The following is a 72,089-nucleotide window of genomic DNA, read 5'->3' as shown; positions in this document are numbered from 1 at the left end:
TCCTCCAGGATTCCCAGGTCAGAAGAAAGGATCTCCAAAGGGATTCTGAAGTTTTGGGAGAAAGCACAGGGCAAGGAGTGTGACATCCCTTTGGTTTCCCCTCTACCTCTGGGGTAGCCATCACACTCCCGATCCACGAGTGTTCCATTGCCATGATTGAGAACGTTGAAATTCTTTTACTGAATCAGTTTCCTATCATTCCATCTCTCCTATGCCTCATTCCTTCTAAACCTATTCTTTGGCCTCTCCCTGACCTCCAGTCTCTTTCCCTCTCTCTCTGTCTCTCTGTCTCTTTCTCTTTCTCTCTGTCTCTGTCTCTGTCTCTCTCGCCTTCTCTCTCTCTTTCTCTTTCTCTCTCAATTTTCCTATCTGTCTGACCATTCCTTCTCAAACTCCTTTGCTCATTCATCATCCACGTCACAGCCCTGAACTGTGTGAGTATACCTCCAATGCTCTGTCCTTGATCTAGCCAACCTTCTGAGGTCTTTCCCAGTCTCTGCCAAAGTCTAGTGCCTTTCCCTTGAGACTACCTTCCATTTAGACTACATACATACATACATACATACATACACACACACACACACACACACACACACACATAATGTACAATTTTCCCACATTGTTTTCCCCATTAAAATGTGAGTTCCTTGAAGGCAGAGTATGTTTCTGGCTTTCTTTGTGTCCCCAGTGCTCAACACAGTGTCTGTCACTAGGAGAAGCTCATAGTGAAGTCTTATTGATTATGTCCTCTTCTCTTTTCTCTTTATAATCACTTAGTGACTTCATCAGCTCCTGTCAGTTCAATTACCATCTACGTGGTAGATTCTCAGATCTCCCTATCTGGTCTTAGTCTCTCCTCTGAGCTCCGCTCTTGTATCACCTACGTCTGTTGAACTTTTCCAAATGGATAGCCCATTTTGAAAATGGGTATCTCACACTCAATGCGTCCAAAACAAAGCTCATTATCTTTCTCCTCCAAACCCATCCTCCTTCTGAACTTCCCTATTACTTTCCAGGGCATCACTATCCTTCCAGACACCCAGGTTTGGAGTTCATGATGACTGGGTCCACTTCAAAACAAACAGATCTCAATCAGGAGCCTCATTGCTGCAAGGCAAATCCTTCTGGGCCGTGCTAGAACCAGCTTGCATAGGCTCAAGAGAGCCAACTGTTACATTTTCAGTGTGAGCATTTATACTTCAAAAATCAGCAAAAGCTACAAATCAGGGCTTGTTTTATTGTTCAGCTGATTGTCTAGACTTAAGACAGTGATGGAGAAATTGTTCATGCAGATTAAACTTAAAAGTGTGTCATGAGTTTTTGAGGAGCTGCCAAAACCCTGCTTGTACTTTTTATTAATTGACCTGTGACTTCCTCCAGTTCTATTCAATAGCATGTGAACAGGAACAGAAGGTGGATAGTGGGGAATAACGTAGGGCTGAGGTTTTGCAAGACGAGAGTGACGGTAGAGTGAGAGAGCAAGAGATTCAATAGTAATAGATTTGTTGTGTAAAGTTTGTCTAGCTCACAGAGAGGTCAAGATTGAGAAAGGAGGGGAGTACAGCAGAGCAGGACTGATGCGCTTGCATGGTACAAAGAGGTGGAGAAATTGGGCAAGGTCAAAGAATAGATTTAGGAGGAGTAAGGAAAGGATTAAATGGAATAATGAAAGATTATACCTGGATAAAGAAATTTCAGAGTTCTTGAATTTGGAAGTAGAATACTCTTGAGTGATATCAAGATAAAAAATACAACCATCCCTCTGTGTAACTCATTATTCTTGCTAACAAGGTATTAATCTCTATTGTGTCTTTGCCACTGAAGGACCACAACTGCTCTCAGTGCCCTTTAAATCCAGCACCCTCTAATTTTAGTGCTCTGGGGCAAAGACCCAGTTGCCCTGTCCAAGTTATAGTTCTGGAGGTAGGAACTACTGACATTCTTTTTTTTTTAATTTTTATTTGTTTTATTTTTAATTTATGGAATAAAACAAGCACTTCCATAACACAGCACAATTTTTTTATAAATTCATTTATTTTTAGTTTTCAACATTTACTTCCACAAGATTTTGAATTCCAAATTTTCACCCCATCTTGCCCCTCCCCCACCCCAAGATGGCATGCATTCTGAACACCCCTTCCCCTAGTCTGCCCTCTCTTCTCTCCCCCCCACTTCTCTTATCCCCTTCCCCTTCTATTTTCCTGTAGGGCAGGATAGATTTCTGTACCTCATTTCCTGTGTTTCTTATTTCCCAGTTGCATGTGGAAACATTTTTTTTTAAACATGCGTTTTTAAAACTTTGGGTTCCAAATCTTCTCCCTTCCTCCCACTCCACCCACCCTCACTGAAAAGGCAAGCAAGTCAATACAGGCCATACATGCGCAGTTATGCAATATAACACAGTATAATTTTAAGAAAAGACAATTACACATGAAAGTGCTAATCTATTATGCACAACTTCTTATTCCTTTTAAACATATAATAAAGTTATCATGTAAATTTCTTTTTTTTTTTGCTTTTTTTTCCTTCCCTCCCCTGCCCACCCTCCCCTGGCAGATGGCTGCCATTAGACATAGATAGATAGATAGATAGATAGATAGATAGATAGATAGATAGATAGATAGATAGATAATGTGTATATACATACATGTGTATACATATATATGTAAAATCATTCTATAAATACTTTTATTTATCAGTTCTTTCTCTAGATGCAGATAGCTTATTCACTCATATGTCCTTTGTAATTAACGTGGGTATTTATGATAGATCTCCATAAAATAATGAAGAGCAAAATGAGCAGAACCAAGGGAACATTGCATACAGTAACAGCAATATTGTTTTAAGAACAACTCTGTGTAAATGAGTCCTTTTAACTACAGGCACTCCTATATTCGTTTGACAGATCTGACAACCACACTGCTAATAGACACCAGAGACAAGGTCCAAACCTTGCCTTCCGTAGTCTCTCCTGACTACAAATCCAGAGGTCTTGCTCCTTCCCCATGCTGCATCTTCTCCCACCAAAGTGCCTCAGGATTTGGAGCACAAGGTCTATGCAGGGTGTGGTGTTAGTTCACCTACTGTCCCCCAAAGGTAAAGTCTGAGATGCAGCCTCTTCCACACAGACATAGGACTCCCAAGAACTGGTTGGTCCCTGGCCGGTGAGCTAAAAATATCCCTGAGGATACAGAAACCCTTGCAGGATTGGATTCTCCAAGGAGGTGATTATACCTGGCATCCAGGGGTGTGCTGGTAAATGTTTAACAATTGGCTCTCCAAAACAAAATGTCTCTACAACAAATTTAGGTCAAATCTTCATTATGATTTTTTCATCACTTTCTTAAATCTAGACAATGGCATTTGCTGATTTCTGAGGTATAAATGTTCACATTGAAATTTTAACCATCAGCCCTCCTGAGCCAGTATTAACTTGCTCCAGCACACCCTTGCTGGCATCCCTCAAGGCCAAACATAATTTGTAAAACCATAGACATGCCCAACAGCTGCCTGCCCTCTGAAGATAGGGACAATAGAGCTGGGAGGGGACACTTCAGGGGCTGGAAGTAGTCATGTATCCCTCCAAGAAGATGAGAATTGGAGAGAGAGGGGAGAGTGGTGTAAAGAGTAAAGCAAGCAAAAGTTCCCCAAGTTGGTCCCTGAAGGATGAGTTCTGATGGGAAGTGCTAAGGATTTTGGGGGAGATCAAGAGATAAGAAGGAGGTCAATCAGGACCTTGGATTTTGAGGTTCCTAGGCCAGGAGCAAAGCCTTCTTGAAAAAAGAACTTATCAAAGAAAGAGGAAAAAGCTCTCTATATACAAAAATATTTGTAGTAGCTCTTTTTATAGTGGCAAAGAATTAGAAACCAGTTAGGGAAATGCTGAGCAAACATCAGTATAAGAATGGAATGGAATCCTATTGTGCCATAGGAAATGAAGAAAGAGATGGTTTCAGAGAAAACTGGAAAGATTTGTATGAACTGATGCAGAGCGAAGTAAACAGAATCAGGAGAACAATTTATACTATAGCATCAGCATTATAAAAATGAAGTATTTTAAAAGATTTAAGAACTCTGATCAACACAAGGATCAACCACAATTCCAGAGGACTGATGATGAAGATGGTAACCATCTCCTGATAGAGAGGTGATGGACATATAATATGTAAAATGAGACATAAAGTTTTGGACATGGCCAATATGGGAATTTTATTTGCTTGACTATACTTATTAACTATACTTACTTGTTACAAGGATTTTGTTTTTGTTTGAAGGGGTGGGGAGAGGGTTGAAGTGGAGAAAAAATAAAGCTTGATTTTTTATAAATAGAAATTAATTTTGTTTTAAAGATAGGCACTAACATGAATGTATATGTAGAGCCTATATCAGATTGCATGCCATCTTGGGGAGGGGGAAGGGGAGAGAAAGGGAGAAAATTTAAAACTCAAAATCTTATGGTAGTGAATGTTGAAAACTAAAAATAAATTAATTTTTAAAAAGAGAAAAACATTAGGAAAAAAAGTGAGGAAAGGGAGCCATGTTGCTGCTACTGCTGCTGCTGCTGTTACTACTACTGCTACTGCTGCTACTACTACTTCCTTTGGGTTGGAACTCACACAGAAGACTGGAAACCAACTATATAAAGTCAGTGTCAGAGAGGAGAGGGACTAGACAGGGACTAGGCCTTCATTCCCAGAGAGATACTTGTACATTGAGTTGCTTCAACCAAGTAATCAAGGGCCCCAGGACTAGCAGTGGATAGAAGCATCAGTGCATCCTTGAAGAATTTCTGGAAGTTTCATTGATAGGCTTCAGGAAGAGTGACTCAGCAAAATGTGTCCTGATTTCAGTTGCCAGGACCCAGAAGAACTATAACTCCCCTAAGTTCCTAGAGCAGATGGAAAAGGACAAATGGACAACATGGAACCTCAGTTTCATCCTAAAATCCTCAATCACACTAAGATGTGTTTTTAGAAATTATTATAAATTAATTTAAATTAAATTTTCTATATTAGTAATATTAATATATCAACATATGTGCATATGTTATTTTCTTAAAAGATAGGAGCTCATTGCTTTAGTGAGCAAGGACAGGCTTAGAAGGAAGACCACCACTATGTCCTTCTCCCTACCAGTATAATATTTACTAGCACCAAGTGGTTGACAGCTCCCCTTGGGAAATAAATGGAGCCATGATCTGACTTCAGAGTCCAGGTTAGGAGATGCTTCTTCTGCCCCACTGCATGGAAACTTAGGATCTTCAGGGCTGGAAGGGATCTTAGGAACTGATACAGTCAAAAGAATCCTAGCTTTGAGATCAGAAGACCTGGCTGTGTGACCTTGGCAGGGCCCTTCACTTCATTTTCCTTGGCTGTAAAATAAGGGACTCAGATTGAATGGCCATTGAGGTCCCTATGGACCAGTTACTTAGCGTCTCTTGGCCTCAGTTTTCTCATCTGTAAAATGAGGGTCATAATAGCACCTACCTCCCAGAGTTGTTGTGAGGATCAAATAAGATAATAATTAAAGCACTTAGAATAATGCCTGGCATATAGTAGGTGTCACATAAATGTCAGCCGCCATTGTCATTGTTATTGTCTCTGGGGGATTTTTTGTTGGTTTTTTGTTTTTTAGGCAGTTGGGGGTAAGTGACTTGCCCAAGGTCACACAGCTAGTGGGTGTCAGGTGTTTGCTGAGGCTGGATTTGAACTCTGGTCCTCCTGACTTCAGGGCCGGTGCTCTCTCCACTGCGCCACCTAGCTGCCCCCATGTTATTGTTATTAATATCATTATTATTAACACGCCTCTGCTTGGATACCTATGGGAAATCACTCCTCCACAAGTATCTCCTTCCATTTCCAAACACCTGTAATTATTAGGAAATTTTTACCTGTAATAAGGAAAAAACTACAGCTTCCGATAATTGTTTTACCCTCCAGAGCCACACAAAGTAAGTCTCCTCTCTCTTTTAAGTGACAGCCCTTTAATATTTTAAGCCAGCTGCCAAAAACCCCTGCTAACTCATCTCTTCTCCAGGCTAAACATTGCCAGTTCCTTTCAACCAACCCTTGAATGAAATGGCTTTGAGTCACCTGGCGGCCCTCCTCTGGGCATATTCCAGCTTGTCCATGATTACTTCAGAACTTCAAGGCTCCATGAGTTTGATTTTAGGGGGGCTCCCCTCATCTTCTAATGGAGAGTATGACCTCTCCATGCTCAGCACATGGCCTCATGGCCACAAACACTCCTCTCTCAATAGCCAATCCTCTGATGAGAAGTCTTTCTGAACTTGGTCAAGCCGGTTCCTGACTTTGACTCAGATTTAAAGACTGGATCAGACTTGCTTTGCTGGTATACGTTCTCTGCTTTTGCATAGCCTCAGAGAGCTCAGGGCCACCTCCATGCCAGCATGAGGTGGCCTAGAATAGAGGAATTTGTCAACAAACCTTGTAAAATCTTCTCCACCTCTTGGCATCCCAAGTACATTCAGGTCTCAGCTCAGAAACCCCCTCCTGCCAAAAGCTTTTCATGATTCCCACAATTATTAACATCTCCATCCCCAGAAAAACAACTTTGTATTGACTGGACATATATTTAGTAATTACCCATTCGTGTTCATGTTGTTTGCCTCCAAGAAAAAAGCTTTTTTTTAAATCAACCATTCTATACCTTTGTTGAAATGAAGTTCCATTTAATTTTCATCCATATCAACTGTGAATGAAAGGCATACACCTTGTTTGGTAAGTGCACCCTCATTGCATTTCCTGGACAAACATACCGAGACACAATACAGGACATTCCTCATTCCTTTGGTCCAGACAGCTTTATTAAGTCTGGTGTCAATTCATAAATCTGAAGCTCCCAATTTTTTTATGGAAATTCCTTCCAAGCCTGGGAAGCATTCCGTTTGAAGCCCATTCCATAAATCTGAATATAAATGATGATTCCAGGGGAATGCCAGAGCAGACTCAGACTGACCCTGGAGAGCCGGCTGTTAAATCTTCAGCATGAGCATTTACACTTCAAAAATCCGCAAATGCCATGAATCAGGGCTTGATTTCTTGTTTGGTCGATTATCTCTAAACTTTAGAAAGTGAGGGAGAAAACATTACTGATGCAGATTAAACTTATGTGTCATGCCTCCTTTTGGGGGTGGGAGGAGAAGGTTGGTTGTTAAACATTAACCACATGCCCTTGATATATTCCCTGGTCACTCACTACTTCAACGATGGTAGGATAGCCCTTCTTCATCTCTTCTCCTTGCTTTTCAGGAACCATTCTGCCTGGGACAAAGCTTTTTTTTAATGTTTTTATTTTACTTTTTCTCATTACATGTAAAAGCAATTTTAACATTTTAAAATTATTTTTGAGTTCCAAATTCTCTCCATCTCCCCCTCCCTCCAACCCTCCTTGAGAAGGCAAGCACTTTGATATGTACAGTCATGCTAAATATATTTGCATATTAGGCATGTTGTAAATGAGAACACAGACCAAAAAGAAAAAAAAAAGGAAAAAAACACAAAAAAAAAACATTTAAAAAGAAAGCTTCATTCTGCATTCCAACTCCATCAGTTCTTTCTCTGAAGGTGGGATAGCATTTTTCATTGTAAGTCCTTCAAAATTTGTCTTAGATCATTGTACTGCTGAGAATAGCGAAGTCATTCACAGCTGATCATCATTATAATATTGCTGTTACTCTCTACAATGCTGTCCTGGTTCTGCTTGTTTCACTTTGTATCAGTCCATGCAAGTCTTCACAGGTTTTTCTGAAATCATCCTGCTCCTCATTTCTTATAGCACAATTGTATGCCATCATAGTCATACACCTCAGCTTGTCCAGCCATTCCTCACTTGATGGGCATCTCCTCAATTTTCAATTCTTGACCACCACAAAAAGAACTGCTATAGATATTTTTGTACATATAGGACCTCTTCCCTTTTCTTTGATCTCTTTAGAATACAGACCTAGCAGTGGTATTGCTGAGTCAAAAAGGCATTCACAGTTTTATGACCCTTTGGACATAGTTCCAAATCGCTCTCCAGAATGGCTGGATCAGTTTGCAACTCCACCAAGAGTGCATTAGTGTCCCCATTTTTCCACATCCCCTCCAGCATTTGTTTTCCTTTTCTGTCATATTAGCCAATATGATGGGTGTGAGGTGGTACCCCTAGTTATTTTAATTTGCATTTTTCTAATCAAGAGTTATTTACAGCATTTTTTCCTACAATTACAGGTAGCCTTGATTTCTTATTCTGAAAACTGCCTGCTCATATCTTTTGACCATTTATCAATTGGGGAACGACTTGTATTCTTATAGATTTGACTCATTGCTTTATAATCTGAGAAATGAGGCCTTTATCAGAGAAACTTGGCTGTAAAATTTTCCCCAGTTTCTTGCTTTCCTTCTAATCTTGGCTTCATTTTTAATTTAATGTAATCAAAATTATCAATTTTACATCCTGTGATCCTCTCCATCTCTTGTTCAGTCATAAATTCTTCCTTTATCCATAGATCTAGCAGGTAAAGTATTCCATGCTCCCCTAATTTGTTTATGATATACTTTATTTCTAAATCATGCAATCATTTTGACCTTATCTTGGTATACAGTGTGAGATGCTGGTCTATACCTAGTTTCTGCCAAACTGCTTCCCAGTTTTCCCAGCACCTTTTGTCAAACAGTGAATTCTTTTCCCAAAAGCTGGGGTCTTTGGGTTTATCAAACACTAAATTTCTATGGTTATTTGCTGTTGTTTTGTTATTTTATTTGATGTTATTTGTGTTTTGTGTACTTAATATAGTCTATTGATCCACTGTTCCATTTCTTAGCCAGTACCAGATTATTTTGACGATTACTGCTTTGTAATACAATTTGGGATCTTGTACTACTAGGCCACTTTCCTTCACATTTTTTTTCATTGATTCTCTTGCTAATTCTTGACCTTTTGTTCTTCTAGATGAATTTTGTTATTTTTTTCTAGCTGTATAAAATAATTTTGGTAGTTTGATTGGTATGGTACTGAATAAGTAAATTAATTTAGGTAAAAGAATCATTTTTATTATATTTTTCTAATAATTTAGATCTGACTTTATGTGAAAAGTGTTTTGTAATTGTGTTCATGTAGTTCCTGGGTTTGTCTTGGCAGATAGACTTCCAAGTATTTTATATTATCTGCAGTTATTTTACATAGAATTTCTCTTTCTATCTCTTCCTACTGGATTTTGTTGGTAACATATAGAAATGCTGATGATTTGTGTGGGTTTGCTTTATATCCTGCTACTTTGCTGAAGTTGTTAATTAATTAATTAAACTAGTTTTTTAGCTGGCTCTCTAGAATTCTCTAAATATACCATCATATCATCTGGAAAGAGTGATGGTTTTGTTTCCTCACTGCCTGTTCTAATTCCTTCAATTTCTTTTTCTTCTCTTATTGCTACAGTGAGTATTTGTAGTACAATACTGAATAATAGAGGTGATAATGGCCATCCTTGCTTCAGCTCTGATCTTATTGGGAAGGCTTTCTAGCTTATTCCTATTAGAGACAGTGTTTGCTGATGGTTTTAGACAGATTCTACTGATTACTTTAAGGAAAGCTCCATTTATTCCTATGCTTTCTAAAGTTTTTAACAGGAATTAGTGTTGTATTTTGTCAAAAGGTTTTTTCTATTTATATGGTCAATTATGCTGATTATGTTTTCCTAATATTGAACTAGCCCTGCATTCTTAGAATCAAAGCTTCTTTTTTAATATCAGAAACATTTTTATTCAGGAAGAGAATTAGAAGTTGATCGACATCATAAGCACTGAACATCACAAGAAATGAAATAACAGTATCTTAACAGAAAAGAAACTAGTTGGTGATGCAAAAGCCATCCTAGAAAGGTATGTATATATACGCATACACACAAATATACACATATGTAATATATTTCTTATTGCACATTAATTTCCCATTTTATATATCATAACTTTTCAGCCATTACCTAATTTCCGGATACCCACTTTGTTTCTAGTTCTTTGATATCACAAAGAGTGTTGCTATGAATATTTTGTTATGTATTTTAACTTTGTTCTCCTGTTTAATTTCCTCAGGGTATTTTCCCAATAGTTTATAAACCAAGAATATTTTAATTTTCTTGAATAATTCCAAACTGATATCCAGAATAGTCAGACCAATTCACAGTGTTATAACAATACTGTACCTGTCTTTCCACATTACCTCATACCAATGTTGTCATTATCTTTTCTGGATTATGTCTATGAAACATATTTCTGAATATGCCTTCTCAGGATTTCTAAAATCCATCCTCTGGCATCTATAAGGCCCTTGGGTTCAATATGTTACTTTTTTATTGCTATTTTTAAATTCATAGTCCACATTTACATGATAATTGTAAATACCATTTTGCTCTGAGAAATCTCTATCATACAATCAAAACTTCCTAAGAATGGGAACTGCTTTCATTTTTGTTTTTATGTCCCCTAGAGTCTTATATGGTAGCCAACATACAGCAGGAGCTTAGGAAGGGAGTAAGCATTTACATAGCACCTACTGTGTGCCAGGAACTGGGCTAAGTACTTTCACAATACCACCTCATTTGATCCTCACAATAACCCTATGAGGTAAGTACTGTTATTATCTCTATTTTACAGTTGAGGAAACTGAGGCAAACAGAGGTGAGGTGACTTGCCCAGGGTTACACATCAAATATGTGTCTGAGGCAGTGTTTGAACTCAAGTTTCCCGACTCCAGGCCATCCAAATCACCATCTAGCCATGTCTCCCAAATCCTGTATTTATGCACTTCCTTTTTTTCCATCTTAAATTTAAGACATTGCCCTAATCTGTTGAAATTCATCTCATTAAACTGGCTCATCATTCCCCCTACTGTGATATGTTTTTGGATCCTGATTTTGTCCTCCAATTTATTCAAGTCTCCTTCCAGTTCTATTTCAACTGCCAATTAATTGCCGTGCTATCAGCATCTTCATTGCAAAAGTGTTAGACAGAACGTACAAGGGAGAGGGAGCTCAGGGACAGTCCTGTTGAGATCTCCTTCCAGGTTGACACTTCTCAGTGCCAGTGGATGTTTGTTGGTGGGCCAATGTGGGGCAGACAGAGCTGTTTTGGGAAGTTCCCTACTCACAGCACTTGGTGAACTGCCAAAGCATAACTCTGATTGCCAGATCTCCTGACTACAACCCCAACTTGTTGAATTCGTGTGTTCTCTGGCCGTTCTTGGCTAACCAGTTGAGTTCCTAGCTTTTCTTTGCTTAGCCTGTCTTCCCATATCCCTTTTCCTTCATTGATGCAGACAAATCTCCTGCTGAAAAGCCATCACTATTATTTAGCTCCAGGTTCTCTCTCTTTTTACTTATCTTTCTCCTCTAGGTTGCCTTCATCTTCGTGGGACCCCATTAACCCACATTTCCATTTCCTTCTGTTACTGCAGAGTTTTCGTTCTTGGCTTCTTTCTCCCCTCGTTTTTTCTATCCTTTCTGATAAGCTACAACTGGAGAGACATTTTTCAAGCTCCACCACTTTCTGAAGCAATAAAGTGAGTTTGAATTTCACACACATATAGAATCGGTGATTTCCTCTGGCCAAAAGATGCACGTAGTACTGTGTCTCAGTTCCCTAGGAAAGTCCTGTCATTTCCCATAACTCCTGGAAGAGAAAAGTTCAGGGTTGAAATTCTAAGTAGTTAATAATTCCCAATGCTAACAGCCTGGATAAACTATCTGTGGGCTAAATCTGTGCAGCTAGCCTTGGAGTGTAGGGTCAGGTATCAGTAAGCCTGCCCTATATTGTACTCCAAGGACCCTGTCCCTTCATCTATTCTGGCTGTACCCCAAGTCAATTTTTTTTTTTGCCACTTAACAGGCAACTAAACCAAATTGGAAAACAAATGAGTAAATTCCGTCTTGTTCAGAGTTCTCCTGCTCTGGGCTATCCTTGGAAGAATGAAAATGGGGTGGAGAAAAGTATGGGATGAGGTTTTAGGAGGCTAAAGAGCTTCTGATCAGGCTCAGTGAATGCAGCTATGAGAGATTACATGGACAATATAGGAGCTAAGAAAAGCTAGAGTTTCCATGATGGTTCCCAAGTAATGTGCTGGGTTCTCACTGTTTCCCCAGGCTTCAAAATCATGTATTTTTCCCCAGATAAATTCTTGCTTATTCCCTTCAGTAGGTTTTAGACAAACTTTCCAGAGGATAATCCTAAAAAGGTTATCCATTCTCACGCAAAGAATTCACCAGCAGTTTAGTGAAGGAGTTGGAACAGTTACAGGCCAAGTAATGCAGTGTAGAACTCCCTAAGGGGCCTCTCTCCCAACTTGAACCCACTCTCACAGGTTGGGTCCTCAGAAGGTGGCTGACTACTATTCCCAAGGGTCCTGAGGTAATCCTGAAGGGTTCTAAGCTTCTAGTAATGTTAGTCATGAGCCCCCCCATGTGCTTCACATTAATACCAGGCAACCAGACTTCCATTAGCTTTTAGAAAAGGTATTTACTAAGGTGGTTTACTTAGTTAAATAGAGGGAAGGGATGGTGAACAAATGCAGTCAGCTGACAGAATCTCCCATGCAGAAGAGGCTGTGGAGCCTGCTTTCAGGGAGGAGTGATGATATATAATGGAAGTGTTTTGCTTCTGGAACTAGTGCATGCATGGAATTCTTACAGTTGTTTCTGGTTTGCTATTCACATGAAGAGGGTATGGATTATTGATTGGAGATATAGTCAAAACAGATACATTCAAAAGACCACTCTCTTGGATTGGAAATTAGCAGCATTGGATAGGAAGTTGAGGCTGTTGAGGACGTCTGGCTCTCTCTCACCCAGAGCCACCATGATGCTGAGCACGCATGGTCTTATTATAGCTTCTGTCTCTGATGTATCCATTCTATCCTACTTCTAGGTCAAAGAGATCGTAAACTTCAGAAGGTCAGGAGAACCAGAAGTAGAGTTCACATTCAGCATTGCAACCCGACAATCCAGAAGTGAAGCCCTGAGGAGCAAGGTGCAGCCTTTGGGATCTACCTAAGAGGTAGTTAAGATGTGAACAGATCCAAAATCTAGGTTGCATTTGTATATGAACTTGGTAAGATCAATGCTATGCAGAAATTGCATTAAATCTAAGCTCACTCGCCTCAGATCAAGGTGATATAGGAGAGGATGTTTCCCCCAGGTGTTGGAGGGAAATTTTGGGGCTTCTGTTCTCACTAAACCTTTGAAGTAAATATCTTCTGTAAAAAGTTATTAAAGGTTTTTGGTTAAATGGAATTGGGTCATGACTCAGTGGTAGCTAAGAAGGGAGGTAGCTGGTGGATAAAACACATCAGAATGGAGGCTTAAGTCAATAGCCTTGGAGAAAAGTCAAGGGAATGAGCCCTAGAATCCTGAGGGTTGGGGGGTGGATATAGCCACACTTGCTCAAAGACAATGAGGCCAAAGCAACTGCTACTCCAACAACATTCTCCCGAATGTCTGGGAGGGAAACAATTCTTCCTCCCCTTGCATACACAAGGTCCCGGGGAAGTAGACCCAAACTGATAGTATAATGGCATTGAAACACATTAAAGGGATATCCCCTAGCTCCTAGCTCTCCCTTTGATTAGTGTTCATAAAATTTGTTTCAGGGTGGGGTGTCAAGAATGGAGGGGTCACTCCACCCGATTGGCCCCTTGTAAGGTAATACATCTTGGCTAGAAAGATCGATCCACTGCTGGGCTGGGCCAAACTCCTATTGGGCCAGGCTGCCCAGCTCCCACTTTATAACCTCTACAGACCTTGTGATACATATTTACAAGGTCACTGCCTGGGCACCTCTATCTCAAAATTATTGTTCAGTCACCTCTTGACATCTCTTAGGCACCTAGGTGGTGCAGTGGACAGACCACTGGCCTTGGAGTCAGGAAGACTTTATCTTCACGAGTTCAAATACATCCTCAAATACTTACTAGTTGTGTGACCCTGAGAAAGTCACTTAATATTATTTGCCTCAGTTTCCTCATCTGTAAAAATGAGTTGCAGATGGAAATGGCAAACCACTAAATTATCTTTGCCAAGAAAATCCCAAATGGGGTCATGAAGAGTCAGACATGACTGAAAAATGACTGAACAACAAAAAAAAACATCTTTTTACTCCCGTGGATATTGCCACTGGCTTTGGTGGACTCTCTTATTAACCGCAGTCACTAGTGGGACCTCTGATAGGACCTCTGGATCTTGACAACTCACAAGGTTGTTGTCTTGACATGTCCACCTCGGAATACTCGGTCACCTAAATAGAAAATGAATAAACACAAGACAGAAGCAGCCATGTACACACGTCCTCCTTGGTTGAGTAGGAGATAGGGTAGTCACCCTCCCCCTTTAGCTCCCTCAGGACGTGAGCCCTGAGACTTGCCACCTTCCAGACATGAGGTGAGAGAACTGAGGTGCTTTCTCAGGACACCCTTTATCTGACCTTGCTATGTCTCTCTGCTCCTAACAAGATCAGTTTTCTCCTAGTGGTTCAATTTCTCCAGTAATATGGTCAACGGGGTAAGAGGGTAGGAAAGAGAAAGAAACTCTGTCCTCACCCCACCAAGAGTGATCTCCTTTGAACTTGGACCTTTCACCATAGATCTGGAATCTGGAAGACCTGAGTTCAAATCCAGCCTTGGACACTTAATAGCTGCATGACCCTGGGCAAGTCACTTAATCTCTCTCTGCTCCAGTTTCTTTACTGAAACTAATCCTCATATACCATGGACTTAAGGCCCTTTAGCTGCCTGGTTGCCCTCCTCTGGACATTCTCCGACTTATCAAAATCCTTCCAAAGCACACATTGTTCAGGAGAGGTCTGATGAGGTCACAGTGTAGTGGGACTATCACCTCCCTTTTCCTGAAAGCTCTGTCTCTCCTAATGCAGCCTGGGATTCCATCAGATTTTTTGTCTGCCAACTCACACTGCTGACTCATTTTCCTGGTGGCTCTGGGTAGAAGCCAGTTGTCTTAAATTTTATTCTCCAGCTGCCTCTAGAGAAGAGAGCTCCTCCTGGAGGTTGTGGGGTTGGGACTTTGGGTCTACGACTGGGGTTCCATCCTTAACCCAATTAATCAATCAACAGAGGAAACTAGGTATTAAGGGATTGACCTCATAAGAATGTGTAGACAATCCCTTAATGAATGTCAAGGCTCATGGGGTTTTTGGCTGTTAGATGAAAGGCAGATGATGACACACAGCAAACATCTTGTGATTAGTTGAGATGAAGTAAGAACTCTTGGGTTTTCTACAAAAATAGCAGTTAGTCCACTGGTGAACTGATGAAAGCTGCGTATGAGTCTACTGGTAGTAATAGGCAGCTAGGTGGCACAGTGGATAGAGTGCCAGACTCAGGTCAAGAGGACCTGAGTTCAAATCTAGCCTCAGTCACTTCCTAGTGTCTTGGGCAAGTCACTTAACTGCTGTCTGCCTCTGTTTTGTCATCTGTAAAATAAGCCAGAGAAGGAAATGGCAAACCACTCTAGTATCTCTAACAAGAAAACCCCAAATGGGGTCCCAAAGAGTCAGACACAACTGAACAACAAGGTAGGAGCTATTATTATCCTATTTTTCAGATAAGGAAACTGAGGCAAACAGATGACTTGCCCAGGATCACATAGCTAGTAAGTGTCTGAGGCTGGATTTGAACTTGGGTCTTCCCCTTTGCCTCTCCACAAAGCTTCTCTGCCTGGATTCTCCTGAAAGGAAGTTCCCCCTCCATATCAAAGGACCCCAGACTCTCTTGTACATCTGCAAATATTCTAGCCTGTGATGCTCTAGTATCTTGGTGACAGTATGTTTGGGGAAGGAATTACAAAAAAAAAATTTTTTTTAATTAGAAGGAATCCCAATAGCCATGTAGTCCAATTAATAACTGAAAGAAAATCCCCACCATAACATCGTAATAATAGCTAGCATTTACATAGCACTTTAAGATCTATAAAATGCTTTACAAACATTATCTCGTTTAAATGTCACAATAACCCTGGGAGATAGGGGCTACTATCATTTCCCCTATTTTACAGGTGAAGAAACTAAGGCGTACACAGGGTAAGTGACTTGCCCAGGGTCACACAGCCCATACGTGTTTAAGGCTGGATTTGAACTCAAGTTTTCTTGACTCCACACCCAGTGTTCTATCCACTGTGCCATCTAACTGCCTCAGCATCACTTAAATGTTCATTCAGCCTATACTTGAATATCTCTGAAACCAGTGCCCTTTCATAGTAAATGCTTAATAAATTGTGGATGTGATTTCTTCCTGCCCCCAATTATTACTTGACCCAAGGCCTTGTGTGGAAAAATGACTGATAATAGAGGACTTTGCTACTCACCATTTTTTGTTATCATTTGCTCCTGCTGTACCACCCCCCCCCACAGGATATTTTTAAACCCTCACAACAAATACATGTAGTCCTGCATAGCAAATCCTCATCTAATATATATGTTTCATACTGTTTTAAGTCCATCACCACTCTGGCAGGAAATAGGTGGCCCTCTGAACTTGGAGTTTATCTTTGTATTAATCAGCATTTTAAAGTCTTCCAAAGTTGTTTTTCTCTATAACATTGCTATCATTGTATAAATGAGCACCTTCTCTTCCTGGACCATTAGGACTGCAATAGACATAGGCTCCTGACAGGAAGAAATTGACAAGAAGACAGATCAGTGATGAAACCTTATGGACGGATGTCAAGTAATGTTTATTTTTTCTACCTGTTTCTCTTGAGAAGCTAATGCTTCCTGCATTGCCACACAGAACATTGGGGTGTCTGGGCAGATTGTGGCTCAGCTGTGTGTGGACAGTGGTCACGGGTTATGGCCACTGACTTCCTGGTGATAGTAAACTGACCCAGGGATCAGAGCCCAGGAGATTTATGGAACTAAAGTGGGATGGGACTGGTCAGTTGCTGGGTTGGAGAGAAGGCAAGGCAACTTCCCTGAGGCAAATGCTTTGGAGTTGTCCCTCTGACACCTAAAGGGGGGATGTTGGGAAGACACTGTGCAGAGGGCTTTGGGGAAATGATTGGGCAAAGTGCCACTGAAAAGAACATGACAGTGTTCTTTGCTATATTTAATAAAGCACGTGCCTACAGACAGTTGATTTTCTGCATACTATAAATATAGGGAGTCGAGACTGAGTGACGAGATTTCCCTTGGGTGTAAGTAGAAGTTGGATCCATAGGTTTTTCTATTTTAATAATCTCAAGCTATATTTGATATCAGTCCCTAGTTGGGACTGAAAAACCCAGTCATTGAGGCTTTCATTCCTGGAAGGCTTTGAGGCCAAGACTTGACTTTTAAAGAAACCAATAGAGACCCCAAGGGTTCAGAAGGATTTGCCGAATCAAACTCTGATTCCTCTTCTTCCATTCAATTCAGAAAAAAATTAATCAATACTTAACTTCCAAGATTCTATGCTAGGTATTAGGGAACAAAGAAAAAACAGCATTGTCTATTCACTTAAGGAATTTATATTTCTACTGAAGGGGGAGTTAGGATGCACAAGCAGAAAATTATAATTAAAGAAGGAAGAGGCAGCATCTGGGCTGAGCTTTGAAGGAAGATAAAAACTCTGAAGTGGAGCTGAGGAGGGAGTGCATTTAATCAAACAAGCAACAAGTATTTCTTAAGTGCCTACTCTGAGCCAAGCACCATGCTAGGCATTGGGTTTACAAATATGCTAAATAAAACAATTCCTATTCACAAGAAACTTGTATTAATAGCAGGGTGGGGGCATTGCGGGAGCAATACGTTTGTCATGCTTTGTTCCTAAAGAGGAGCAAAATGACATCACTGTGTTGGGGTAAAGGTACCATGCGTCCAACTGTGGCTGATCAGAGCAATCTGTGCTGGGAAGGCTCTACCAGAGGTCAGGTGCAAATAGTCCATATGAACATTTGAAGTGGAGATGTCACTAAACCCATGCATTTAACATCAAGAGGAGAGTGGGTTTAAAGGATTCAAAGGAGGATCTTGTAGGGCATCTCATATGCATTTATTTACTTTAGTTTTTCTAGCCATTTTCTAATGGATGGATACTTGCTTTACTTCTAGTTCCCCACAATACATGCCAAAATAAATTTTGGTATCTATCAGACCTTTCATCTTTGACATTCTTAGGGTATATGCTCGGTAGTTGGGCCAATGGATGTAATGTTATGGACACCTCCATCACTCTTTTTGAATAATTCCAAATTGGTATATGAGTGGTTAGACCAATTCATGGAGCCACCAATCATGTAGGGGTATGCTTGCATCCCAATGGTAGGGCAGCTAGATAGTATAGCGGATAGAGCGCCAAGCCTGAAGTCAGGAAGATTCATCTTCATGATTTCAAATCTGGCCTCAGATATTTACTAACTGTGTGACCCTAGGCAAGTCACTTAACCCTGTTTGCCTCAGTTTCTCATCTGTAAAATGAGCTGGAGAAGGAATGGCAAACCACTAAATTATCTTTGCCAAGAAAACCCCAAATGGGGTCATGAAGAATCAGATATGAGTGAAAAATGACTGAATTCCCATGGTCCTTCCAACATCGATGGTTCCCACTTTTTTCTCATATTTGCTGGGTATGAGGTGAAACCTCAGAGTTATTTAAATTTGTATTTCTCTTATCACTTATGATCTGGAGTACGTTTTCACATGGTCACTTACAGGTTTCAGTTCTTTAGAAGACTTTACATCTTTTGGTTGTTTATTGGGGAAATGGCTCTTGCTAACACACACACACACACACACACACACACACGCACACACATTTGTAGCATTTTCCTAATCCTTTGGACGCTAGCATTTTGTTAGCAATATTTAATGGCTAAGGCACTACTGAAGGTTTTTAAGCAGAGGTCACGACCTGAGTCTTCGGAAGATCATTTTGGCACCTACACAGAAGATAGATTGGAAATAAAAGAGACTTGAAGCTGGGAGATTAATTAGGAGGCCATTGCAATGGCCCAGACAAGAGGTCATAAGGACCTAGACTAAGCAGGTGGCCATGTGAGTAAAGACCACAAATGTGAGAGGTATTAAGCAGATGGAATCGACAGGACTTGAGTCCTGAGAAGCTATGGGGGCAGGGGTCAAGGAAATGGGAAGAGTCAGAGGTTACTCTGAGATTTCAAATCTAAATGGCTGAGCGTGGCCCTAGATCAGGTCACACTACATTAATAACTTTTCTCTCCATGCCTGGAATGAAGAGATTTGAGAAGATTCCCCCCAACGACCCCTCTGCGGAGGTGTGAGGTGCAGAGGTGTTACACATTGCACACGTATTCAAACTGTCTCAATGCTTTTGTTGGTTGTGCTGATTTTTCCTCTTCTTTTTTTTTTCTTTAAAAGATTGTTTGATGTATGGGATGCTTCTCTGGGAGGGGAAAGCATAGGGATATTGAGGGAAAGCTATAATGATATAAAAACGAAAGATATTAATAAAAACTTACTTGTTTTGGCATTTTTTGTTTGTTTGGTTTTTTTAGTGAGGCAGTTGGGGTTAAGTGACTTGCCCAGGGTCACACAGCTACATTAAGTGTCAAGTGTTATGTGTCTGAGGCTGGATTTGAACTCAGGTCCTCCTCACTCCAGGGCCAGTGCTCTATCCACTGCACCACCTAGCTGCCCCAATAAAAACTTATAAAAACAATTTTGCTCTCTATGCATGTGCTTTCCTATTTGTGTTTCGTATGTCATAGGACTGGAAGAATCATAGATTTAGAGCTGAAAGGGACCTTTGAGGTCACCTGGTCCAACCCCCTAATTCTATAGATGAGGAAACTGAGACTCAAGAGCAATTAGCAGAACAAGGATTTGAAGTCCATTCCTGCAACTCCAGAGTCAGCACTCTTTCCCCTGCTCCACCCTGCCTCCCATCCTAAGTCCGTGCATCTTTTTCATAATTCTGCAAAAAGAGAGTTTAGGACTGGATGGCAGATTTGAGAATATCAGCATAGAGATGATCGTTAAATCCAAGAGCTCTGGATTTAACAGGCACAAAGAAGGGAAGGGAAAAGAATTCCAAGCAATTCCAAGTTCCGATAAAAGGCAAGGAGGTGGGAATGAAAGGGAATTTGTTTCCTCCTAACGAATGTTTGACTTGGCTGGATCCTAAACAACAAATTAATCTGAGCCTGATGTCTTGATAATCACAAGGAAGAGCTGGGGCAGGAGGAGAAAAGAAAACTTCCTTGTTCTTTTCTTTCTTCAGACTTTTTAAGCTTTATTTTAGGATAAGAGATTGTCCATTGAAAGTCCTAAGAATGGGGCAGCTAGATGGTGCTGTAGATAGAGCAGTGGCCCCGGAGTCAGAAGAACCTGAGTTCAAATCCAACACTTACTAGCTATGTGACCCTGGGCAAGTCACTTAACCCTGATTCACACACACACACGACCTAAGAATGCTGATAAACACATTAATCAACCACAGTTCCAAAGTACTCATGATGAAACATGCCACCCACCTCTAGATAGAGAGGTGATTCATTCAGAGTGCAGATTGAGCGATTTATGTGCATTTATGCATATATGCATATTTATGTGTATATATATATACATATGTGCATATATGTATACATGTACCTGTGTGTACATGTATGTATGTATACATATAAGAGGCAGCTAGATGATTCAGTGGATACAGCACTGGGTCCAGAGTAAGGAAGATCTGAGTTCAGATCAAGCTTCAGACACTCACTAGTTGTGTGACCTTGTTTGCCTTAATCCCCTGGAGAAGGATCCACTTTCCTACAGTGAGGTTATCTGATAAAGACTTCTCCGGTATCTTTGCCAAGAAAACCATACATGGTGACACAACTGAATGACATGTGTGCATATGTGTGAATGACATGGCCAATGCAGGAACTGGTTTTTGCTTGACTATACATCTTTATAATGATGGGGGGGAGGGGTGCTTTCTTAATGAGATAGGGTGGTAGAGGTGAGAGGGTGAGAATGTGGAGCTGAAAAAACGAAATTGAATTTTAAAATAATTTTTAAAGGCTAAGAGGTTATCATTGGGTGATGGGCCTTCCCCACCATCCCCATTCTTTCTCTTTGATCATTTCATCTGCTAATGGATCATTTCCTACATCCATCCATTTCATCCTCCCACCATGGCTGATAACTGATCCCAGGTGAGGAAGAGATTTCTTTAAAAACTGGCAGAGATGGTGGTGGGCAAAGACTCTAGGACTCAATGGGCAGAGCAGGCACTGATTGATCCAATCTTCCGAATGCCCCCCAGGCTTTAGAACCCTAGGAAAAAGAAACCTGCAAAGCGCAAAATTATGTACCTGGGCAGAATAGAAGACACATAACCAAAGATTTCATCTTCTGTTTAAGGCACCCCATTGGGTATTTCTTGTAAGCCACTTAATTCTGCTAATATTCCACAGTCTTGTGGTTCTGTTAGTTCCAGTAAGTGCCAAGGTGTCACTGAACATAACAGAAAATCCAATGCAGAAGTGATTTGGCAAAGAAAACTTCCCTTTGTTTTCCTGGACTCGGCCTCATTCATCTTTTTCTTCCTAATCTGCTTTATGCTTCTATCGCTTTGATCCCAGAAACAATAGCATTTTTGTCTGGGGTTTGTTTTCTTTAATAGCACCTGTCATACTTAAAACATTATTGTAAAAGCCTTTTGAAGCCCAGGTCTATGAGCACTCAGCACACCTCTTGGAGGCCCCTGGATGACAGCAGGGGCAACAGAGTGATGAGTAATAATAAGTCTTGGTTGTGAGAGAGATGGGTTTTGGTTACTATCGACGGATAATAAACACAGAAAGATAAAAATGATGGCAATGCTCTCTCCTGAGGCTACTGGGCCAGCTACCTCAAGGCCAGGAAAACAGGAGGCATAGAAAGGAGTACTAGACTAAAATCAGAATAACTGGGTTCTAGTTTCTGTTACCAGTTGTCTTTCATTTCCCTTCCTTGTGCCTCAGTTTCCTCCACTGTAAAATGAAGTATTTGGATGAGATGACTTCTAAGGTCCCTTCAAACTCTACAATGCTCCTTTATCTTGGGGCTCAGGATACCGATTTCTTTCCTGGGATATTTTCCTTCCCATGTCCCCAAGCAATATATGTAATAGGAGAATTCTCCTTGAATTAAAGGCTCCTGGGGAGATGACAAGAATACACCCATTCTCTGTGTGTGCCCCAACTCTGTTAGTGACCTAATCAGCTCTCATGGGTTCAATTATCAACTCTATGCAGATGTCTTCCAGCTCTATGTATAGCCAACTGTAGCCTCTCTCCCGACTTCCACTACCATCAGCACCTCAAACTCAACATGTCCAAGGTGAAATTCATCAATCAATCAACAATCATTTATTAAGCACCTACTATGTGCTAGACCTTGGAGGCTATGAAGACAAAAGTGAAGCAGTTCCAGCCCTGAAGGAGCTTCCAATCTAATATAACTCATCACTCATCTAGCTCTTTGAACATTCCCCCAAACCCATCCCTCCTCCAAACTTCCCTCCATCCTTCTGGGCACATGGGTTCAGAGCCCTGGAGTCATTCTCCATGCTTCTCTCCCCTTCCCTTTCTACTGATATTCTGTCAGTAGCCAAATTTGATTAATTTTACCTCCACAGTGCAGGTCTCATCCATTCCCTTCTTCCTACTCACCGAGCCCTACATCAGACCATCATCACCTCTCAATTGAACAGTTCCCAAAGTCACCTAATTAGCCTCCTTGTTTCCATACTCTCCCCTCTCCAATCCATCCTCTACATAAATGCAAAATTAATATTGCTAGTATTCCTAAATTAATATTTCACAGGTCTAATAGTGTCAATCACATGCTCAAAAATCTTCAATGGATTCCTATTATCTCTAGGACAAAATATAAACTCCTCTCCTTGGCATTTAAAGCCCTCCACAAAATTTGCTTTGCATGACTTCATATTTATAATTGGTTTTGTATTTCTTGCCTTCTTGATGGGTGGGGGTGGGAGGAAGGGAGGGAGAGGAGGGAGAGAATCTGAAACTGCAAATAAAATAAAATTGAATTTTAAAAAATAAAGCCTCTCACCATCTGGTTCCCACCTGCCTTTCCAGATTTAATTCATATTTTATTACTCTCCTTCTTTTGATCTCTATTCCAGACAAACTGGCCTGCTACCTTTTCCCCTAAATCACTATGCAGCCTGGTCACTTATAGATTTCATGACTGTAGCTGTCTCCATGCCTATAGCCTTCAACCCATTCTCCAGGTCCAGAGTATACCCCCTTCCCACCGCTACCTCGTAGAATCCTTAGCTTCCTGCAAGGCTCAGACTAAGGTCTCAGACCAAGGTCTCAGACCTTGGCCACTCCTGATTCCCTGCCATTGAAATTTCCCTCCTGAAATTACATTGTACTCACTCATCTGGGTACATGTAACCTCCTACTAGAATAGAAGCTTCTTGAGGGCAGGGATTGTTTTTTTTTTCATTTTTGTCTGTGTACCCCTAGTACCCCTTCACAAAGATCTGTTGAACTGAATTGAAGTGAATTGAATTGCAGTCTGTTCATTCCCTTTGCTCACAACTCTTCCTTGCTCAGAATTCTTCCCCCCTCCCTTCTTTCTGCCTATTAAAATCCTCCTGTCAAAACTCATCCCAGTGTAGCCACTCCTTCCTCCATGAAGCCTTTCCTGCCACACTGATTTAATTCAAAAATCACTAAGCACCTACTACGGGCATACAGAAGAGACACTGAGCTCTACCTTCTCTAAACTACTGTGCTCATTATCTGCTCCAGTCCTCTTATTTCATTTGTAACTCATGGCCCAGAACCCCGAGATATGAGATTTCATGGACTAGATTCAATGTTGGGGACTACCCCCACAAAAATCATACTTTGGCTCCATTTGGCCACACCCACAGTCACTCCTGGGAAATATCAGAATATAGCTCAAATATCATCAAATATCACATCAAATATCATGAGAATATAGTTCAAATATCAAATATCACACCACTTGTGTCTGGTATCCATATTCATAACAAGCACAGTAACAATGGATATCAGGTATAGGAAAGCCATTATTTACCCCATAGGAAATGCAGAAAACACATAAAAGATTCACAATACACCATAGCAAACACAATTTTCCCCTTTCTACGGTGAGTCTTACCTTTCTTCCAGAGCTCTGTACAGAAGCCCCAAACTCACAGCAGGATCCTGCGTATTGCACTCCTATCAGAAGAGAATTGCATTTGTGGTTGTTAGAATCGAGCCCCCACCAGTTTATGAGTCTCCTCATCACATACAGGACAGCCTTATGGTACCATCCTGGGGGCTTGAATGCCCCTGGAAAGGAAATACACTTGGAGCAATCCCTCAAAAAGGTGAAAGCTAAAATACTGGAGGGAGACTGTTTTGCTTTTGCAGTTGAAAAGAACAGAGGTCTCCTAATATCAGAAAAAGACTCAGACCTTAAGAATGGGGACATTTTAAAGATGCTGGGCAAAAAAGGGAAAGGATTGGGAGAGTGTACAATTTGAAGCTGCTGGTATTAAGGCAGGTGAGATAACTTAGGAAGTGGTTTGGTTGGTTGGGGTTTTTTTGATCCTGCCTGAGAATTTTGACCATGAAAATATACCTGAGAAATTAACAGTAGGAAGCTATTCCTGGGAATTTCAAACTTGTTCATCCTCTGAAGATGAGAAACTTAAAGAAGTAGGAGCCCTTCCAATTAGAGGAGGCATTCCTACGGAGAGACTGAATGTTAGAATTACACTCAAGAACTCCACTCCATCTATGAGTAAGGCAGAGGGTTTACCCTCTTGGATATACAGATATCATAAGCCCCAAAGTGGCATTTTTTTGGACATGAACTGTGTCCCCCAGGAGACCAATCATGGGAGTGTTGGATTGGATAGGTAAGCATGCACCTGGAACAGATTTCAGAAAAACATGGAAAGGCTTACACAAACAGAGCTGAGTGAAATGAGTAGAACCAGGAGAACACTGTGCACAGTAACAGCAACATCGTGCAATGATTAACTATGATAGGCTTAGCTCTTCTCAGCACTGCAAGAATCTAAGACAACTCCAAAAGACTCATGATGGAAAATGCTATCCATATCCAGAGAAAGGACTATAGAGTTTGAATGCAGATCAAAGCATAGTATTTTCTCTTTTCTTCTTTTTTCTTTCTCGTGGTGTTTCCCTTTGGTTCTGATTCTTCCTTACAATATCACTAATGTGGAAATAGGTTTAATATGATTATACATGTATAACCTATATCACATTCCATGCCATCTTGGGGAAGGACAAGGGGAGAGAGAGGGAGAAAATTTAGAACTCAAAAGCTTATAAAAGCAAACGTTGAAAACTAAAAATAAATAAATTTTACAATTAAAAAAATGTGACTGGGACACTAGAAGGTCCTTGAAGCAGACAAAGAGATGTGATGGTCAGATAGCCCAACGGAAATAGCTGCAAAGGCAGTGAATAGTGCCTCAAAGAGGCAAGGTCAGACATCACTTGGCAAGAATGTTTGCAAATCAGCTCAGATATTTGAGGAGGGTGGATCAGAAGACCTCATGATAATTTTGTCCTTCACATCCTGCAGCACAAAGGAGAAAAACCTAGTGAGTTCCTCCTTACGGTGGAGCAACATGTGCAGAGATTGATACAGATAGGCCTTGTGAAAATGGAGAAAAAACTGGGGCTCAGTACATGACCTTCATGCAACTGATGTCATCAGACCTATGCAGACACAGAAACCATTGCCAGCGATGGTGGAGGTGAGATGGGTACCCTGAGCTTCAAGGATCACTATAGTCCACAAGGCTCAGCCTCAACAGGCTCCAAGCCTTCTCTAGTGTGAGCCACAGGGGCATAGAAGGACAGCAGAACCAGCAGGTCTGAGCTGCTATCACAGAACCTGAGACAATCAGTTAAGAGATGGAGCACTGCATAATCCCATTCTTGGAGAGGTAGAGGACCAAGAGAATGGAAGGCACGAAGATCTGACATAAGAACATCTCCATCAGGTAATCATGAGAGTGACAGGCCCACCTTTTGTTATAATTATGGATTAGATTAATATACTTATATCAAATGTGCTGGCAAAGAGAATACAGTCTTAGTTATGAAGAAATTAAAATCTTATGATCCACCTTCAGGAAACCTGAACAGGGTCAGCAAAGGATATCACCCTGGAACCCAAGGACCATAATATTGACCTCATCATCAATTCCCAATAGGACTATTCCACCTGGACTCATAGTACCTTCTGCAGAAGTGATTCTAAAAATCAAGAATGTGGATGACAATGCTGTCCTGGACAAATTACAATAATTTTTCAATTTTTTATGACAGGTATTTGGGTAAAATATCATTGAAGCATATGACAAGGGCTTGGACCTGATGGTTTGAATGATAAAGATTATCCATACCTGAGATATAGTCGGATGAGCTTGAAATTTCCCAAGGAAGTTGTTTATGTCAACAAAAACTGGACACTCTGGTTCTGGTATATCCAAACCCTCCACTACTCACTGGAGTGTCAGCGCTAATTGAAACTAATTCTAGCTTTCTCAAAATTTTAACAGGATAGGCCAAGGTGGCGGCGTGAAAGAAGTGACTTGCTTGAGCTCTCCCCCAAACCTCTCCAAATATCTGTAAAAAAATTAGCTCTAAACAAATTCTAAAGCAGCAGAACCCACAAAAAGACAGAGTAAAAGAAATTTCCAGCCCAAGACAGCCTGGATGGTTGATCGGAAAGGCATATCGCGTAGGGCGGGTAGAGGAGTGCAGTTCGGCATGGGCGCACAGGCCACAGCAAACCTGGAGCAGGCCTCAGAGGACTGAATCACGGGCAGCTGTGGCAGCTTCCAGACTCCTAAATTCAGGAACACCAAAGACAACTTAGAAGGTCAGTGGGAAAAGTCTGTTTTTTCAGTGAGAGAAGAGCTAGGTCAGAGCCAGTTCTAGAGTGCAGAGCACAGAGCGCAGGCACCGGGGCAGTGGCTACATCCTGAGCTTCCGGCCCACAGACTGAGGGGGAATCAAGTGGCTGATCAGAGGGGGACTGCAGGGATCTCTTTGCTGGTGCTGAGGCAGGAATCTCTTGCTTTGCCCGTGCTTGGATCTGGGTCACAGTTCTGGGTGGCGGTCCTGGGGTAAGGAGGAGGGCTGGCACGGTGGAGCTTGTAGTGGCAGTGGAGAGGAAACTCTCCTCACAGTTCCAAAAGAGAAAAGACCGCTTGTGGCCGGTCACGAAAAGACCGGAGCACAGGCCAGGAAAAGAGTAAACACCTCGCCCCTTATCATACCACCTTGGAAGAACTGAAAATTTACAGGTCCCTACAAGTATCTCTGAAAACAGCTATACAAACCCCTGAAGCTTGGGACAGTACATTCTCCACATTGGAAGCAGACTTTTACCTTAACAAAGAGTTTAAAACTCAAGTAGTTGGCTGGGATCATGAGCAAACCTTGCAAAAAGAGTCAGACTATATTATCTTACTTTGGTGACAAAGAAGATCAAAACATACAACCAGAAGAAGACAACAAAGTCAAAGGTCCCACATCCAAAGCCTCCAAGAAAAATATGAATCCGTTCCAGGCCTTGGAAGAGCTCAAAAGGGATTTTGAGAAGCAAGTAAGAGAAGTAGAGGAAAAACTGGGAAGAGAAATGAAAGTGATGCAAGAAAATCATGAAAAACAAGTCAACAGCTTGCTAAAGGAGACCCAAAAAAATACTGAAGAAAATAACACCTTAAAAAATAGCCTAACCCAAATGGCAAAAGAGGTCCAAAAGCCAATGAGAGAAGAATGCCCTAAAAAGCAAAATTGGCCAAATGGAAAAGGAAGTCCAAAAGCTTACTGAAGAAAATACTTCCTTAAAAATTAGAATAGAGCAATTGGAAGATAGTGACTTTATGAGAAATCAAGACACAGTAGAACAAATCCAAAAGAATGAAAAATTAGAAAACAATGTGAAATATCTCATTGGAAAAACAACTGACCTGGAAAATAGATCCAGGAGAGAGAATTTAAAAATTATTGGACTATCTGAAAGCCATGATCAAAAAAAGAGCCTAGACATCATCTTTCAAGAAATTATCAAGGAAAACTGCCCTGATATTTTAGAACCAGAGGGCAAAATAGAAATTGAAAGAATCCACAGATCTCCTGAAAGAGATCCCCAAAGGAAAACTCCTAGGAATATTGTAGCCAAATTCCAGAGTTCCCAGGTCAAGGAGAAAATATTGCAAGCAGCCAGAAAGAAACAATTCAAGTATGTGGAAACACAATCAGGATAACACAAGATTTAGCAGCTTCTACATTAAGGACGAGGGCATGGAATATAATATTCTGGAGGGCAAAGGAGATAGGATTACAACCAAGAATCACCTACCCAGCAAAACTGAGTATAATCCTTCAGGGGAAAAAATGGTCATTCAGTGAAATAGAGGACTTTCAAGCATTCTTGATGAAAAGACCAGAGCTGAATAGAAAATTTGACTTTCAAATACAAGACTCAAGTGGAACATGAAGAGGTAAACAGGAAAGAGAAATCATAAGAGACTTATTAAGAACTGTTTACATTCCTGCATGGAAAGATGATATTTATAACTCATGAGACCTTTGTCAGTATTAGGGTAGTGGGAGGGAAAAATTATATGTATGTCTGTATAGATAGAAGATAGATAGATAGATAGATAGATAGATAGATAGATAGATAGATAGATAGATAGATAGAGGCACAGGGTGAGTTGAAGATGAAGGGGTGATATCTGGAGAATAAAATTAAGGGTGAGAGAGGATTATACTAGGAGAAGGAGAAAGGGAGAGGTAGAATGGGGTACATTATCTTGCACAAACAGACAAGAAAAGGTTCTTACAGTGGAGGGGAAACAGGGAAGGTGAGAGGAAATGAGGGAATCTTATTCTCATAGGATTTGGCTTAAGGAGGGAATAACATACACACTCAATTGGGTATGGAAATCTGTCTTACCCTACAGGAAAATAGGGGAGGAAGGGGACAAGAGAGCAGGGGGATGATAGAGAGAGGGCAGATTGGGAAAGGGGTAATCAGAAGGAAGTACTTCTGAGGAGGGACAGGGTCAAAAGAAAGAATAGAATAAATGGGTGGGGCAGGATAGGATTAAGGGAAATAGAGTTAGTTTTTCACAACATGTCTACTATGGAAGTGTTTTGCATAACTGCACATGTATAACCTATATTGAGTTGCTTGCCTTTTCAATGAGGGTGGGTGGGATGGGAGGAAGGGAGAAAATTTGGAACCCAAAGTTTTAAAAACACATGTTTAAAAAAAAATGTTTCCACATGCAACTGGGAAATAAGAAACACAGGAAATGAGGTACAGAAATCTATCCTGCCCTACAGGAAAATAGAAGGGGAAGGGGATAAGAGAAGGGGGGAGAGATAGAAGGGAGGGCAGACTAGAGAAGGGGTAGTAAGAATGTGTGCCATCATCGGGGGGGGAGGGGCAAGATGGGGTGAAAATTTGGAATTCAAAATCTTGTGGAAGTAAATGTTGAAAACTAAAAATAAATAAATTTCTACATAAAAAAAATTTCAACAAGATACTGCAAGCAACAAGCTGGGGCCCAATACCTACACACTTTGACCATCCATGCAGACTGTGCAGAAGCTGTACAAGAAGATGGAGACAAGAGGTTCCAGTGAACATCACAAGAGCCCCAAGTATTCACCTTCTGTGCTGGATCCTGGGGTTCAACTTTGGGGACTCCCTAGTACCACAAGAGGAAAAGTATAGATTGAGGCTGGAGTTCAGCAAGAGGACAGGTATGTTTCAGTGCATGAGTGGGATGTGGGGTATACTCAAGGTACAACCCACAGAACCCAATTTACTGATTCTTGATCATTCAGAGAAAGATCAGAGGGTTCCCCTGTCTATGACGGATCATCTCAGAAACCATCTCAAAGAAATGTTGGTCAGTGGAATCATCACAGACTCTAGGAGCCATATGCATCACCCATGGTGGTTGGTGGCTAAGAAAAATGTAAAGTTTGGGGGCAGCTAGGTGGCGCAGTGGATAGAGCACTGGCCCTCAAGTCAGGAGGACCTGAGTTCAAATCTGACCTCAGACCAGATACTTGACACTTACTAGCTGTGTGACCCTGGGCAAGTCACTTAACCCCAATTGCCAGAAAGAAAGAAAGAAAGAAAGAAAGAAAGAAAGAAAGAAAGAAAGAAAGAAAGAAAGAAAGAAAGAAAGAAAGAAAGAAAGAAAGAAAGAAAGAAAGAAAGAAAGAAAGAAAGAAAGAAAGAAAGAAAGAAAGAAAAATGGAAAGTTACAAACTGAACCTTGAATGAAAAGACAAAAGTGGACCAGTACACAATGCCATGGGTGCAAAATACCCTGCACTGTCTGCTGAGCAGCCAGTGGTCTTCAGTCTTAGACTTGCATAGTGTATACTCTACCAGATTGCTATCTCTGAGAGAAGACAGGGATAAGACTGCTTTCTTCATTCATTGGACTTTCAAGTTAGCTGACTGACACCTATGCGTTTACTTTACAAAGTAAATGAGAGACTTGGCAACACCCTTGTTTACAAAAGGCCCCAGAGAATGGGCCCCAGAGGTCCAGGGGGCATTGAGAAGCCTGGATCAGTGAGTGCCTGCTTTGTTCATTGAGTTCAGAAGTCTTTGCTGGCCACTATCAATTCAATAGTAGTAGTAGTAGTAGTAGTAGTAGCAGCAGCAGCAGCAGCAGCTGCAGTAGTAACAGTAGCAGCATTAGTAGTAGTAGTAATTGCTGTTATTATTGTCATTTGTCCTTTGTTCTAGAAGAGGACCATGACATCTGGAAGATGATACCATGATTTGGATGTAAATTAGATTTAAGTGAGGGAGGGCTGTGCAAGGTCACCAGTCTCACTTTCTCCTCCCAAGGCATCTGGGTCCAGTGGTAAGATACAGATCAGGACAACTGGAGATGGCCCCCAGTAGTAGGAGTAGGAGTAGTAATAGTAGTACTCACTGTTGTCAGGGAAAGGAGAGTTTGCTGACTCATGACTCTGGGTTGGGGGACACCACACCCTGGGAATTTCCTTGGGTCTCAGAGGAAGTGAAAGAGACGTTCTAGTGAAAGAGAGCCGTTGGGATCTGTTCTCCACCATGTCCGTTGTCCTTGACCTCTGACCACCACCAAATGGCTTCCCCACCCCCATTAGTCTCTACCACTCCTGCCCACTCCGACCCCTCATCCAAACCCTCTTGGTCTCCTTTTCATTCTCTGTCTCTCCACATGGTCTTGATCTCCATACCATCTCCCCCCTCCCCAATTAGTCCCCTGCACTACATGGTCTATCCCTCTCCTCTATTGGTCTCCATTTTATTCCATTTCCTCACTGTTCTCTGTTCTAACACCCACAGGGCCCAGGACCTTTCTCCTACTTCATCGTTTCCCCTCCATTTCTCCCTTTTCCTCTCTCTTTAATACCCCCGCCCTTCCCTTAGAGTTCCGATTCATCATCCCCTTGGGTACCCAGTACCTGACAGCCTTCCCCTTTGGTCTCGGTTTCTCCCTTGTTGGTCAACCGTCCTCCCCACTGGTGTCCCACACATTCCATTCCTTCCTGTTTCCGTTTTTTTGCTTTCCGTTTCATTCCATACCTGCCTCACCTCCGTTCTATACGCACCCCCAGCCCAGCCCCGGGTCCGTTGGGGGTCTGTTGGGGCTTCCCGCTGGCCAAACAGAAGTCCCAGCCCTGGTGAGGCACCAGCGTCCTGGCCGCTGCCCCCCAGACCCGGCAGTCCACCCATCCAGCTCCCTTTGGAACCTGGCACTGCCCCTGCCCCTCCTCGGGGTCGCTGCTACCGCCTGGGGCTGCATTGGCTACAAAGAGGCTCAGGCTACCGCGCAAAGGGTCTGCGGCTGGCCCCGGAGGTGGGAGCCCTCACTGGAGTCATCCAGGCTGGGGGTGGCTTCTCCTTGGGCCCCAAAGGAAACTAGGGACCAGTCCTGGGAGAAGTTGGGCACTGGATGGGACCAGGGTTTCCAAGTCTTGGAAGGAAAGGCGACCAACCACCCCCACTCCTGTCCCACCCACCCCACCGTACCGGCACCACACCCCTAGTACCTCAGTCTCTCTCCCTTCTGCCCGTAAGTCTAAGAAACAGAAAGACCTGAGCGACTCAAGTTCTTGCCTCCAACGCTTAATGAGGCTCTGTGATCTGGGGCAAGTCGGACAACTTTTTCTGAGCCCCAGTTTCCTCATCTGTAAAATGAGGATAATAATAGCACCTACCTCCCAGGGTTATTGTGAGAATAAAATGAGATATTTGCAAAGTGCTTTGCAAACCTTAAAACATCATATACACGTTAGCTATTACTATGTATGTAAAATGCTTTTTAAAGTTGTTATTGCTACTATCATTATTGTCTTTCCCCTCGCTCTGACACAGGAAGCAGTGCTGAGGGCTCTGGGGACAGAAGGCCAATCCCTGCTCTCCTCTCTGGACCTCTGGGCCTGCAGGAGTTCAGGCCCATTGCTGAAAGGCTGAGGAAAATCAACAGACTAGAGGTGGATGGATGATGAACATGAGAGAAGAGGAAACATTGTGGCATCACCTTAAAGTAAAGCTTCATTTTCCCACCTGAGGAATAGCCCACCTGCTCCTCCACGGCAGGATGAGGACAAGAGAGGACACATGAGAAAATCCCTGGACCTGGCAAAGTGCTGCAGAAATGCTGGAAACCATTATTAATGGTCACTATCACCAAAGAGTAATACTCATTGACTGACCAAGCCAATGACCAGCCTCCTCAGACCCCCAAGCTCCTTTTGTCATGGGTTTTAGTATGATCTCAGCTGCTCTCAAAAATGGAATTTCAGATACTTTTAGGTTGCAGTTTACAAATGTGTAAATAATAAAAGCTAGTAGGACCTCATCCTTATTCTTCTCCACAGTCATGCTTTGGGAACAACATAAAGGAAAATCTAGAATTCTAGTACAAGAAGGCGATGGACTTCTTAGAGTTTTATGTGGTCCAACTCTCACATTTTACAGCTGAGGAAACTGAGACCCAGAGAGAGACATCAAAGTCCCTTTTTAAAAGACTTACAAGACTGTAGAATAAGAGAATTTAAAACACCCAAGAAACACCATTTGAGGCAGTGTGAATCAATAGATTAAAGCATTAATATAGCCTCCAAAAGACCTGGATTCACATCTCACACTAGTTGTGCCATGCCAGGCAAGTGACTTAACCTCTCTGAGTCTCAGTTCCCTAATGTCTAAAAGAGAAATGATTAGACTTAGAACAAGATTGTTGTTTTTATAAAGCCTAAATTTCTCTTTAGATATGTGCAATATTATTCCTTCTCCACCTGAGAGGCAATATGGTTTAATGGATAGAAAGCTGGCCTCCAAGCCAGGAAGATCTAGTTAAGTTAAAGTCCTGCCTCTGAAGGACACATCCAGGCTATGTGACCCTGGTTGAGTCACTTCTCGGTGCACTAGGAAACTCTCTAAGATGAAATGTTGCAAAGAAGGTGCTAGGGGAGGAAGCTAGGTGGCTGAGTGAATCGAGGGTCTTCAGGAATACCTGAATGCAAATGCAACCTCAGAGACTTCCTAGCTGTGTGACCCTGGGCAAATCACTGCTGTTTGCCTCACTTTCCTCAGGTGTAAAATGGAGATAAAAATGGCACCTAGCTCTCAGAGTTGTTATGAGTATAAAATGAGTTGATATTTGTAAATACTATATAAATGCTAGCTATTATTACTAAGACCCAAATTGATAGAGGGAGTTCCCTCTTGCTGGAGTTCCCTACACCAATGAAATGATACTTCTAGCTATATCTCTCCATCTTTTCTATAGAAATGGCATGAGAGACTTTGTCAAATGCTTTGCTAAGTTCTAAATGAAGTACCTACTTAATCTACCAGTTTAGAAACCCTGTCAAAAAAGGAATAAGACTAGATTCTAGTCCCTTCTTGTTCCACTTTCTTCTTTCCCCATCCCTCCTCTACCTTAACAAAATAAAAATAAAAATAAACTGAAGCCTAGAGTGGGGAGGACTTGCCCGAAGACATAATCATTCACCTTTCATTCCCCAAACATTTCCCTTCTGCATGCAGATCACTGGGGAAAGCACAAAGTTTAGCTAAGACGTGGTTTCTAACTTCCTGGTTCTTACAGCCTAGTAGATAACCCATAAATGACAGGGGGCTCCCCCAATTTACCCCATTAAAGAAGCTGGACTAGGTCCCAGCTCTCCTGGCTCCTACTTTAAGTAGTTTTTCAACTACACCAAAATTTTTATTTTACCACTTAGGTTCCTATAATAGAGGTGTTGAGGTGGCCTAGTTTGAATCTTGCTTCAGATACTAATTAGCCTGTCACCCTGAGCAAGTCCCTTAACATCTCTCAGCCTCCATGTCCTCATCTGAAAATGGAAATAAAAAGGCACCTTCTCACAGGGTTATTATGAGAATAAAGTGAGAATATCTATTGAGCACTTTGCAAACCTTTAAGCACTACCTACATACTCCCTTTTTATTATTCTTTTTGTGGATCCATTGTTGACTTCCACAAGGGTCTCCAGGATAACTTAAGCTGCATGGCAGTCATCCCCATTTTCGAGGTGGGAGAAGTGAGGTTGATGTGGCTACAAGAAATTCACTAGTGTGCTTACAATTCATAAGCACCCCCACAAAAGATGGCAGCCAGGGCACTTAACCCATGGGGAATATGGATCAGCAGCATAATATTGGTTAGAACAATGTCAGTGAAGCTAAAAGGAAAAGTGAACTAAGGTTTGGGGAAATGATACAAACCACAAACTGGGTTTTCTTAGCTGCATCCTGGCCAGAAGGATTAGAATCACTGCCTGGTAGGAACCACAATAACAGCTAACCTTTCGGGCAGGTAGGTGGCACAGTGGATAGAATACTGGCCCTGGATCAGGAGGACCTGAGTTCAAATCTGGCCTCAGATACGTAACACTTACCAGCTGTGTGAACCTGGACAAGTCACTTAACCCCACTGCCCAGCCAAAAAAAAAAAAAACTAACCTTTCAAGGGTCTTTGGAAGTCACAAAGCACTTTCCTCCCAATAATATGGCAAAAGATGACCTGAGGGAAACAAACCTGGACCACTCAGCTTCTATTCTGCTCTTCTCTGTCAAGAAAGATGATCACCCAACTGAAAAGGGAAGAACCAAAAGGTTTCAGGAGAAACTGAAGCCCAAGAAGAGGGTGGACTTGGTAAGAATACTCTCAGGTGTTCTAAAGGCCAACTGACCCAGCCCAGCTACATCATGGGTTCTAGAAGAGCCTGTAAATGTGCTTGCTCAGCTGCTGAAGGTTCTCTCCAAGGAGCCTCAGGACTGGAGTCAAGCAAATGTAAGTGGTGTGTTTAACAACCTGTCCTCCAGAAGAAAATAAACACACACACACACACACACACACACACACACACACACACACATATCTATGACACACATTTAAGTTTAATTTATATTAATATTTTCTCCATCAATTTCTTAAATCTAGACAATCAATGAAACAATTACACAAGCCCTGATTTGCAGCATTTTGCCATTTCTGAGGTATAAATGCTCCCACTGATAATTGAACAATCAGTTTTCCAGAGCCAATTTGAGCTGGCTCTGGCACACCCCTAGAAATATCCCAATCTTTAAAAAAAGTCTCTGTAAAGAACTCATAATTGTAGAAGAGATACCAGTGGTTTGGGATCACTTGCAAAGAGAGGCAATGATCTATAGGAGACAACACAGGTTCCCTAAGAAAAAGTCATGTTAAAGATGGAGAAGAGAAGCCAGGAAGTTGCCTCTGCTCTCCCCAGTTTCCCTCAGAAATGTTAAATCAAGCCTCTAAATGGATTCTGGAGTGACAGAACCTACAAAAAGATGAAGTGAAACAATTTTTCAGCTAAAGATACCTTAGAAGGACTTCAGGAAAGGTCTGTCTGACTTGGGTAAAAGGGGAGTGCAGCCCAGCAGAGATGGTGTTTGGAGGAAGGAGGCTCTTAGCCTCAGCAACCCAGGCCTCTTTGCCCTGGATCAGCAGGCCAGCTGTGAGATCTCGAGCCCTGGTGCAGAAGGCAAATTGACAGCCCTGGAAACCAGACAACAGGCATAGCTTGGCCAAGCCACCCCTGTTCAGTGAGCAAGCCACTAGTACCTGAGGTCCCAGTGCACAAAGCCAATGACCAGGCAGTCCCCTGGTTCCCAGCACAAGTTTGTGACAGGGCCCCCTATACCCCAGGAGCAGAGCTCAATATTAAAAGCCATGAAATAGACCAAAAAATTAGCAAAAAGAGCTTTCACCACAGAAAGCTACTATGGTGACAAGGAAGATCAAAATACAAAATCAGAAGAGAACAACATTGTTGGAATGCCTAAATGCAAAACCTCAAAGGGGAATATGAATTGGTCTCAAGTCCAAAAAAGCCTTCTTGGAAGAGCTCAAAAAAAGATTTTAAAAGTCAAATAAGAGAGGTAGAAGAAAAATTGGGAAAAGAAATAAGAGTCATGCAAGAGAGAGTCAACAGCTGGGAAAAGTAAGGACAATAATTGACTGAAGAAAACAATTCCTTAAAGAAATACAATTAGCCAAATGTGAAAAAAGAATCCACTGAAGAAAACACTTCCTTAAAAAGTAGAATTAGCCAAAAACAAAAAGAGGTACAAAAGCTAACTGAAGAAAATAATTCCTTAAAAATTGGAATTGGGCAAGTGGAAGCTAATGACTCTGTAAGACATCAAGAATCAGTCAAACAAAATGAAAAAATAGAAAATAGAGAAATAGAAAAAATTTAAAATACCTCATTAGAAAAACAACTGACCTGGAAAATAAATCCAGCAGAGATGAGAATTATTGGACTACCTGAAAACCATTATCAAAAAAAGAACCTGGACAGCATTTTTCAAGAAATTATGAAGGAAAATTTCCCTGATGTCATAGAATCAGAGGGTAAAATAGTCATTGAAAGGACCTATTGATCACCTCCTGAAAGAGATTGCAAAATGAAAACTCCAAGGAATTGTAGCCAAATTCCAGAATTATCAGGTCAAGGAGAAAATACTGCAATCAGCAAGAAAGAAACAATTCAAATATCATGGAATCACAGTCAGGATTACACAGGACTTAGCAGCTTCTACATAAAGGATTGGAGAGCTTGGAATATGATATTCCAGAAGGCAAAGGAGCTTGGATTACAACCAAGAATCAACTACCCAGCAAAATTGAACATAATCTTTCAGGGGAAAAGATGGACATTCAATGAAATGGGAGACTGCCAATCATTCCTGATGAAAAGACCAGAACTGAACAGAAAATTCGATTTTCAAATACAAGACTTGAGAAAAATATAAAAAGGTAAACAGGAAAGAAAGAAAAAACATATGTTATTCAATACATGGGAAGACGATACTTGTAACTCTTGAGAACTGTATCTTTATTAGGGCAGTTAGAAGTGGTATATATAGACAGAGTGTGTGGATGTAAGTTGGATTTGATGTAATGTTATAAAATATAATTAAGGGGTGAAAAAAAGGATTGTATTGGGAGAAGAGCATAGGAGAGGCAAAACAGGGTAAATTATATCACATGAAGAGGCATGGAAGACCTACTACAGTAGAGGGAAAGAAGGGTGGGGGAACAGGGGGATGAGCATTGTTTGAACCTTATTCTCATTGGATTTAGCTCAAAACGGGAATAACATACACACTCAGTTGTGTATAGAAATTCATCTTACCCAATAGGGAAGTAAGAGGAGAAAAGGGAAAGAAAAGGGAGGAGGTGGATAAAAGGGAGAACAGAAGTACTAGGGGAAAGGGGAAAGAAAAGGGAGGGGGGCTGATCGAAGGGAGGGCAGATTGAGGGAAGTGGTGATCAGAAGCAAAACACTGGTGAGGAGGGACAGGGTAAAAGGAGAGAGAAAAATATAAACAGTGGGGAAAATAGGATGGAGGGAAATTCATGGTTGTGAATATGAACATAATTGTGAATATGAACGAAATGAACTCTCCCATAAAATAGAAATGGATAGCAGAGTGGATTAAAAACCAGAATCCTACAATATGATGTTTATAAGAAACACATTCGAAGCAGAGATACACACAGAGTAAAGGCAAAAGGCTGGAGCAGACTATATTATGCTTCAGCTGAAGTAAAAAAGGAGGAGCAGCAATCTTGTTCTCAGACAAAGCAAAAGCAAAAATATATCCAATTAAAAAAGACAAGGATGGAAAGTATATCTTGCTAAAAGTTACCATAGACAACAAAATAATATCAATACTAAATACATATGCACCAAGTGGCATGGCAGCCAAATTCCTAGAGGAGAAGTAAAGTGAGTTACAGGAAGAAATAGATAGCAAAACTATACTAGTGGGGTAACTCAACCTCCCCCTGTCAGAACTAGATTAAATCTAACCACAAAATAAACAAGAAAGAAGTTAAGGAGGTGAATAGAATTTTAGAAACATTTGATATTATAGACCTCCAGAGAAAATTGAATGGGGATAGAAAGGAATATACCTTTTTCTCGGCAGTACATGGCACCTACACAAAAATTGACCATGCATTAGGGCATAAAAACCTCACAATCAAATGCAGAAAGGCAGAAATGTTAAATGCATCCTTTTCAGATTATGATACAATAAAAATTATGTATAATAAAAGGCAATGGAAAGATAGACTAAAAATTAATTAGAAACTAAATAATCTAATCCTAAAGAACGAGTGGGTCAAACAACAAATCACAGAAACAATCAATAATTTCATCAAAGAGAATGACGATATGAGACAGCATACCAAAACTTAAGGGATGCAGCCAAAGAAATTCTGAGGGGGAATTTTACATCTCCAAATGCTTACATGAATAAAACAGAGAAAGAGAAGATCAATGAATTGGGCATGTAACTAAAAAAGCTAGAAAAAAAAACAAATTAAAAATCCCCAATTAAATATCAAATTAGAAATTCTGAAAATCAAAGGAGAGATTGATAAAATTGAAAGTAAGAAAATTGTTGAGCTAATGAATAAGAGCTGGCTTTATGAAAAAAACAATAACATAGATAAACCTTTGGTTAATTTGATTAAAAAGAAAGAAAGAAGAAAACCAAATTACCAGTATCAAAAATGAAAAGGGTCAATTCACCACCAATGAAAAGGAAATTAAAACAATAATTAAGAGATATTTTGCCCAACTGTATGCCAATAAATCTGACAATCTAAGTGAAATGGATGAATATTTACAAAAATATAAATTGCCCAGACTAACAGAAGAGGAAATAAAATACTTAAATAACCCCACTTTAGAAAAAGAAATTACATAAGTCATCAATGAGCCCCCTAAGAAAAAATCTCTAGGGCCAGATCAATTTACAAGTTAATTCTACCAAACAATAATTAATTGCAATAGCATATAAACCACTTAGAAAAACAGGCAAAGAAGTCCTACCAAATTCTTTTTATGATACAAATATGATGCTGTACAAAATGAGAAAGAATCAAAACAGAGGGAAAAAATATAGACCAATTTCCCTAATGAATACTGATGCAAAAAATTTAAATAAAATATTAGTAAAGAGATTACAGAAGTTTATCACCAGGGTAATACACTATGACCAGGTGGGATTTATACCAGGAATGCAGGGCTGATTCAATGTTAGGAAAACTATCAGAATAATTGACCATATCAGTAACAAAACTAACACAAATCATATGACTATCTCAACAGATGCAGAAAAAGCTTTTGACAAAATACAGCACACATTCCTATTAAAAACACTAGAGAGCATAAGAATAAATGGAGTTTTCCTTAAAATGATAAGTAGTAGCTATCTAAAACCATCAGCAAGCATTATCTGTAATGGGGATAAGCTAGAAGCTTTCCCAGTAAGATCAGGGGTATAACAAGGATATCCATTATCACCATTATTATTCAATATAATAAGACTAAACAACAACAGCACATGCCCTCGTTGATGTGCCTGCCATAGTATTACATCTGTAGAATAATTTGAGTAACATTATCATTTTTAATACTTTGGCATAGCCTAGGCATAACAATGAATACGTAAAATTATTTAGATCTTCCCTTGTTTTATCAATATTTATTAGACTGTTAATCTTTTTGGTGTGTGTTTCTGTTGGATTTCTCAAGCTCTGGCAGTGAATATTAAGGTTACCCACTGACATCTATCTACAATCCTACATGGGCCCCTGGAAAATCACTTTTAGGACTCACTATCCCCAAAATGGTCTGGGAGATGTCATCTAGTTAGTCAACCAGTCAGTCAATAGTCAACATTTATTAAATGTTTACTATGTTCAAGTCACTGGGTTAAATGCTGGGGATACGAAGAAAGGCCAAAACAGTCCCTCCCCTCAAGGAGCTCACGTATTTTGGGGAAAGATAAGGCACGAAAATTATGTATGTACAAGATACATACAGAATATATGGGAAGTAAACTCAGAGGAAAGGGACTAACTTTGATGGGAACTGGGAAACACCTCTTGCAGAAGGTGGGATTTGAGATGAGTTTTAAAGGAAGCCAGCGACGCCATGAGACTGAGGCAAGAAGGGAGAGAATTCCAGGACAAATGGAAAGCTAGCCAAAATGCACTGTCCAGAGATGGAAGGTCGTGTGAGAGAAATAACAAGAAAGTTAGTAGTCCTGGATCTTAGAGTTCAAAATATTTTTGTAACCAGAGGCTCAAGCTCATTTGCATAGGACTCTCCTCATTGGTGGAGAACTAGAGGCATAATTAGCAAGAGCTTGTGAGAAGAGACATTCTCATTCTTCTGGCTTCTGGTGCAGGTCTTATTCACCTCATACCTGAACTATTGCAGTAACCTGCTGGTTGATCTCTCTGTCCCAAATCTCTCCCCACTCTAATCCATCCTCCACTCTATAATGCTAAAGTGATTTTCCTAAAGCACAGTTTTGAACACATCACCCCAGACTCTAATAGCTCCCTTTTAACTCCAGATGAAATATAAAATCCTCTATTAGGCTTTTAAAGCCCTTCACAGCCTGGACCCCTACTACCTTTCCAGTCATCTTATACTTCACACCACTCCATGCACCTGGTCTTTGACCTGGTATAGCCATCCGATCAGCAGCTCAGAACCCTGGCATCCTCAGGCTTCCAGGGAGCAGAGAAACAGCTGTGTGTTCCCACCACACACATCCCTCCCTACCTGCAGCCACACGTTTCCTTTTCATTTCCCACCAGCTGCACTCCTTTGGGTTTCTACATCACACCCCCACCACTGGGCACCTTTCTTTCTTCTCCCTCACCTTTCAGCTTCCATTTGTGTATTGTCTTCTCTCATTACATTGTAAGCTCCTTGAGGGCAGAGTCTGTCCAGTGCTTAGCAGTTTGTTTAGTCTTTTTTGTCTCCAACTCATGACCCCTTTTGGGGTTTTCTTGGCAGAAATATTGGAGTGACTTGCTATTTCCTTCTTCAGCTCATTTTACAATAAGGAAATTGAGGCAAACAAGGTTAAGTGATTTGCTCAAGGTCACACAGCTAGGAAGAGTCTAAGGATGGATTTGAACTCAGGAAGAGGAGCAGCTAGGTGATACAGCAGATAAAGTGTTGGAACTAGAGTCATGAAGTCTTCTTCCTGAGCTTATCAACTGACTGACTGACTTTCTTTCTACCGCCAGCACTTAACTCATTCTGGCACATAGTAAGTACTTAATAAATGTTTGTTGAGTGACTAACACTCCATTTTTAAACAGCTAATCACTAGCAAGTCCTTCTTTACATTACTCCTATATCTGCCTCTAATTTCCACTCTTTGGTTCTGACATCTGCAGCCACTACAATTAAACTAATCCTTCTCCTACATGGTAGCCATCCACATATTTGAAGACAGTTCTTATGTATTCTCTTAAGTCTTCCATTTTCCATGGTAAACATCCCTGCTTCCTTTAACCACTCCTTTAATGAAATGATTTTGAGTCCCCTCCCCTTCTTCCCTACAAATCTAGTCTCCCTTTCCTGGATCCATTCCATATCAGCAGCATCGCTCCTAACATGTGGTGCCTTCCTTCCCTGCTTTCTTTGCACAAGTGGAGGACTGTGGGTGTGGAATCTTGCCTGTCCTGTCACAGATGCATGTGACATTATTTTATTGAACTGCTTTTGTTAAGTCTTTGTAAGAAAAGATGTCTCCCCACCCAGGAGGGGAGCTGGAGAGGGTTATATTCAAAAATAAAGGTGATGTAACAACAAAGGCTATTAACAAATATGACTTTTAAAATGTGGTACCCAGACCTGCTACAAGTTTCTTTTGTTAATTGTGATTTCCCCCCAAACAAGTCATCAGTAATGGGAAGTGGGGGGGGGGGTTGAGTCTCTAACTCACCTCCCAGTGCTTTGAACACAGTGCCTGGAACACAGTAGGTGCTTAATAAATACACATTGACTGACTCCCAAATGCATGACCCCCAATGTAGGAACAATTTATGCCCCTTGTGTTCAGACCTGTGCTACCCTAAACTGGGGACACTTAACTTGCAATCAGGAGACCAGAAGGGGACCAGGCTCCTGCCCTCAGCACAGGGGGCTGTATGCTTTGGTCAGTGGGGAAGAGGTAGAGAGAAGCGTCTGGAGGTCCACGTTCCTACTGCCTCCTTACTCCTCATCTCGGATTCGGCGACAATCACTGCGCATCTCTTCCTCCTGGAGACAATGGCTCACGCCAGCACCTCTGGACTTTTTCTTATTGAACCAGAGGAGAAAATGATGCTTCTCTCTTCTTAAACTGTCAGTCTCTAGTAAAAAGACTACGCTCCTTCCCAAACTGTCAGTCAGCCTCCAGCCCCGCCCCTAAGCACGTTAGTCAGTTTCTGGCCACACCCTTCCACAGCTGTCCCTCAGGGTCTGCCCAGTCCCTCTCCATCCCATAATAACGTTCTGGTTCTTCCTCTCCCCAAGCTGTCAGTCGGCTCCCGTCCTTCTCCATCCTTCCCCCACAACTTCCATTCTGTGTCCTTCCCCGCCCCAAGCTGGCAGCGTCCCCGGCCAGTCCCTCCACCAGTTGTCAATCACTTCATTCCGGCCCCGCCCCCTTTCGCTGTCAGTCAGTCAGTCTCAGGCCCCGCCCCGATCATCCCTTAGTTCTTCAGCCCCGCCCCCTGCCGTTGATGGGCGGTTGGAGCAGGCAGCGGCTGAGGAGCCGGAGCCCCGGCCTCCTATCATGGACCTTCCCGGGAGTCCCGGGCCCAGCGAGCCCCGCCTACCCCCGCAGCCCCTGGGCCGCCCGCCCCACCGCCCCCGCAGCCTCCGAGACCTGGCGCTGCTGGTGGCCGTGCTGGGGGCGCTGCTGGCCGCCGCCGCCCGGAGCTACATGGGCTCCAGGGGGGCCCAGGCCGAGGCGCTGCGGGTCAGGCCCGGCCTGGGGGAGGGGTGGGGAAGGGACCGCGCCCCCAGCCCCGCCCCGAAGAGCCCTCAGCCCCGCCCTATCCCCCCCAGGGTGGGATGGGGGAGCTAGGAAGGGCTATTTCTAAAGAGGACCTGCTGCTGGCCACATCCCCCAGGAGGGCGCACGAGAGGGCATCGGTCCACTGTCCCTAACTGCCCAGTGGCCAGACACAGATCTCCCTGGGGCCGTGCTGGTGGAGTGCCCGTGACACAGTCGGGATGTCAGTCCGAGGTTCTTGGGAACTGCAGCACACGAGCGGGGAGGCCTGAGCCCCTCTCACCTGCGCCCTTGCTCCAAACAGGACGCAGCCCGAACACCTAGGAAGATCACGTTCTTCTTCTCCGCTTTGGATGTGAACAGGGACATGTACATCAGCCCTGAGGAGTTCAAGCCCATTGCTGAGATGCTGAGAGGTAGTGGCAGAGCTAGGGTGGAAGGAAAGGAAGGGCCACAGCTAGACCCAGGTTTACTAATCCCCAGTCTAGTGTTCTTTCCAAGACTCTCTCTCTCTCTCTCTCTCTCTCTCTCTCTCTCTCTCTCTCTCTCTCTCTCTCTCTCTCTCTCTCTCTCTCTCTCTCTCTCTCTCTCACTCTCTCTCCCCCCTTCCAAACAAATCTCAATCAATCATGATTCCTCCCTAGAGTGGAAGATAAGGAATTAGAAATTCTTTTCATCTGGTACCAGATGACAGATGACTTCCTGCGAAACTGAGGGGCAGTGATTTGCACAAGTCCGTACAGCCCCCACCTGCCCACCCAGGAGCAGAACAGATTATTAACACATTTATGTCCTATAGTGGTAATGCCAGTCACTGACTTTGAGAAGGCCGAGGAGTCGATGAAGGAGGAGAGTTCCTCTCTCAAAGAGGAGAAGCTGACTATAGTAGCTCGATTTCAGCCCCTGCTACTCAATACCATGTCAAACAGTAAAAATGGTTTCAAAGAGGTGAGTGGGGGCATCGGGGTGGAAGGGGGAGACTTGGAAGGTGGAGGCAGGGATATTAGCTAGAAATATTAGCAGAGGTGAAAGATAAGAATTCAGGCCCAAGAGGTGCTGGATGAAGGGCCAGACTGGGCACTGTGGGACACACAGATTGTCCTGAGCTAGAGCAGACCTGAACTCACATAGAACAGGGAAGTTCCTGTGTTTCTTGACCAAGAGAGTATGAGCAAGTAGTATCCCTTGTGTTCAGACTTCTGCTCCTAAATTGAGGACAATTAACTTGCAAGCAAAAAACCAGAAGTAGACCAGGCTCCTGTCCTCAGCCATGCTTTAATCAGTGGGGAAGAGGTAGAGAGAAGTGTCCGGAGGCCCCAAAGCTAAGGGACACAGATCAGCCAAGAATCTGTGTAAATAGTTGAGCCAAGATGGGATGGTACATTGTCACATGCTCTAGCAATGTTTCAATTGCTCAAAACATTTCTGGACTCTTCTATTTTTTAAAATTTTTTTTGTTTTTAGGCAATTGGGGTGAAGTGACTTGCCCAGGGTCACACAGCTAGTAAGTGTCAAGTGTTTGGTCTAAGGCCACATTTGAACTCAGGTCCTCCTGACTTCAAGGCCAGTGCTTTATCCACTGCACCACCTAGCTGCCCCTGGACTCTTCTTTAGGAAGAACCTTTAAAGCCAGATTAAGAATCACAAAAGAAAATCCATTTTGTTACTTCATAATCATACCAAGTTTTTTGACCAAAAAAGCAATACTTAGCTTGATCATCAGACTTGGCTTCCACTGATTTGGAGTGTTTTTCCAAAAAATCAAATCTGTCATAAACAAAGAATAAAAATTTTGCTCCAAAATCCAAAGTGGAAAAGGCAGAACAAAGACAGCAGAAGGGGGATCCCTTTCTCTTTGGAAGGGAGGGGCTTCGCTGTTTTAGGTCTGGGTTGAGAGGTTGGCTGTAAACTGCAGACATTTCATCTGCTCCAGGCCCTATGACAGAAGAGGCAGGCAGACCTATGATCTGTCCTACCCCAAGACTCAGTACAATTCCTTAAAAAAGCAGAGTGATAGGGAGGCTGCCATGTGTTTAGTACCTAGCATGTGACCAGAACAGGGACAATGAGATGGACTATGAGAGTTTGGTGCTCTGCCTCCTCCTCCCCTCACTAACAAACCTCTCCTGAGCCCTCATACATGTTAACGAGCTGCTCTTCTCCTGGGAGGGTTGTGTGACCTTATGCTTGTCTGTTCCACTGTGGGGAATACCAAGTTGAAGACAGGGAACCCACTGGGAAAGATAATTGGTAATACGAGATAGTAATCTGGACCCAAACTACCTTTGTAGCCCTATCACTAATAATTCTCCTTCATGCAGCCTTCATTCCAGTAGACTAGACCAACAATAATAATAATAATAATTGACACCTATATGTTAGTGTAACTTAGCTTTTATATAGTACTTTAAGATTTGCAAAGCCTCTTTTTTATTTGATCTTTTAGGTGCTACTTTTAGCCCCATTTTGCAGATGAGGAAACAGAGGCTTAGCTTAAATGACCTGCTGCCTAGTGTCACACAGATAGTAGTATCTGAGGCATAATTTGAACTCAGATCTTCCTATGCCCAAGACAAGCACTCTCTCCATTATGCCCCCTAGCTTCCTAAAGAACCTCTGTGGTATAGGCGATACAAAGAAATCTTAGACAAAGAGAAATTGTGACTTTCCCATGGTTCCATGGTTTAGTAAATACAGCCAATACTCAAAGTCCAAGTCTTTCTACCACATCATGCTATTTCCAGACCCCTAAACACGAACTATATATTCCTCAGTATGCCTTTGTTAATGCTCTTCTCTTTGCATAGAATATCCTTGCTGAATTTCCGTATGTTGAAATCCTATCTATTCTTTCTGAAACCCAAAAAATGACATGTCCTCAAGATTTCATGGCCTCCCTTCTCTAGCATTGTGTTTGTATCTTATCTAATTTCTCTTTCAACATTTTATTATAGTAAATTAGGTGGGTTTGCATTTTTTTTCATCTTTATGGGATAATGGGAAGAGCACTGGGTTTGGAGTCAGCACACCCAAATTTGAATCCAGGGGGAGGGCTCAGCTCTTCTAGGCCCAGGTTGACCAGGGGCTATTGTAGCAAGCAAGAGCCAGCAAGCTAAGATTAAGGCTGACCTTGGGACTGATTTTCCATTTGTTGGGCTGGTACTCCCTGATCCCAGGGTCCTCTGTGATTTAGGATTAGAAAACTCCTCTTGGCCAAACTGTAGAGGGACTATATGGAATTGAGGTAATAGTAGGAGATCCCATTCTGCCCCCATAAAATTCCTGGTTATCATACACACCAATTTGGGGCAAGACTGAAAGGGGACAGGTCTAGCCAGCCCAAATCCTTTGTTCAACATTGCTGCCCTTTTTGAATAACAAAACTGATGGTTTCCTTACAGATATTAACAATAGTTGCAAAGTATATATCACTTTAAGGTTTACAAAGCACATTATAAGTCAAGTCAATAAGCATTTATTAAGCACCTGCTTTGTGCCAGGCCCTATGCTAAGTGCTGCAGACACACAGAAAAGCTTCCCCACCCCCCAAAAAACGAAACCAGACCTTGTTCTCAAGGTGCTCCCAGTCCATTTGGGAAGAAAACATATAAACAATTAGGTATGAGCAAAAGAGACAGGATAAATTGAAGATAATCTCAGAGGGAAGGCGCTAAGATTAAGAAGGCGGGGGGGGGGGCATGCAGAAGGAGGAACTTTAGCTGAGTCTTGAAGGAAACCAGGAGAGGAAGAAGGAGAGTTCTAGGCATGGGGGACAACCCAGAGTAGGAAGATATGTGTTCCAAAAATAGGAAGAGAGTCAGCGTCACTGGATCTTAGATTACATGCAGGAGAGTAAGGTGCAAGAAAGGTAGGGAGGAGACAATTTATGAAGAGCTTTAGAAGCCAAATGGCAGCTTTTACATTTGATGCTGGAGGTGAGAGGGAGATGCTGAGGTTTAAATGGGCAGAATGTGAGGGCACAGTGACATAGGCAGATCTGTTCTTTAGGAATGTGAATTTGACGCTGGATGAGGGTGTACTACAGTGGGGAGAGACTTGAAGCAGAGAAACCAACTAGCAGGCTGTTGGCAGCAGTCCAGACATGAAGTGAGGTGGGCTGGTACCCTCATTTGACCAAATGGCATCAATGCAGAGGACAGCAGGCGTCTGAAACTAGCTAAACCAGAAGAAGTGAGGTTTCCTCCAGTCCTTCATTTCCTCTGATGTGGGTCTATGCTCTGGAGAATATGTATTCTTGTACCTCTTTTCAGTATAATTGCCTCAGAGGTCTAACCTCAACTGCATCCTGGTTCACCATCTTCTACCTGCTGCCCTTTTCCTCCAGATTTCTGACATCATCCTGTCTGGGCTAAAAAACTGGACAGCCCCTGCATTATCATCCAGTGTGTTCTCTGTCAGCCAATTCAAAGCTTTCCTGCCTCCAAGAAATGATATGGAACTGGGTGAGCCCTGGTGGATCATTCCAGACGTAATGATTAATGAGACAGGTGCACACCTTTCTGACAACCGCTTCTATCCACCACCTCCCGAAGGCAAGGAGGTAAGGAAAGAACCTTAGGTCCTGCCTGGGACCAAGTCCTATACCTAGTGTTTCGCTTTCCCTGTAGCTGGGAAATCAGATTTGGAGAAGGTAGGCTAGATTAGATTGGATTGTGTCAGACTTGGAGGAAAAGGTTAAGGAGTAAGGCTTGAAACAATCCAATTCAATTCAGCCCACCTTCTAAAAATCTTATTTTCCAGCTACAAATCCCATCTCCCAGCTATTCTGAACTTCTTTCCCTAGACCATCAAATACATCAGGGCCACCATCTCACCTTTTTGTCTCAAATTTGATCTAATGATTCAGAGCCAACTTCTCCCCAGCCTTGAAATAAATAGACCAGATCTGAGTCCTTCTTAACTTAGATGCTCGTCCTATTATAGCTCAGGCCTAACATTAGCCATTTACTGTCCCCAGCTGTCCCGGAATCAAGCTCCAGGAATTGACTTGGGGTGGCTTAGCATCAGAAGAATAATCTCCCCACTTCTACACTAGTAGTGGCTTCCCCTGAGCTCGGTTCTTCAACAGTTCTCAGGGATTTGGTGTCTTCTAGGCTTCAGATGATTTTCCCAGCTCAAGGATCAAGGAAAGGAAGAAATATCAAAGTCTTTCAAGATAGTTTCTCCTCAATATACTGGAAAGTGGGAAGGGGGAACAAATTCCTCACTACCTGGTACAAATGTATCATTGTCACTTCCTCTTGTCAAACCCAGGAGGAGAAGGGGGCCAAGTGATCTAGGCTTTTACCTCCCACAGGTCATCATCCACAGACTGCTGAGCATGTTCCACCCAAGGCCCTTTGTGAAGACCCGCTCTGGGCCCCAGGGCGCAGTGGCCTGCCTCACAGCCATCAGTGACTCCTCCTACACTGTGGCTTTCAGGTGAGCACTTCTTACCTGTGGCTTTCCTGGACAGTAAAGGAGAAAAGAGGCAAAGCTGCAGCATTGCGGGACAGGGAAGCAGAATGGTTATAGGATGGAAAGCAGCTAATAGCTTCAGTTATCAGACTGATTGTCCCTTTTGGAGATCATCTAGCCCTCTTCAGTTCAACAAGCATTAAGTGCCTACTATGTTCCAGGTACTATGCTAAGTGCTGGTAATATAAATACAAAAATGAAACAATCCTTTACCTCAAGGATCTTATATCCTACTGGGGACAAGGGAGGCAGAAAAAGCATGTAAATAAGTAAATGTAAATACCTTTTGTAGAAAGAAGCACTTGAACTATCTCTTTAAGAAAAATTTTATTGACATTTTTAACATGACCAAAACTTCTCCCAGTTTCCCTCCCCATCCTTGCCAGAGAGCCATCCTATATAATAAATATTTCTGAAGAAGAAAAAAGAAAAAGAATCAGCAAAGCTGATCAATACATCTAAAAAGTCTGAAAATATGTACAACGTACCACACCTGTGGATCTCCCACCACTGCAAAGGAGTGGAGTAGGGATATCATCTCATATCCCTCATATCCATCAGGTGAAGGTGAGGAGGGAAAGAATTCCAAGTATAAGATACACCTTGAGCAAAGGACTAGATGTAAAAGATAGAATGTAGTTTACTGGCAATATCAACAAGGTGACTTGGGTTGTGGTATACAGTAGGTGAGGCTAAGTACTGTATAATCAGCCTAGAAAGGCAGGTGAGAACCAGCATGTAGAGGGCTTTGAGTGCCAAATAGAAAAGTGACAGTGACAGTATTTTATCCTGGAAACAAAAGTCACTGAAGAAGCTTCTTGACCACAACAGTGACATGATTAGGCTTGTACCTTACAAATATCAATTGAGTAGCTGTGTGAAGGAAGGACTAATGAGGCTGGAGGCAGGTAGACCAATAAGGCTATTGCAGTGATGCAGCAAAAAGTGATCCAAGGATCCAGCTGAGATAATGGCCATGTGAGTGGAGGAAAGGATATGTAGATATGAGTGATTATGTGAAAATAATATTGACCATGCTCAAAAGTTAACTGGATTTCGGGGCGGAGGAGGTGAAGAAGCGAGGATGATTGCTAGATGTTTCAAACCTAGAGGACTGCAAGGTTGATGGATTTCTTAATAGCAATAGGAAAGTTGGAGGAGAAGTGGGTTTAGGAGAAAAAATAATACTAAGTTCTGCTTTGGACATGTTAAGTTTGAGATGCCCATCGAAGACCCAGGTAGAAATGTATAGTAAGAAGATGGTTATAAGGAACTGGAACTCATTTGAAAGATTCAAGAGTCATTTGCATATAGATGGTCACTGAGAATTGATGAGATAATAAAAAGAAGGAACATAATGAAAAAAGAGGAGAGCCCAGAGAAGAAGCCTGGGGTACACTCCCACCTGAGGGGTGGGATACGGACATGGACAGTGATCTTACAAAGGAAACTGAGGAGAAACAGGTGATTAGACCAGCGTAATGGTGTCACAAAAACCTAAGAAGGAAAAGAGTATCCAGGAGGAAGAAGTGGGCAATAGTGTCATATGGTCTAGAGAGGTCAGGAAGAAGGGGAAGTCATTAGATTTACCAATAAGCAGACCATTGGCATCCTTGGAGAAGAATCTGCTTTCTTTTGCTGCTCATGTGACCCCAGAGCGGCTGAAGCTGATAGAGGTTTGAGTACAGGAAAGCTAGGAACTATCTGTTTTGCTCTTTTGAGAGGCTGAAAGGAAGTGACTGGCCCTGAGGAAGTTTAGGGGTTATCTGTGACAACACTCACTGGCCTGGCCCCTGCTGCCTAAAGGCCAAGTGTGTTCCAATGTGGACTGGGTCCTCTAGTCTCATGAGCTGACAAGAGTTGAAGTGTTCAATGCCTCCATCCTACCAGCAGGTGGAGTTAACTCCCTTCTCTCTCTCTCTCTCTCTCTCTCTCTCTCTCTCTCTCTCTCTCTCTCTCTCTCTCTCTCTCTCTCTCTCTCTTGCTTTCTCCCTCACTCCCTCCTTCCTTCTCTCTCTCCTCTCCTTCTCTCCTTCTTTCTCTCCTTCTCTCCACCTCACTTTCCCCATCTTGTTTCCCACTTCCACACAGTGGCTTTCCTCCTTCTTGCTCCATTGGATTCTCCCTCCTTTTACATTCTCTGCATTCGAGCTCTTCAGGCCTCTCTACTCCCCTTTTATTCTACTGCTTTATTAAAGCCTTCCTGACTACTGCAGCCCAAAGGTCACAGAATCAAAGATTTAGAGTTGAACACATCCTTAGAGGTCATGGAGTTGAAGTTCAATCCATTTATTTTACAGATAAAGAAACTGAGGCTGAGAGAATTCTTGCAAGTATTAGTATTCCCATCCCCCCACCTGGAGATAAGCACTTCTTGCTCCCTTCTCTTTCTCTTCTGGCCACAGGATCCATGCCGAGTTCCAACTCAACCAGCCACTCCATTACCCTTTCTGGTTCTGTCCAAGCCAGTTCACCGGACACATCATCCTCTCCCAAGATAGCAGCCATGTCCAAGAGTTCAAGCTCTTTGTACCCAATGAAAGGTAGGATCCTGTGGTAGTGAAGGCATAGAAGAGAGGACCCCATTGAGTAGAGTTTGGGGCTCTGGCTTATGACCTGGGGGGCAACTGTTGTCAATATCCCCTTTCAGTTCCCTTTTTCCCATCCGCAGAGCCAGTCTCCTGGAGGATAAAGAGGAAGCCAGTGGACTGAGGGGAGGCCACAGTGTTTACAGCCCCAGATAGACAACTTGCATTACATTGGGACCCTGGGGTAGAAAAACAGGGCTGCTTGGCAACACCAACCTGTCCTTTCTCCATTCCTCCTTCCTCTAATGCTCCTCCTGGTCTGTATTCAGAGATTGATTGAGAATAGGGGAGATGCCCTCTAGTCTACTAGCTCCAATCCCAGATCTATAAGCTCTAATGGGTTCCCACACTCAGACCCTGACTTCAGAAAATCTGGACGGGGGAGCAGATAGCAACTAAGCCTCTCACAACCAAGGAACAGTATTTTAGCCCAAAGCCATATATGCCCACCTTTCACTGCTCATAGTCAGGATAACAAGGGGATCTAGCTCAGCCCCTGGTTTTATTTTAGTATGGTCTTTGAATCTCCCTCTTCCTTCCTGCTGAAGGAGCATTCCTTTCTTTACACATGCTCATACTGTGGCCTTCCCCTCTGCTCTCTGAAATTCCCTTCCCACGCTTTTAAATGTCTCCATTCTTAGTGCTTCCTTAACCCCCATAGCTATTGCCCAGCTAATAGTATTTCCATAGCTGTCACCTTCAACTCTTTTCTCATTCAGAATTGTAAGGAAAAAGTTAGTATGGAAGTTAGTATGGAATTAGCATGGAAGAGTGGGAAGAAGAGCCTCCCATACAACTACTTGGTGGGGCTGGGGAAATGTCATCCTTTCTCCCAACTAGACCAGACTGTCCTCAAAGCCAACACCACTCACCCTGCCCTGCCTCCCTCACTCCTCAACTATTTTTGCTCCAAATGAAAATATTCCTAATTACAGCTCTGACCACACTGAATGAGTGAATCAGGCCCACCACTGCCCTATCCTCAGTATACAACCCTTTCCTAACATAGCGCTTATCCCATCAGGTCTGTGAACGTGGGTATGCAGTGGTTGTATGGGCCCCTTAGGAATCCAAATGTGGACCTTGGTTATCTCCCTCAGGTATGTCTATGTCCTTATATCTTTCATTTGGAACCAGGCCTGACTATACTTTTCCCACTGGTCTCCTACCATTATATTCCCAATCCTAGGAGGGTTCCTCTGGTTATGCTAGCCCAGGCCTATTATGACGAAGACAGGAGGGTAGGGCTATTCGCCTGCCATCTTTCCTTTTATGGATGTAGAGTGATGACGAAACCCAAGGAGAGGGCTCCACAAGCTTACGCTGTGTGAAGGCAACTGAATATTTACTAGGAAGTTCTCTATGTTACTAATAATCAGTAATAATAATGATAATAGACCCATTTCTATAACACTGAGGTTTACAAAGTGCTTTCCCCACTACAACTCTGTGAGGTGGGTAATTCAAATGTTGGTATCTCCATGTAGAGAAGAGGAAACTTAGACTGACAAAGGTTAAGTGATTTTCCGATAGGCACAGGGGTAAGAGGAACGGGAGTCAGGACTCCAACCCAGGTGCCCTAAGGAGGACTTCTCTTCCCACTCTTCCATATTAAGAAGAAGCCTGGTCCACTGGCAAATCATAGCTGTGGCGATGGTGGTTCATCCACTCTCTGAGAACTGCAGAATCATAGTATCCAACCTGGAAGAGGACTTATTGGGATCACCTAGTCCAAAGCTGACATTTGAGCAGTGGAGTAACTAAAGCTCGGAGAGAGGTCAAGGGAGTTGTCAGAGATCAAAGAACTCTTGGGCCATAGAGCTAGAACACAAATCCAACTCACACCTTTGGACTCCAAGAAGGGTGCCCTTTCCACTCTATGCCATGCTGCCTCCAAAGCTTCTCTACCCCTTATTTTAACTCTGTGTGTATCTTTCTGTTTCAACTGTTTCTTGTAAACAACATTGTCAGATTCTGGGGGGTTTTTTATTATTTTTTTATTTCATTTTTTTTTGGCTAGGCAGTGGGGTTAAGTGACTTGCCCAGGGTCACACAGCTAGTAAATGTTATGTGTCTGAGGCCAGATTTGAACTCAGGTCCTCCTGAATCCAGGGCTGGTGCTCTACTCACTACACCACCTAGGTGCCCCAAAGATGCTTAAATGACTAGATTCTGGTTTTTAAATCCATTCTGCTGTCCTCTTCATTTTAGGAGTAAGTTCATCCCCTTCACATTCATAGTAATGACTGCCTCTATTCTGTTCTCTTATACTTAGCCTTCTCTTTTTAATTGTCCTCTCTTTGAGTCTCTTTTGCTTCTAACGACTACCTCCCTTAATCTCTTCTCCCTCCTATTCCTCCCCACTTTTTTAAAATCCCTTTCCCTCCTACTTCACTGTAGGTTGAGAAGAATTTCTAAACCTAATTTCTATTCTTCCCTACTTGAACTAGTCCAGATAAGAGTGAGGTTCAAGTGTTGAATGCTCCACCCAACCCACACTCACTGCTCCCTCCATTGTATAAACTCTTTCTTATGTGCCCCATTTATAGGAGATAATCTTACCCATTATTCTTCTCCCTTCCCCTTCTCTCAGTGTTTTCCTCTTCACCATCCTTCCATTCTTCTTTTGAGATCACCCAAACATAATAGAATCACACCCAGGCTTCTAATTAGATATCATCTAAAACTAAACTATTGAAAAATAATTAGTATTACTATTGTGTTTGTCCTACTCAGCCACTCTTTATTCACACTGCTCCATTCCCGGGAATATAACACAAGATTTTCTTCTCTCACAAATTCCCAAGATAAACAAGAATAGTTTATAATCAATCTCTCCTCTGTCCTCTGATATGCTGCTACCGCCCTAGTGGATAAATCATCTGTGTACTTTTCACAAGTGTTGTGTTCCTTGGGATGGTTAAGCTTTTACTGCCCTTTCTTTCCCAGATGGAGCTGGAGGCCTCCGGCCCTTCAGTGCCATCTGTGATCCAGGATGAGAAAAGCAATGAGATTGACAGCTGTCTGCCCTCAGAGGAGGCTGTCCAGTTTGAAATGGAGGACATTGTGTGGCAGCAGGAGCTGAGAAGGGAGGAAGCTGCCCAGCAGCTGGAGAGGGCTATGTATGCCTTCAAGAAGGTGAGGGGTTTTAAAGACAGTAATTAGCTATAGCTTGCAAGGCTGCCCTTTCCAGCTTTTGGTGCTCCCAGGCTAGAAGAAAGGAGCTCTTGGAAAGAGGGGAACATTGTTATGGGAAGAGGTTTAGAACAGGAAGTTGAGGTCCTTATGGTTCAATCCAATTCAACAAGTATTTTTTGAGTGCCTACTATGTGGAAGGCATTGTGCTAGGTACTGGAGATCAAAAGACAAAAATGAAGCAATCCCTTCCCTCAAGAAGCTAACATTCCACTGGGAAAGACAATAAGCTCACAGATAAGTAAATACAGATAATTTGAGGAGGAAGAGAACATTGACCACTGGAGGGTCTGGGGAAGATACCACAGAGGAGATAACACTCAAGGTGAGCCACAGGGATTTCCGGAGATGGAGATGATGGGACAATTGGGCTTGAAGGCTAGCTTATCCAAGTAGACAGAGGCAGAAGATAGAATACTGAGTTCAGACAATAACAATGTGATTGAAGGACATTCAGTTGGTCTGAAATAAAAGGCGGATAAAGGGATGTAACATGATTTAAAGAAAGAATGAGAGATTGGAACCAGATTGTGGAAGGCCTTAAATAACAGACTGAGAAGTTCATATTACTTCTCCGTTTCAGAGCTCTGTGGGGTGGTTGGCAGCTTCCCCAGGGAAGGGAGTAGAGACCTAGCTAAACATGCAGAGCCCTTGTGATGTGAAGTGTGGTTTTTACCTCACCCTGACCTCCCTGCTGCCAACCTCTATAGAGTCAAGTGCCACCACTCCCCACCGCTGCATCCAAGGGGACCTGAGCCTTTCTCTCCATGTTGGCTGTCCCCTAGGTCCAGTACTTACCTTTCACCAAAGCTTTTGACAGAGCTAGAGCTGAAAATAAGCTGGTACACTCAGTCATTCTGTGGGGAGCCCTAGATGACCAGTCTTGCTGAGGTGAGGAATCTGGCCAACTCCTGGTAGAGTCCCATCCCATTGGTCAGGGACACTGAAAAGCATGGAACTGAATTAGTCTCTCCTCAGAGCAGCTGAGAATTAAGAAATTCTTCTTAACCTACAGTGAAGTAGAAGGGAAAGGGATTTAAAGGGGGAGGGAAATAGGAGGGAGAAGAGATTAAAGGAGGTAGTAGTTAGAAGCAAAAGAGACTCAAAGAGGGAACAATTAAAAACCACATGGCGTGAGGGAAGGTCTCATACCAGACTCCCTGGATGGAGATATAGGGAATTCAGTGGTCAAAATGAGAAGTAGGGCAAATAAGGGGTTTCTATGCTGGGTCCCAAAAGGGAGACATTATAACTCTCCTCTAATATAACAGACCACTATTATTTCAAGCCATTTCCCCTAAATAACATCCTACTTTCCCCTGAACAGGTTCAGGACACACTCTTCGAGAGACTGTCCTAAAAAATTCATCAATCCTCACCCTCCTCAATGAGAAATTCATCAGCACTTGGTCCCTTTTGGGGGACCTAGAAGAGATATTGGTAAAGAGAATGGGAGGGAGCTGGGATTCTGGGAGAATATTCTGGAGGTGCCTCAAATCCAAGAACTGGGATAACAGGCTGCTCTCCAACTGTGACTTCCTCTCAGAATGAAGAGAATGAATTCTATAAGAAGCTGGCTAAACTGCAACTGGAGAAATACAGGTTCCCTGTGGAATCACTGGTCTGCCTACCCAATGGGACAGTGGTTTGTGCCTCATCCCAATCCATCTTCCCCTACACCCTGCTGACTCAGTTGTGACCATTCTATCCCCCAAGGAGAATTTGCTCTAGGACCTTTGTATAAAAGAACGCTGGCCTTGTACATGCAGTGAGACATAAGGATGATTAGGGTTTTCATAGATGAAGAAGTGGAGGGATAATGAGCCAAAGTGGGAATGAATATGACCTCTGCATGGGACCATAAAGATTGGGCCTGGTATGGATGGATTGTTAACAGGAGGAGATATACGAGACAAGTTAGGTGGGATCATAGTGATGGGTCCATTTTATAACTCTTTTAAAGTTTGCAAAGTGCTTTAGGGATAAGATACTCAAGAGAGACTAAGTGAATTACCCACAGTAACAAAGCTAATTAATATGTATTAGAGAGGAGGCTGAAAACCAAAACTTTGGAGTGAATTGAGTGTGTTTTTCACTCCACTGCATTAAGAAAAGGAGGTCAGATATATGGTGCTGCCATTGGAGGTATCTGAGCAGGGGGGAAACCTGATGACATACGTGTTTTAGGGAAATTACTCCAGTAGTGTATACACTATTATTGAATGAGGAAAAACTAGAAGAAAGGGACACTTTTCACTGAGCTCTGGCCAAGATTCTCAATTCTTTCCCATCCCATTGGTCAGGGACACTCAAATGCATGGAATTGAATTAGTGTACCTCCTCAGAGCAGCTGAGAAAGTGAGCCCTATGGTGCTGCCAGAGTCACTATACCTAATTCTCTCTTCTCTCCCCCCTCCTTTCCATCCTTCCTCCCTCCCTTTCCCCCTTCCCTTCCTAGGTCAACAACATCCATGCTAATGACTTCTTGTTCAAGACTCCCCCAGAACATCAGGAAAATGAAAAAGTCTTAGCAATATATTCGCCTATGTCCTTCAAATCTCCAGAGATCTATGAAGAATTCCTGAGAGAGGGACTGCTCAGAGCCCAGGCATTTCTCCAGCCCTAAGGCCCCTGTGGGGATCAGGGACTGTGCAAATTCTTTACTCAAAGCAAGCTTCCCCAGTCCTCAGATCTGATATTTCCCTACCCCCTACAACAAGGAGTGTGGATGTGACTCTAAAGTCAAAGTGGTCCTTAGTACATTTCAAGCTCACTGATTGCCATCTCTCTACTAAGCAGCAGCCGATGTCACCCACTTTGAAAATCCAAATAATGACCAAAGATTCCATGTTTCGGTCTCCCTTTTGCAATTCCAGGGCCCTGATGTTAGTGTCTAAATGTAGCAGAATTTCTTCTGGCCATGTGACACAGAGTTGCTGCAGTCCCAAAGAAATTCCCCAAGAGTTTGGCAGCTATCAATGGTTTCTTAAGAGAGCATCACACCAAATTGTCTTTTGCTTCTTGGTGATAACCTCAATTCTCCAGCTTCCCCTCTGGGCCATCTCTAATTACTCTATCCACAGAGACAGTAACCAAGACCAGTGTAACATATCCACAATCTCATTATGTACGTGTAAAAAGTTTTTAATTGTATTTAATATTTCACACAGTTCAGAGATATTTTTGATAGCTCCACTGAGTAGGAGAAAGAGATTCTGTTCCTCCCAGCAACTGTGCCTTATGATGGCTAGATCTTAAATCCCAGACGGATCAAGCTTGATGTCTTCACAGTCTCAACTGGGGGATAAAGTTCCCTCTTCTCTTGATCAGGACTATAAAACGTTCTTCTGGGAATAGGAGTAAGTTCCCTGCCATCATTTCTCTCTGCTTGCTTTGACCAAGTAGAGATGGTTTTATTCCTTGGCCCAAGTACCATATGGCAGTCCTAGTAAGTAGGCTGTGACTATCCTCTGGCTGGCAACTTTCTACCTTTTTGTAAGATCTGGTGGAGGACTGACTGAAAAGAAGAAACTGCAATTTCCGTGGCCAGAACTCAGCCTTTGGATGTTCACCTCCCTCTAAGGAAAATTTTATTTCATTGCATTGAAAATTCTTTGATGGCAAGAATTATGTGTTTCCCATGTTCTCTAAGTACTTGTAAATTATAAAAGCATGTCATAATTAATAAATATTAATTTTAACTTAAAAAATCCAGTATAAGTAGTGGCTGGCTGGCTGGATCCTCAGAAGTAATTAAGAGGGGGTTTGGCTAAGGTTTCACTCTCAGGGTTCCCTCTAGCTCTAAGGCTCCCAACATAAGGAATGGTGTCAGCTGCTAAATTATGTTCTCGACCAAAATGGATCTCTATAATTGGCCAGGACCTGTCAGCTGCACTCTGGAGCCTCATAGCCATGTGTTCAATCTCCTTTCTTCCCCATTCTTGTTAGCTCACAGCCTAACTCTTCTGTGATACATTCAACTTAGGTGAATGCCAGTGTTTTGGTTGTTCATTTTTAAAAATCCAATAAAGTGATTTGGAAAAAGAAAATCTCTTGGAGAACAATTTGGAACTGTGCCCAAAGGGCTATAAAAATGTGCATATCCTTTGACCCAGCAATAGCACTCCTAGGGCTATATCCCAAAGAGATCAAACAAATGGGAAAAGGGCCCACACGTACAAAAATATTCATAGCAGCTCTTTTTGTGGTGGCAAAGAATTGGAAATTGAGAGAATGCCCATCAATTGGGGAAGGGCCAAGCAAGTTGTGGTATATGAATGTAATGGAATACTATTGTGCTATAAGAAATGGTGAACAGGCTGACTTTAGAAAAACCTGGAAGACTTGTATGGTCTGATGCTGAGTGAAGTGAGCAGAACCAAGAGAACGTTGTACACAATAACAGCCACGTTGTGCAATGACTAATATTGATAAACTTAACCCTTCCCAGCAATTCAAGGATCTAAGACATCTCCAGAAGCCTCGTGATGGAAAATGCTATCCACATCCAAAGAAAGAACTATGGAAGTTGAATTGCTATTTTTTTTTCTCTTCTGTGTTGAGTTTTGTTTCATCTTTCTGTTGGTTTTAATTTTTACTTACAACACCACTAATGTGAAAATATGTTTAATAGGAATGAAATGTATAGCCTGTATCAGATTGTGCACTGTCTTGGGGAGAGTGGTGGGGAGGAAGGGGGAGAAAAATTTTAAACTCAAAAGCATATGGAAGTGATTGTTGATGAATCAAAATAAATTAATAAAAAAATTTTTAAAAAATAAATAAATTTTGGGGCAGCTAGGTGGCGCAGTGGATAGAGCACCGGCCCTGGATTCAGGAGGACCTGAGTTCAAATCTGGCCTCAGACACATAACACTTAGTAGCTGTGTGACCCTGGGCAAGTCACTTAACCCCATTGCCTAGCAAAAACTAAATAAATAAATAAATAAATGAATGAATGAATGAATGAATGAATATTCTCTGCCTCCCTCCCCTGCCTCCTCCCCAAGATGATATGCAATCTGATATAGGCTCTACATATACATTCTTATTAAACATATTTTCACATTAGTCATGTTGTAAAGAATTAGAATGAATGGGAGGAATCATGAGAGAAAGAAAAAAACAGCACAAATAGCATACTTTGATCTGCATTCAGACTCCATGGTTCTTTCTCTAGATGTGGGTAGCATTTTCTATCATGAGTCTTTTGGAGATGTCTTAAATCCTTGTATTGCTGAGAAGAGCTAAATCTATCAAAGTTAGTCATCGCACAATGTGCCTGTTACTATGTACAATGTGCTCCTGGTTCTGTTCACTTCACTCAGCATCAGTTCATTTAAGTCTTTCCAGGTTTTTCTGAATTCTGCCTGCTCATCATTTCTTATAGCACAATAGTATTCCATTACATTCATATACCACAACTTCTTCAGCCATTCCCCAATTGATGGACATCCCCTCGATTTCCAATTCTCGGCCCACAAAAAGAGCTGCTATAAATAGTTTTGTAGATGTGGGTCTTTCCCCATTTTTATGATCTCTTTGGGATATAGCTCTAGAAGTGGTAATTGCTGGGTCAAAGGGTATGCACAGTTTTACAGCCTGTTGGGCATAGTTCCAAATTGCTCTCCAAATTACTTTTGAGACTCATCTTACCCCAAAGTTCTATAGAACTACCCTGAGTGATTAGATTTCCATGGCAGAGAGATAAACTTGGAGGTTGATGAAGAGGCAACCCCCTTTCCTTCAGACCCACATGGGCTAACCAATTCATGATAAAAGAAGAGGGCAAAACCCAGATTTTTTTTTCATTTCCCATATCATTCCTTTAGATATTTGCTGCTCCTTTCAGTGGACCAGTGGCCTTAGTCCATCCTAGTTTTGCTGTCCTCTGTGCTGTCTTTAGGGAGAAAAAAAGGAGGAGGAATTAAGCAGAAAACAGCTGTTCAAATAACCTTCTTCCAGTCCAGCACAAAGGAGCAACTCCAACCTACAATAGTCCAAGTCAATCAGTTCATCCCCAGTTAAAATGGTATAATCAAAATAGCAAGCAAAGACTCACCACTTGTGAGCCCATCAAGCTAATCGAGAATTCCACTGACCAATCCCCAACATACAGATGAGAAAACTAATGTCCAATTTGGTTAAGGGGTTCTCATAACGGAAGCATTCTACGTCTGTGAAGGTGAAAAGACCAGCAAGAGAATTCACTGCCCAGAACGAAGACTTCTTCAATATCCTTATCCCCAAAAATCCTTGAATAAGACACCAACAGGAATCTGGGAAGTGTAACTGTCTGATCACCATAAGTAAGCATAGAGTACCTCACTGGGGGAATGTACTCTGAAGCTAGATTACTTGCCCAACAGAAGTTAGACCTCCAATACTTCCTGCCGGGAAGGGACAAACCTCAGAGCTGAGGGAGTCAAAGAAGAGAGACTTCTACCAATCTGAGGCTAACGGTCATTCTCTGGCTGAAAGGAGTACCGCAACAACCAGCTAAGCCCAAGACTAGAGGTTGTGAAGATGGAAACTGCCCACTGAAGACTGATTCCATTGGGTTAACCCATCCAAAAGAGACATAGTCCCTGGAAGAGAGGTGAGCAGCCAGGTAATTGTGTAGCAGTAGCTACCCAGTAGAAAAGCAAACTGCCCAATCTAGCCTGACAGCAGTCTGATGGACAAGTAATCTGCCTCAAACCAGCCCAATAGTAGCTCAGTTCAGTAAAGAACCAAGCTATCAGCAGCCTAGTGACCTGCCCGGCCCAACCCAGGCCAGCTGTGGGCGGACCTGTCCAACACAGATTGCATGCTCTATGAGGAGGCAGTCCAACCTAGCAGCAGAGTGAGTGGGAAAAACTTCACCCTGCAGTCAACTTTCTGAGGATTTCCCAAAGAAAGAACGCCTATCAAGACTCAGCTGTTCCTGAGTCTCCTTGGGCATGGAGTATTCCCTACACATGTTTATATCATTGCACTGAATTCATCCTACGTTATCCCCCCAAGCAGTTTGTAACAGTGGGAGAGTGAACCCCAGGCTGGGAGTTAAGTGTCTTGTAACTACTCTTCTTCCTAGGCTATTTAAGTAAATATCTTTTCTAAGGCCTAATTAGTCTACTTGCTGATTGTTCAGGGAAATTCTGGTAGAGGCTTATAGGCTACAGTGTTATGAGGCAAGCCTACCCACAAGGGGCACCCCCTGAACCAAGGAGGTAGCAGTCATCTGGAGACCCAACCTGTCAGTGCGGTTGGAAGTTAAGGAAGGGGGGGGAGGCTGAAAAGTCATTGAGATATTAGGTAGCAATAGGAATCAGATTCCAGTTTTCATCATCTGACTGCAAATCCACCACTCCTTCCATTAAATCTCTTGCCCTCTCTTTTTCACTTCCTTCCCTTCACTTTTTCTTTCTTTTTTGCCTGTGCCTCAGACCTTCCAGCAGCACCCATTGTTTTGAGAGAGAGTCTGCTAATGCTTAGAACTAGAATTAAAGGGGGGCTATTCAGCACTGCCTGGGTATCTAGGTGGGGGGGGGTGCACCACAATAAATAACGGTGAGTGTCTGGCAAGCCAAGTAGCTCCAAGAATATTCCTCAGGGAAGGAGTGTCCCTGAAGTCTGTCTGATCACCCCACCACACCCCCTATCCCCAGCTTCCTACCACCTCCTTGACCTCCCACCTTCCTCTGGCCCGTTCACCCCAGATCTACAAACTCCCTCTTCCCCAACCCTCTTCTTCCCTTCATTTTTTGTTGTTGTTGTTCTTTTGTTTTGTTTTGGCTAAGCAGTGGGGTTAAGTGACTTGCCCGGGGTCACACAGCTAGTAAGTATTATGTGTCTGAGGTCAAATTTGAACTCAGGTCCTCTTGAATCCAGGGCCGCTGCTCTATCCATTGCGCCACCTAGCTGCCCCTCCCCTTCATTTCTGTCCCCACACTTCTGTGGTCTCCCTTACCCACCAACCCTGCCTTTTCTGTTCTATTCCCGGCCACAACCCCATCCCCTTGATCACTTTTCATTCCCTGTGGGCCTCCCTTCCAATATCCCTACGTTGGTCTAAATTCCATGCCACGCCCCACCCCCTCATTGGTCTCCGTTCTGTTCCATTCCCATTGTCTCAATGGTCTCTGTTCCATTCCTGTGCCCCACATCTCCTCAGTCTCCCTTCCCTCCCTCCCCCCCCTCACTGGTCTCCCATACATTCCATCCCTCCCCATTGGTTTCCGTTCCATTCCATCCCTGCCTCACCTCGGTTCTGTAGGCACTCCTACCCCAGCCCCGGGTCCGTTGGTGTCGTCGGGGCTTCCCGCTGGCCCAACAGAAGTTCCTGCCATGGCTCGACACCGGCGCCCTGGCCGCTGCGCCCGAGAGCCAGCAGTTCGCCCTTCCAGCTCATTTTGGAGACTGGCGCTGCTCCTGGCCCTCCTCTGGGTCGCTGCCACCGCTTGGGGCTACGCGGGCTACCGAAAGGCTCAGACTACGGCGAAGCAGGTCAGACCCGGCCCCGGGAGTGGGAGCCCTCACTGGGGCCATCTGGACTGTGGGCGGTGTCCTCGCGGGTCCCCAAGTAAAACTAGGGATCAGTCCTAGGCATTCGGTGGGCCCAGGTTTTCCAGCTCCTGAGTCGGGGAAGGAAAGGCAACCACCCCACCCCCACCTGCTTGTTCTAGCCCCTTGGGCCCAGCTGTCTAAGAAGCAGGAAGCCCAGAGCGACTTAAGTCCTGCCTCGAACATTTAATGAGGCCCTATATTCTCCGGTAAGTCAGGCAACTTTTCCGAGCCCCAGTTTCATCATCTATAAAATGGGGATAATAATAGCACCTGACAACCAGTGGCTATGATGGTCAAATGAGATCAGGTGTGATCCTGGATAGGTCAGTCACCACTGACTGTCTCGATTTCCTCATCTGTAAAATGGAGATAATAATAGCAACTACCTCCCAAGGTTGCTGCTGGGATAAAATGAGATATCTGCAAAGTGCTTGGCAAACCTTAAAACACTACGGAAATGTTAGCTATTGTTATGCATGTTAAATGCTTTTGAAAGTGGCATTTATTGTTGTCGTTGTTGTTGTGTATCCCCTTGCTCTGACACAGGAGGCAATGCTGAGGGCTCTGGGGACAGAAGGCCAATCCCTGTTCTCCTCTCTGGACACTGACAGGGACCTTTACATCAGCCTGGAGGAATTCAGGCCCATTGCTAAGAGGCTGAAACTCAGAGACGAGAGGTGTATGGATGATGAACATGAGAGAAGAGGAAACATTGTGGCATCACCTTAAAGTAAAGCTTCATTTTCCCACCTGAGGAATAGCTCACCTGCTCCTCCATGGCAGGATGAGGACAAGAGAGGACACATGAGAAAATCCCTGGACTGGCAAAGTGCTGCAGAAATGCTGGAAACCATTATTAATGGTCACTATCACCAATGAGTGATACTCATTGACTGACCAAGACAATGACCAGCCTCCTCAGACCCCCAAGCTCCTTTTGTCATGGGTTTTAGTATGATCTCAGCTGCTCTCAAAAATGGAAGTTCAGATACTTTTATGGTGGCAGTTTACAAATGTGTAAATAATAAAAGCTAGTAGGACCTCATCCTTATTCTTCTCACAGTCATGCTTTGGGAACAACATAAAGGAAAATCTAGAATCCTAGTACAAGAAGGCGATGGACTTCTTAGAGTTTTATGTGGTCTAACTCTCACATTTTACAGCTGAGGAAACTGACCCAGAGATGTAAAAAAAAAAAGTACAGCCAAGGACATCCACCAAATTAACGGCACAGTCCACACTAGACTGTGTGGAAATTTTTTAAATCTTCATAATCATACCCAGATCCAGCTCTATAGTCAGTCAGGCAATAAACATTTATTAACAGCCTACAATGTGCTAAGCACAATGCTAAGCCCTAATGTTTCAAATGAAAAAGACAGACAGTCCTTGCCCTCAAGGAGCTCACAATCTACTGGCGGGGTGGGGGGAGACACACAAAAGGAAGCTGAAAAGCGGGAAGGGGCTGGGGAAGAAAGTACCCAGCATAGAGGCATGGTAGATTTAGTCCAAGGATTACAGGCTGGTGGGAAATGAAGAGATGGCTGCTCTGGGTGCCTTCTTTAAATGGAGGCTTTGGGAAGAGCCCTTACTCCAACCTCCAGCCCTCCAGTGAGAGGAGCAGGGGGTACTGAGGACGAAGAGTGAGCACCAAAGTTGATGGAATCTTGTAGGATGAGATGAGTTTCCTGCTGAGGAGTTTTCCTTTGGTTGATACGCAGTTCAGCCCAAGGGGTGCAAGGAGGCAGGATATAGTCTTTAAAAAAAATTTAAATCTCACAGAATCAGAGAATTTCAGAAAACTCATTGTCTGATAGTCAATAGTCAATACACATGAAGATCTTACTAAATGCCAGGCATGTTGGTAAGTGCTGGAGATAGAAATGTGGAAAAAAAGAAAGATAGTCTCTCTGCCTGTAAGGAATTTACAATCTGATAGGGTGAAAGGACATAGAAAAGAAAACTAGAGGGGGGAGGGGTGGTTAAGGCACCCGACTTAGAGGTCAAAGGAGGCCCCAAGTAGTGCAGCCAATTGACAAATAAGACGAGTGTATCCTGAGCCCCAACCCCTGAAATGGAGATTTTGGAGTTCTCAGCCCTGCCCTCCAGTCAGAAGGGCTGAAAGTATCTGGGAGGTGTGAGTACCAAGACTGATTCATTCTTAAAGGATGCTGAGATTTTCCCAATGATGAGCTTCCTGGGGGGAAGCTTCAGCACTGCTCTTGCCTCCCGAAGACTTGGATTCCTATCCCAGCTAGAACACTGGCTGTGTGATCCTGAGCAAGTCAGGGACTTAACCCCTCTGAGCCTCAGTCTCTGTAGGTATTAAAAAAAAAATCATTGCACTTATCCTAAGTTTGTTATAAGGAAAATATTGTATCCACCCTAAAGCTTTATAAAAATGAGAATTATTATCTAAATCAAATGAGATAATACTTGTAAAACACTTAGAACAGTGCCTGGCACAGAGGGGGCACTATATAAATGCTTATTCCCTCCCTCCCATCTCTTCTACCTTCCTCTCTCTCCATTTCTACTCCATCTTTTTTTTTCTTAAACAGAAAAGGAGCTGAAGCCAGAGAGTGGAAGTAACTTGTCCAAAGTCTCATGATCACTTAACATTTATGAAACATTTGCTAAGCACCTGTCTCCTGAAGAACACAGGTCAAAGTGCTAAGTTTAGCTGAGACATAGTTCCTGCCTTCATGGTTCTTACAGTCTATTGGCCAGACCATCGGTGACAGGAGTTTCCCCTAATCACCTCCTTCCATTACAAAGACTGAACTAAATGTTCAGTGTCCTAACTTTTACTTTAGTGACCTTTCCACTACATCAGAAATAACCCAACTATTTCCTTTTCACTTCTTTTACTATTTTGACTTCTATATTGTTCTTTTTTTTTTATCCATCATTGGTTTTCACAAGGGTCTCCAGAATAGGTGAAGCTGGATGGCAGTTACCCCCATTTTAGAGGTGGAAAAATTGAGGCTACACAAGAAATTCACTAGTGTGCTCACAATTCAAAAGCACCTCCAGAAAAAATGGGAACCAGGGCATTTAACTCATGAAGAATGTGGAACAGAAGCATAATGCCGGTTAAAACAATGTCAGAGAGGCTGACATTGCAGAAATGGGCTAAGAATCGGGGGAAATGATACAGACCATAAATATGGTTTCCATAGCTGTGTTCTGGTAAAAAAAGGAAGCAAGAAAGGATTAGAATCACTGCCTGGTAGGAATCACAGTAACGGCTTACATTTTGAGGATCTTTTGAGGTCACAAGGCATTTTCTTCACAATGGTTGGTTGACTGTTGTCCTTCAGTTCTCCAAGAGGACCAAAATGACTATGTTGGGGTCAAGCAGCACTGTGTCTGACTGTGGCTGATCAGACCAATATGAGCTCAGAAGGTTCCACCATAGGTCGGGCACAAATAGTCCACACGACCATTCGGAGTGGAGATGTCTCTAAATCTGTGCATCTCACATTTCCTTTGAGTATTACAGTCTGCTTTGCTCATAGAGCAAAAAACCCTCATCATCTTCTCTGATGAGGGTATGCCATGCTGGGAGGTCCTTTGCCAGTGTCTCCCATGTCACACAATCAATTCCAAAGTTCTGAGAGAGACCTTGAGAGTGTCCTTGTGTCGCTTCTTCTGACCTCTGTGTGAGCACTTACCTTGTGCGATTTCTCCATAAAATAGTCTTTTAGGCTAAAAGTCTTTTAGGCCAAACATACGTTTGACATTCAAACAGCTCATTGGAGTTGCACTCTCTGCAGAAGAGTTTGGATGCGTGACAGGTTAGCTCAAGAAAGGACCTGTGTCCAGCACTTTATTTTGCCAGGTGATCTTCAGAATCTTCCAAAGACAATTCAAATGGAAGCAGTTCAGTTTCCTGGCATGGCATTGGTAGACTGCCTAGGTTTCCCAGACATTCAACAATGAAGTCAGAACAACGTCTCTGTAGACCTTCAGTATGGTAGTCAATCTAATACCTCTTCTCTCTCACACTTTTCTTCAGAGCCTCCCAAACACCGAGCTAGCTCTGGCAACCTCATCATCTATGGGTACATCCCCGGAAAGTGTACTGCCAAGCTAAGTGAACTTATCCACACTTTTCAAAACTTCTCCATTTGCTGTAACCGATGGTTCTACAAATTGATGGTGTGGTACTGGTTGATGGAGAGGTTCTGTTTTCTTGGTGTTGATTGTCAGACCAAAATTAGAAAAAGCAAGAGAGGATAGATCTATACCTTGTTGCATTTCAGTCTCGGGAGGCTGCATTGAGTGCACAATCATTTGCAAACAAAAAGTCATATGTAAACTCTCCCTCCACTTTAGTCTCCGCTTGCAGCCTTTTCAAGTTAAATAATTTACTATCAGTGCAGTAGCTGACCTTAATGCCATCTTCATTCTTGTTGAAGGTGTCCAACAACATTGCTGAAAACATCATGCTAAAGAATTGGAAATGGAGAGGATGCCCATCCATTGGGAATGGCTGAGCAAGCTGTGGTATATGAATGTAATGGAATACTATTGTGTTATAAGAAATGATGAACAGGCTAACTTCAGAAAAACCTGGAAAGATTTATATGATCTGATGCTGAGTGAAGTGAGCAGAACCAAGAGGACTGCGTACACAATAACAGCCACGTTATGCAATGACTAAGATTGTTAAACTGAACCCTTCTCAGCATTACGAGGATCTAAGACATCTCCAGAGGCCTCGGGATGGAAAATGCTGTCCACATCCAAAGAAAGAACTATGGAAGTCGAACCGCTATCACTTATTTTTACCTTCTGTTGAGTTTTGTTTCCTCTTCCTGATGGTTCCTAGTATTGGCTTTAATTTTTATTTACAACTTCACTAATGTGAAAAAATGTTTAATGGGTCTGTAAATGTAAAGCCTATATCAGATTGTGTGCCATCTTGGGAAGGGTGGGGGGGGAGGAAGGGGGAGAAAAATTTTCAACTCAAAAGAATATGGAAGTGATTGTTGATAAATCAAAATAAATTAAAAAAAAAAAAGAAAAGAAAACATCATGCTAAAAAGATGGGAAGAAGAACACAGCCCTGCTTTACTCCACTGGTGAATGGGAAATCTCGAGAGCATCATGCATTGTCCAGAACCTGAGCAAGCATGCCATCATGAAACTGGCAGACAGTACAATGAACTTTTCCAGGGAACCAAATTTTGACATAATTTTCCGCAAGCCCTCATGATTGACAGTATCAAAGGCCTTGGTCAGATTGACGAATGTTGTGTGTTCTGTTCCTGACATTTCTCCTGGAGTTGTTGGGTGGCAACCACCATATCAACCATTCCCCAGCCCTCTCTGAGGCCACATTGGCTCTTGGGTACATGCCCATTTTCTATGTACTTTCTTCACAATAATATGGCAATGGATGACCTAAGGGAAACAAACTTGGACCACTCAGTTTCTATTCTGCTTCTCTTCTCTGTCAAGAAAGATGATCTCTGGACTGAAAAAGGGAAGAACCAAAAGGTCTCAGGGGAAATTGAAGCCCAAGGTAAGGGAGGACTTGGTAAGAATACACTCAGGGGTTCTAACAGAGCTCAGGCCAACTGACTAGCCCAGCAACATCACAGATCCTGGAAGACCCTGCAATGTGCTTGCTCAGCTGCTGAAGGTAATCTCCAAGAAGTCCTAGAGCCAGAACAATCTCAGAACTAGAATAATCGTACCAACAATAAGGCTGTTGTGTGGGAAAATATAACATAGGTGCTACTATTATCCCCATTTGACAGATGAGGAAAATGAGGTTGAGCGAGGTTAAGTAACTTGTTTGAGGGTCACTCATCTTTCTTTGTATCCTCAGTGCTTAGCACAGTGCCTGGCATAAGTAGACGCTCAATAAATGCTTCTTTATCCGACTGGATTTGACATTTGAGGCAGGGTTCCAACTCAGGTATTCCTGATTCCCAGTCTAGCACACTGTTCCTTGTGGCATCCAGCTGGCACAACACCATCCTTCCTTTGCCTCTGGTGCCAATTCATTTCTTGGAATGCTTGAATTTGTCTCCAACTGCGGTGAGATGAAGAAAACACAACTGATGTCTGGGTTGCCTAAGCATTACTCCAGGGCCCCCAGGAAGGAAGCAGATACCTCTAAGGATGGTGCTTTTGTCCCAGCCATGATTTTTGTGGCTGGTAAAAGACGTAACTTCAGCACATCAAGATAAGTCAACCATCAGTTAGTTGCTGTATGTTTGAAACTCCAGCATGGGGTTAGTTTTAATTTATAACTAAAGAATAAATGAAATGTAACTGTTAGGGAAACATGAGAAAATTAATAGTACTCAAGGAATTGAGGGGATTAAAACAGAAAGCGGTTAATTGCAGGAATTGGGTGACTCACAGTGACTCCATCTTGTGACTCAATTCTCAAGCTAGCTCAGTTCCCTTTCTATTCAATTATGGGTCTAGTCCAACTTCTGTCTTGTGAGAAAACTTTATTTCATTGTGGGAATCGAGAGAAAACCTAATGGCATTGTTTGAACCTAGCCCTGCATGGCTGGGAAACTGGACCGCGTCTACTTATTGCTTAGAGACCCTTAATTAAGGACCTAGGTTATGCTGACCAGAAAGCCAGACAGCTCCAAAGATTGAAGCAAGGAGTGTTCTTACCATTGTACGTCTCAAGCAACCCATGTGTCTTATCCAAAAACCGGCCCTGTACTGATCTGTCAGTTATTGCTTCCATGTTCCTTTGATTGCTCACAGACATTTAGGGGTGGGGGAGTGGGACACCTCCTTTTCTGATTTCAGAGAATTGCACCTGTTCACCTTCCCCCTCCCAACTTGGAAAGTTCTTTCTTCCAAAGAAAATATATCTTTCTTCCAATTAGAAATCAGATGACCTAATGTATTCTGGTTAATTGTTTCCTGTTTAATTAACTGCCTTCATTTGATTCATTGTTTTTAATGCATAAAAGTCTTTCTCCCTTTGTATTCAGGGTCCAGGCCTAAGCCGAGGAGGTCTGGTCCTGGTTTGTCTGACAATTGGCAATATTTTCAAAAGACTGAACCTTTGCTTCCTCAGTCATTTCATCTTTCATCCACCACATTTTATATATAATATTATTATATATACAAATAATATAATACATATTATTTATATAACATGTATATATTTTAAGGAACCACTTGCTCCTTCCCTCACCTATCTCCAATATATACATATATATACGTGTGTGTGTATGTGTGTGTGTGTGTGTGTGTGTATGTGTGTGGGGTATATATATTCACAAGGGGGTGTGTTTGTGTGAATATATATTATTTAAATATATATAAATATATAGTTATATATAGTTATATATAAATACATTTATGTAAAACATAAATTTATATGTTTATATATTATATATATATAAATTTTCCCCCCTTGATGTGTGATTTCATCAGTGTAAGAAGTTCTTTCTACCAAAGTATATCTCCAAATGTTTTGCAGGTTATGGTCTTAGAGAATGATCTGGAACCCTGAGGATAACTTGGCTTGCCCAAGGTCACACAGCCAGTAAATATCAGAGGAATGACCTAAACCTTCATCTTCCTGACCTGGACACCAGCTCCCTAACTACTGTACCACGCTGGCTTACAATTAAATAAATGCATGATTAAATTCCACAATTCAGAAAGCCAACAGCACTGAGAATTGTCTCCTGGTTCCACTGGAGTCTGACTCTACACAAGGGAGGGTAGCACACACAAGGGAAAGGGGTCACAAAGCCCTGCCAGGGCCAGGGCAGGGCATCATTCATGCATGTGCCTTGTAGTGGGGACACTTGGCACTGACTTTGACAGGAAGGTGCCAATAATAGGGGGATGGCTCGCCTTCTCTAAAACCACACGTAAGAATGAAAACGGCTGACTCGAGGTAAATCAAGAAGGGCTTGGCATTTCTTTGTGCACAGCACTCGGCAGTGTTTGGCACAGAGTAGCCATTTAATAAACAAATGCTAGTTGACTCAGAGACAAGGAGGATGGTGCCCTGGGGGCCCCTGCTTCAGGCCTAAAAGACATCAAAGATCAGGGATTATGAGGCATCACTTTCCTTCCTCCAGATGGAGGTGGATAGGGAGGGGAGAAAGGCTTTGGGATGGAGAGGGCATCTCCTTTCTGACAATCCGTCTCCCACACTGTCCTGCTTATTCCACGTTGTGTGAACAAAATGCACTATGTCCAACCTCCCCACCCCATTTCCCACACCCTTCAGACCTCCTCCTACTTTCCCAGAATTGAAGAACCAAAGGAAACCCAAATGAATCCAACCTGATATCCCAGCTTGGCCCAAGGCCCCATCACTCCTCTCTACCCCACCACAGGGTAAAGAGCCTACAGTTAGACCCAGTGGAAGTGATCAGTTCTTGTCCCAGAAAACACCCCATATTTGGACGACACATTGCTAGCATCAGGTCAGAAGAAGCTCTTTGCACTGTTCCTTTCCCTTCCTTCCTTCCTTCCTCCTGTCCTTTCCTTCCTTCCTTTCTTCCTCCCTCTTCAGTGACAACATCCTTAGGTTACAAACACTGAACATGCCCAACCAATGACCATGCTCCTCAGATTCTGTCTGCTGGGTTCAGTCCTCCTGCCCTTGCCAACCTCTATAAAAACAGACCAATCAGGTGATCAGCGAAAAAAAAATGAGGCATTTATTCAGGGTTGAGGAATTGCAATCGGGAAAATACACCACCTTTTCAGTCAGTGATGTTCAGGGAGGGAGGGGAGAAAGGAGGATTCTTATAGGGTTTAGTCTTGGGAAACAGAAGGGGGAGCATAGCTGGTATACATAGACTAATCAAACTGTAGAAGGGAG

The 72,089-nt window shown here is 42.6% G+C and overlaps 1 protein-coding gene and 1 long non-coding RNA gene across 2 annotated transcripts; both read left to right on the top strand.

Annotated features, from left to right (window-relative positions):
• Positions 1-43,156: 43,156 nt before the first annotated feature.
• LOC110206096 (selenoprotein N-like) lies at positions 43,157-59,677 on the top strand. Its single transcript, XM_020983149.2, has 12 exons — positions 43,157-43,406; positions 43,747-43,858; positions 44,242-44,390; positions 47,788-48,003; positions 48,760-48,884; positions 51,326-51,463; positions 52,533-52,608; positions 54,458-54,646; positions 55,489-55,594; positions 56,031-56,143; positions 56,250-56,348; positions 57,162-59,677. The coding sequence occupies exons 1-12, from the start codon at positions 43,221-43,223 to the stop codon at positions 57,327-57,329; spliced, it is 1,677 nt and encodes a 558-aa protein (XP_020838808.1). The 5' UTR covers positions 43,157-43,220; the 3' UTR covers positions 57,330-59,677.
• Positions 59,678-59,746: 69 nt separating this feature from the next.
• Positions 59,747-64,295, top strand: LOC110206098 (uncharacterized). Its single transcript, XR_013482508.1, has 2 exons — positions 59,747-63,190; positions 63,797-64,295. It is a non-coding gene; the product is annotated as an uncharacterized LOC110206098 (long non-coding RNA).
• Positions 64,296-72,089: the final 7,794 nt, after the last annotated feature.

The sequence above is a fragment of the Phascolarctos cinereus genome, unplaced genomic scaffold (assembly GCF_003287225.1).
Source record: "Phascolarctos cinereus isolate Bilbo 61053 unplaced genomic scaffold, phaCin_HiC Scaffold_726;HRSCAF=1367, whole genome shotgun sequence".
Classification (NCBI taxonomy): domain Eukaryota; kingdom Metazoa; phylum Chordata; class Mammalia; order Diprotodontia; family Phascolarctidae; genus Phascolarctos; species Phascolarctos cinereus.
This window is presented reverse-complemented; position numbering and strand designations above follow the sequence as displayed.